This window comes from Ascaphus truei, chromosome 6 (genome assembly GCF_040206685.1).
Source record: "Ascaphus truei isolate aAscTru1 chromosome 6, aAscTru1.hap1, whole genome shotgun sequence".
NCBI classification, from domain to species: domain Eukaryota; kingdom Metazoa; phylum Chordata; class Amphibia; order Anura; family Ascaphidae; genus Ascaphus; species Ascaphus truei.
In genome coordinates this window covers 39,845,009-39,917,097 of record NC_134488.1, presented here as the reverse complement: position 1 = coordinate 39,917,097, position 72,089 = coordinate 39,845,009, and positions in this window count along the sequence as shown.

The window sequence follows — 72,089 nt, the reverse complement described above, 5'->3', positions numbered from 1 at the left end:
TAATAAAACAAATACAATAGTACACAAAGACAAATAGAAAATAAATATGAAAGCTAAAAACAAAGAAGCAACTGATTGCCCCTATGGGAAATGCAAACAGCAAGGGGAGTCATTAAGTGGTAAAAAACCCTGGTCTCTGCATCTGGATTGGGGGATGCCACGTCACCTCTGTCTCCTCTATGATGGCTGCAAATGGTTCTGGATACAGAGCAACGCATTTCACCCTATACAGGGCTTCCTCAGGCTCAAATGGTGTTCAGTGGCTGAGTGCTGGCCGTTTTATGCATCTCTGGCCAATCACTCTGATCTCCTAATGCAGGAAGGTCATCTCTAATTGACAAAGCGCCGCCATCTTGGTAGATGCGCGCGCATCCTGTAGGGGTTCCATAGGCGTCACTCGTGATCTGTTTCCAGTGTCGCCCTCACGGTTCCCAGCTTGTATTCTTACTGTCTGGTCGCGCATGCGCCTTGGGAAGATGTTAATCTCCGCAAATAAATAATTAAAAAGGCCATCCCGTGTTGTGTATGGGTATACAGGTAGTGGGAATTTGAGCCCACAATGTATTTTTGAGGTGATATAGATACCCTCCAGGATAATAAACATAAGATTAGTCCAAGTATTCAGTAAAGTGTCAGTGGATACTTTGTTGCATGACTCAAATGAATGTATAGTCCTAATTATTCAGTAGATTCATATACAGATGGGAAAAAAATGTTTTCTTAAAACGGTTGCTAATAGATCTAATAACTTAATTAGAATAAAAAGTGTGCAATGTTGATGCTAAAATAGCTAATAAAAAATACTAATAAAAATCACACCTAATATAAAAAAAGAAAAAATGAGAAAATGAAAATATATATATAAATAAGAATAATGATCAAATATTACAGATATGTCTCATATTTTAAAGTCCATGAATTGAAATTAGCACTTTAGGCCTCGATCAGTGTATCTATAAAAAAAGAACAGATATACATTTAGTAAGTAAATAAAAATAAAAATAAAATCTAAGAATTAGTAGTTTCATTGCCCCCATCGTATAGTAGGAATAGGTGGTAAAATGAGTGTTCTTGTGCAGAAAAATGGAGGTGTGGACAGGCTACATAAAAGCCCCCAGGTCTATGTCTATATTAAGACCTCTGGGGTTTAAGTCTTCAATTTATAAATCCAATACGTTCCCTATTCCAGAGCTCTGGAGTTTTTTAAGCAGGATAGCATGATCAACTGAATCAAAAGCCTTTGCAAAATCTAGGAATACTGCTCCAGTGAGTTGTCCCCGTTCCATTCCACACTGGATTTCATTGCAAACTTTTAGCAGGGTAGTTACGGTAGAGTGTTTGGGACGAAAGCCAGATTGGAATTGGCTAGGGAAATTTGTCTTGGTATAGTAACCGCTTAAATGGGAGTGGACACATTTTTCCATGACTTTGGATAGAATTAGGAGAAGTGAGATTGGCCTGTAGTTTGAGACAGTGTTTTTGTCCCCACTTTTGAAGATTGGGACAACTCTGGCAGTTTTCCAGGTCTTAGGGATATGGCCTGCAGACAGGATAAAGTTGACTATGGAAGCAATTGGTTTGAAAATGGCTGGGGCACCAAGTCATAGGAACCTAGATTGTATTGTCAGGTCCGCATTGGCTGCTTAGTTTTAGTTTGAGGAGCGCTTGTTTAATCTTCTCTTCAGATACTGGGCCAAATTTAAAATTGTGGGCAGTGTTGGGAGGGGGTGGGGTTATTCGGGTACCCCCAGGATGAGATTCAGGTTTGTGGTTTGGGCTGCGTTTCGCTAATAAGTTATCAACAATATATTCCAGCCTTCTAGCCATCAACAGACAAGTAATATCACTAAGGGGGATATTACTCTAACAAATCCCACTGACATTGCAAATGCATTCAATTAATACTTTGAGGGGTGTGCAACTAACTTATTAGAGAAACGCAACCCAAACCACAAACATGAACCTCATTCTGGGAGTACCCCTATAGCCCCACCCTCTCCCAACAATTTTCAATTTATCCCAGTATCTGAAGAGATTAAACAAGTGCTCCTCAAATTAAAACTAAGCCATCAATGTGGACCTCATGGGAGATGCATATTTTCTTATTAATAAGTATTACTAAGTTGCTTCCTTGAATGCCGACTCATTCACTAATGTATAAATCCTTTAAATATGTGTTCAATTACCTCTCAAGTTTTCTTCTGGTGATCAGATTGCATCAAAATACAGCTGGACCCCGTTATAACGCGGTGCTCAGGGTCCACATAATAAGACTGCGTTATAACCGGGATGGCGAAATGGCCGACGCGAGGACGTACCGGCATCTGAAGCTCTCTCTTCTCCCTGTTTCATCAAGCTAATCGCCACTTGTGCACACTCTCCCAAGCTTGGTGCTTGGGGAGATAGTTCAATTTGACTTTCGAGCACAGAGGAGTGTCACAAGACCCTTCAATGACAGCCCAACAGTGACTAGAGTCACAATAAACTTTTGCTTGTGTGCAGTACTGCCGGGGTGTTCAACCCTTGATCATTGTATATACCAGTCCTCTGCTCTAAGCACTATAGCACAGAGTGGATAGTGTCACGCTGTGCTCTCCACAAACTAGACAAGACCCTCGGTACTGAGGTGGGAGTAGAGATAACACCACCGATGGCACGGGGGTCCGGTCTGGAGTGTGGATAGTTGATCTCGCTGGGTCAAGAGTGGAGGGGGTAGAGTCATCATAATACTTGCCAAAGGTGAGGGTAGGAGAAGTCCCGAATGTAGGAGGTAATAGTCGCTGGATCGGTGCAGGAGAAGGAGAATGGGTGAGGTCCGAGAGCCGAGTTCAGGGTAGGAGAGTTGAGGAGGGTTGAGGATAGCCAAGGTCGGAGTTCCAGAGAATCGGTGCTCCAAATGCAAGCCAAGGTCGGTACACGGGAGATTAAGCAAAACAAAGCAGTATAAAAAGGAGACAGGAGAGGTAAGCACAGGGACAGGAAGCTTATGCTCAGCCGATGTGCCAGTGGCACTGCTGAGCCTAAATAGGTGAGGCAGTCCAATCCAAGGAGGAGGCGGAACCGGGGAGTGCCAGTGCGGAGCCTGCCATAGGCTAAGGTAAGGAAGCCAGGTGTAGGTGTTTTGGCAATCAGGCTCTGTTGCCACGGAATTGGGTGCATCACGCGCATGTGCGCCACGCACAGAAGGTGCGCGCCGCGATCCGGGGGCTGGGACTCCCGCTGTGGCATTTGCCTGCGTGCGCACGCATGAGGGCACTGTCCAGCGTGAGGAGGAGCCACGCGCATGCACAGAGGAGGCGGGAGCGTGCTTGAGGCCTTGCGAGTCCGGGAACTCAGCGGCGGGAGCTGGAGTAGCTAGGAGAGCCTTGCGCCTGCGTGTGGCGGCATGCAGCACCTGGTTCCTTACAGATAGATAATTAAAAGCGTCAGAATATCCTCTGTGGTGTAGCAGTTAGAGAATTGCATTAGCATATGAAGGATCAGGGGTTCCATTCTTGCATGGTATGGTATAATTTATAAATTAGTATTTTATATAATACCCTTCAGGAATTGATACATATACAACTCCATTGCTTTAAGCACTACACCACAGTGTGGATAGATAATTATCCTCCTTTAACAAGTCATATGATCTTTCATATACAAGTCCACTGCTATATAAGCACAACACCACAGTGTCGATGTAAGTTTGTTAAAAGAGTCAGGTTCATCACACCAAGCCTGTGGTGTAGCAGTAAAAGAATTGCACTAGCATTTGAAGTACCAGGAGTTAAATTCCTGCGTGTGTGTCTCCTTTAGCAATAAAGCATTGAATGTTATAAAAAAAAAAACTTGGAATCAGGAGCCACGTCACTCCAGACCCTGCTAAAAGCAGATCCACGTTGTAGCAGATCACGCTATAAAGGGGTTTAGCTGTATTAAGTATCATTCATACAGGACACAACACCCAATCAATACCCTTTTGATTTTTTTTAGGATAGGAGGGCAATCTCAGTTAAACATTTATTTTTATTTTTACACAAAAATAATACAATCACAATAATCAAAATAATAGGACGGATAAGAAAATAAAAAACATTAGGACTTGAATAGACCTGTAGACCTTTTTGCACCCTGTAAGGTTAATTTAATACATATTGATACATTTATTTATGTGTACAGTATACTGTATATATCCATATAAATGCAGACATAAATAAATACACATTTCTTTGATCAAAAATAAAAAAATAACTTGTTACGGATCATATATTTTTTCGTTTTTGAAATTGCTCGTGCAGTCCGAGGCAAGTTCTTTGCACAATACCCTTAATATAATCTTGCACCGCACATTTTATCATAATATGCCCACATTACCCATAAATTATAGATCATGTTTTGTGTTGTCCATTCAGTAATCCTAAACTCATTTTCCCATACATATAACTTCCAAAAAAATGAAGAACAAGTGCGCTACTAGCCTATGCGTCTACTGTTACTAGCACTATGTGTAAACAGTATATTCCTAAGGTGGGGGCACTTTCATCTGCTCAGAAGATATAACTCCCATGCTCCCATTCCCCCCCCTTCCACTCATCCCTCCTCCCCTCCCCCTTCCCCCTCCCCCTTCCCCCTCCTCCCCTCCTCCCCTCCCCCCTCCTCCCCACCTTCTCCCTCCCCTCCCCCCTCTCTCCCCTCCCCCTACTCCACTCCCCCACCCTCCACCCCTCCACACATCCCCCCCTCACCGCCCTCCTCCCCAACCCCCTCTCTCCCCCCTCCCCTGCACCAGGTTCAGGCCTCTCAGTCATTCTTAATAATCAGAAAAGGGGAAGGGAAACACAAAATGGATGTGCACCCTAAAAGAATTCACTTATATGCACACCAAACTAATGTAAAAATTAACTTTTAATAAGTACCTTAAAACATATATTACCAAAGTAATGTGTAATGTGGATTAAAAATATATTAAATCAGAAATATCTGGCATCCGTGTCTTTAATTATTGAGTCGTGCTGTCCCAGATGTCCACTTAGTATTAGTGGGATACAAAAGACAGAGGATGCTAGGAGTCAGGGTGTTACCCCCTCTGGAGCAACGATGAGACCCAGTAGTGAGAATATATAGTAGTTCACAGATAGAGCTTCCTTGCTAGATAGACCAGCGCTGCGCACTGCAATAAGGGCTTGGTGTGTTAAAGTGCAGGTGCCTGGGTAGTAAAGTTAGCACATACAGTGTAATGATAATACAGACACTGCAACATACATCCACCAGACACAGCAGTGCTGGGGTGAATAACACTGAGATAACTGTGAAAGCACCTCACATAGAGTGCAAGGAAAGCAGGCACACAAACTGTAGAAATAAATAAATGAACGACTATCTGCTATGGTCTGCAAAGTTAGAACCAGGAGACTACAGACACTACATTAAAACAGCTCCAAGTAGGAGACTGACAACATTGCGCGTCCAACGCGCGTTTCCCTCCAGCAAAGGAGCTTCTTCAGGGACAAATTTTACTGGGGGAGAGAGGTCTGAACCCTTTTATACCCCTTCAGTACCCTAATTACACAATCAATTGCTGTCAGCTGTTGCACATGCGCACTGATCTCACTCACAGACTGACTCAGCAAAGTACTCAAACACCAATAAATGAATTATCAGAGAACGTTCCATTGTTTGTACCTTTATTTAGGCATATTCCCAACATAAACCGGCTGTACGTAGGGTTTTTAAAGCCATAAACCGTGATCGCCATATCCAGTGTCTAATGCGCATGTGCAGGGACTTAGACAGTATTTTCATTCTAGTCCGTGCGCGTCGCGCATGCGCGGGGACTTAGGTGTATTTCCATGCTTTTTTCGTCTCCATTGCGCATGCGCGAGGACATAGAACGCGTTTCTATATTTGTGCCAGTACATTGCGCATTATATCGTGCCACCGCACATGCGCAAGAATTTAGAGTTACAGACGGTCTACCCTGTCATAGTGCGCATGCGTTGGGACTTAGAAATAATTCCGGACGATTGCATACAGCGCTAGTGCGAACTGCGCATGCGTAAGAACTTAGAATTTATTTCAACGATCTTTGTGTATTGCGCATGCGTGGGCACTTAGAATTTTTTTCGCGATACTTGGTAATTTCTATTGCGCATGCCCGGGGACTTAGGAATTATGTCAGAAACTGCCCAACCATGATGCTAACACATGGGAATTCAAGGTTCCTCAGGGGTGAATGATGTTCATGGATAAGATTATGATTAAGTACATACAAGGGGTACTGAGTGTAGATAAAAGGTAAGGGTGTACAGAACCTGTGTTTCACGTATTGTATTGGTTGACAATGCAAATAAAATTATTTGCAGTCCCCCATATGTATAAAACACAATGTGTCAACTTTCAATGCGGTGTTGGATAAATAAATTAAACAATTTGAAAAAGTATGACTGTATATGTGTCTGTAATTTATTATCTCTACTCGTTATATATAACACACATATACACACATTACACAAATACTAAACCCACTGCTAGGTTTAGAACTTAAGTATTATAGTCACTAGTCTAAATAATAATAATACTATAATCTATTTAATATTTTCAATACCAAGGCTGGAAATTGTCGTAGTGGACAATGAAAATGATATAGCTGGATATCGGAGAGACAAGTAAAATGTATATACATAGTAAGAATAGATGGCAGGATACATATGTGCGACCAGATAGTCCCTTGCTTAAATGAAGGGCGTGAAAGTAAAACCCTCATTAAGACCGTTAGGGCTCCTGGTTTTTAGCTTGTAAATCCATTCTGCTTCGATACGAAGCAGGGATTGGTCAGTGTTTCCACCTCTCATGGGACATTTCAACTGATAAATGCCCATGAATTTGATGGCATTAATATCGCCGTCATGACATTGTGTGACATGTCAAGCCACGGATGTCTCAGCAGAGTGTTGGATGGAATTAATGTGTTCGAGAATACGTCTGCGTAGCTGTATAGTCGTCTTGCCAACGTATCTCTTACCACAATTACATGTGATAAGATAGATAACGTTGGTGGTACGGCAATTAATAAAACTATCCACACAGAATTGTGATGTGTTGTCATGATTGGCGAATGTTTTGCCAACATTAATGTGTCTGCACGCTTTACATCCCTGGCAACGATACATGCCTTTCACGGGACTCAACCAAGTAGTGGTCCTAGCCCGCTGGAAGTGGCTGTTCACTAGACATGTCACACAATGTCATGACGGCGATATTAATGCCATCAAATTCATGGGCATTTATCAGTCCCTGACGGATTTTCCAACACCTACTATAAATCTTTTTTGCCACTCTCTCCCCCTACCTGCTAGATATGTTTAACTCTTTCCTGCAAGAGGAACCGATCCCCTCTACTATTACTGCAGCAAATCTAGCTATTATCCACAAAGAGGGTAGAGACCCCCTCCTCTGCGGTATTTATAGACCGATCTCCCTACTAAACGCCGATCTTAAAATCTACAGCAAGATCTTGGCAAATAGGCTCAACCCAATTCTCCCACGACTCATCCATGTAGATCAAGTAGGCTTTGTGTCAGGCAGACAGGCCTCTGACAACACCCGCAAAATTGTGGATATCATCGACCATGTTCATCTTACCGGAACCAAAGCAATGATTCTTATTCTCGACGCAGAAAAAGCGCTCGACAGAATCAAATGGTCCTTCTTAGATCAAACAATGCTGAAGTTCGGTTTCTGTGGTCCCTTCCTGGAGGGGAATAGAGCCCTCTACCAAAACCCAACAGCATATGTTAAACTGTCGGGTTGCTATTCGGACCTAATCAAGATCAGAAATGGGACCAGTCTCCCCACTGCTATTCGCCTTAACAATCGAACCGTTAGCAGCCAAAATAAGAGAAGAAAAAAGCATTAAGGGGATTAGAATTGCCAAAAAAGAATACAAAATCTCTCTGTTTGCCGATGATGTGATTCTGACCTTCGCGGAATCCCTTATCTCCCTCCCCAATCTTTAAAAATTATTGCATCAATTTGGCACGGTTTTTGACTATAAAGTTAACATGGATAAGTCAGAAGCCCTCAACGTATCCCTCCCAGACCCGGCGTGGAAACTCCTACAATCTAATTATAAATATAAGTGGAGTATCACTCACATTAAATACCTCAGAGGTAAACTCTCAATCACCTATGGTTCCCTATACCAATACAACTATCCCCCCTTGTTTGGCCAAATTAAAAATTACCTGGAAACATGGAAAAAGCACCAAATTTCCTGGTTCGGAAGAATAGTTTCAATTAAAATGAATGTCCTCCCGAGACTACTCTATTCCTTCCAAACCCTCCCTGTAACCGTCCAACTAGCAGCCCTGAAAAATATCCAGGCCCTTATGTTTCAATTTATCTGGAACGATAGGAGACAGAGGATCCCAAGATCAGTGATGCTCTCCCCAAAAATGAGGGGGAGGCCTGGGGGTACCTGACTTGGTCAGATACTATCTTGCAGCTCAGCTGACGCAGTCTGTAGTTTGGAATTATGACCCGGCCACCATCTGCTGGCTAGCAATTGAATCACATCATGCGGCTCCACCCCTCTCCAGGTTCAACTATGGTCCTCGGGAGGAAGGGAGGGAGGACCGCGGAGGTTTGATCTAGGGGCAATGAGATGCACATGGGACGTCTGGCTCAAAAGCAAAGGGATGTATGGCCTGTTAGCTACCTCGTCCAACTCACCCCTGTCTTTGGAAACCCACACTTCCCACCTGGGTGTTCTAAAAGACAATTTGACCAATTCCAAGGTCTTGGTATAAGGTTGGTTGCCGACCTGCTGAAGAAAGAGGAGATCCTCTCCTTCCAGGAACTTCGAGACAAATACCAATCCCAAGATCTCCATTTGTTCAAGTTCCTGTAAATTAGGCACTTCCTACTATTACTCTCCTCAAATTCCAAATTCCCCACATTAACATGATTTTAGTCTCTATGCAGCAAAGGTATCTATTAGAGGTCTGATTTCGGAGATCTCTAGGTGGATAGAGTCGCAACCGCCCCCCCGACCCACCACTATATGCAAAAATGGTCCGAGGACCTCAACATACCAATAGATATGGACGAGTGGGAGGATATCTGGGAGTTGGCCGCAAAGACTTCAATTTGTACAGTGACAAAAGAAAATATCTATAAAATTTTATTCCAGTAGTACCTGACCCCGGCTAGGCTGAGCCAGATCTTCCCCAGCACACTAGACCTGTGCTGCAGGGAATGTGGTCAAAAGGGTGACATGGCCCACATTTGGTGGTCATGTCCAGAGATCCAGAGGTACTGGACTATGATCCAGACACTCCTTCAAGAGACCACAGGGCTTCTTTTCCCCCTGAACCCCCTGACCTTTGTTCTGAGAAGACCTATCGTTGACCTTCCCCCCCCCCCCATGTGCAGACTGGTAACATCCATTCTAACTGCAGCCAGATGCTCAATTGCAGCAGCCTGGAAATAGACTAAGGCCCCATTGAGAAGCACGGTAATAAGAAGGATAGACGAAGTAATGTCTATAGAAAAATTCACAGCCATGCTCCGCAAAAAAATTCCACAGTTCTGGAACACTTGGTATCCCTGGAGCGGGCCGCAAGGTCTAGGCCTGCATTAGGCCTGAAATAAGCAGACCCAGACAGAGGAGAAGGTCGGAGACCCCCCTGAAATCCCTTCCCCTCCCCTCCCCCGCCCCATGTTTGTCTGCCTCTCCCTCTCCACTGGTCTCTTCTCCCCCCCCTTTTCTTTTTCTTTCCCCTCTTATTAACACATACGTTATTGGCCAACACCCTGTTAAAACCAAATAAGAAATGGTGTCATGTGCCTATGACACCACTGTATTCATGTTTGTATTTGTTGCTGCCAATAAAAAAGATTGATACAAAAAAAAATATTCCAGTGGGTGGGGTTGATGTTCCACAAAGTACAAGCACATGTTAACCTTTAGCACGCTGGTCCTGTGCACAGGGGAGCAGTTCTTGGTGAGCCTCATCAGGCTATCCAACTTCGGGGCAACGCAGACGCACACTGGACTGGTTGAGATTGAATTTGGAAGAAATCCAAAATCCAAAGCGAAAGAAATTGAGTTTTTGTGAAACTCGAACCAAATTAAAAACATGATTTTTTTTTAGAAAAATTAAATAAATAAAACCACAACCCAAACACAATTTTTTTTAAACTCAAACCACGTGTGTAAGTGCCCCTCATACGTCTCATACATTTGGTGTGAATCATACTTACAAAATGCTATCGTTTTTAGTGCAGACAGACTTGATGATACATATAGTAGACATGGGATGCACAAACTGGGGGGCGCGCCCCCCCTGGGGGTGGGAGATTTTGCTGGGGGGGCACTGGGCATTGTAGAGGTGATGCGTTCTTACCCACAACATTTAAATTAAATGCCGGGGGATTGCATGAGGCCTCTGCAACAGTTTACTTACCCAGATTCAGACACTCTGTGTCAAATGAAGCCGAGGGGTCATGTGACGTGACGTCACATGACCCAGCAGCATCATTTGTTTGTGCTTCCCTGCCATAGACAACAATAGTTGCCCAATTTTAGTGTCATGTGTCATATCAGATGAATAATTTCTAAAATCCTAATGACAAAACATTATCCAGACAACAACATTAGCAAACACGGATCAGCACCGTCCCATGTGACTGTTTGTGCAGAAGCTTATCACATGCTCTGGTAATTGATTAAATACTGCGATGCCAACCGAGCTTCTACTATTCTACCTTCTCAAGCTGCAACTTAAGGCTTCTACAAGTGCTGCATAGAAGTAACAGGATAGTTACACCAAGGAGACGCACAATGGATTCCAGTCTCCACAAGCATTACCATGATGAAGAGTTTGATCCCAGAGGGTTAATAGATACATATTGCTATAATGGAACTAATGATATGTTTGAGGAGGTTGTTGTATATCCTATTACACAATTGTTTAAAACGTTCTCTTCAGGTACGTTCATTTATAGTTGATATTGAAGTTACTGTAAAATATTATCAACATTTTTGGGGAACTGAAGCATGTGAATAAGCTCTTATATTTTCTTCAATACTTTGCTAAAGTGAAAACAATGTTGTCAAAAATGTGTATTTTCCTATTTTCTAACCGTTGGCTGCAGGGCGTGTGAGAGGGGAAACCCTGCTAGATGTTACCATGGGACCTCTCGCTTTCCATCTCTTAACCGCCTGTGATTACTTCAAAGAGATCAATGTGATAGAATTTACTGACGCAAATATCAGGGAATTTGAAATGTGGAGGAACAAGGAGCCCGGAGCTGCTGACTGGTCTCATGCTGCAAAAATAGTTTGTGATCTGGAAGGAAAGAGGTAAAGTATATTTCAGAAAAAAAAACATCCTCCAGTTGAGAAAAGTGAGACTCTATGTAAGCTGGAAAATCCAACTAAACAACCTCAATGCCCAATATTAGGCATGATTGTGTTTAATATGTATCCAAATTATAGAAAGAATCGGGGGACTGAGATCTTTATTGGGGGGGAGGGGGTGGTGAAAGTGTGTCAGTAGGGGGAGGGAGATAGTGTCAGTGAGAGAGGGTGTTATTAGGCAAGAGAGAGAGAGTGTCAGTGTGGAAGGGGGGACAGAGAATGGCAGTTGGGAAGGGGGAGAGTGTGTCAGTGGGTGGAGAGAGAGTGTGTCAGTGGGGAGGGTGCGAAAGAATGTCAGTGTTTGGTGGAGAGAGATCGTCAGTAGTTAGGGGAGATAGAGTGTCAGTGTTAAGGGGAGAGAGATCATCAATGGGAAGGGAGAGTGTCAGTGGGGGGGGAGTGTCACTAAGGGGGAGATAGATTGTCAGTAGGGGTAGAGAGAGTGTTTGTGGGGGGGGGGGAAGAATGTCAGTGGGGGAGTGAGTACATTTGGGGAGAGAGCACCAGTTTGGGGAATGTGTCAGTGGGGTGGAGAGTGTCAATGGGGGGTACAGAGACTTTCAGTGGGGGTACAGAGAGTAAGTGCAGAGGAGAGAGAGTGTCAGTGAAGGGGGAGAGAGCATCAGTGGGGAAGGGGGAATAGAGAGTCAGTGGGGAGGGAGTGTGAGAGAGTTCCCGTTGGAGGGTGAGAGAGAGTGTCAGTTGGGAAGGTGGAGAGAGAGTGCCAGTGGGGGTGGTAGAGACTGTGGCATTGGGGAGTGGAGAGTGTGTCAGTGGGATGGGAGGAGAGTTTCAGTGGGGGGACAGAGAGTGTCAGTGGAGGGAGAGAGGGTGTAGTGGAGGGAGAGAGAGTGTTAGTGGGAAGGGGGAGAAAGAGTGTCAATGTTGGTGGGAGAGAGATCGTCAGTGGGGGGAGGGAGTCAGTGGGTTGGAGAAACAAATAGGATCATTGGGGGGGATAGAGAGTGTCAATAATGTGGAGAGAGAGTGTCAGTAGGAGAGAGACAAAATATCATTGTGGCGGAGAGAGTGTGTCAGTAGGGGGAAAAGAGAGTGTCAGTGGGGATGTGGGGAGTGAGTGTCAGTGGGGAAGGGGAGAGAGAGAGTGTCAGTGGTCAAGGGGAGATTGTCAGTGGGGAGATGGTGAGAGAGAGTCAGTGGCCAGGTGGTAATAGAGTGTCAGTGGGGCATGGGGAGAAAGAATGTCAGTGGCGGTGAGAGATTGTGTCAGTGGGAGGAAAATGTGTCATTGGGGAGGGGGGAGAGAGTGTCAGTGGGGAGGGGGGAAGAAAATGTTAGGTGGAGGGGAGGAGAAAGGTGTCAGTGGGGAGTGAGATTGTCAGGGGGGGTGAGTGTCAGCAGGCCCACCAACAGGGGGGGACTATCGGTGTTGGTGTCTCGGGCCCCGTGAGTCAGGGGGTCCGGCTGCCCAGACCCCTTGCGCAGCCGTGCCCCTCGACAAATCCCATTGCCCGGTCACCACGGGGTGACAGGATTTTGCGCGCTGGCGATCCACCAAGCAGCGCGCGCTTCTCTCTCACACAAAAAAAAATCCCCCTCCTGATTGGCTGGCCCATGCTGGCACGCTTCCAGGATTTTTTGGGGGGCCCGCACCAAGCTCTATACAGCTTTCAAATCTAGTCCACCTTTTCCTGCATTGATCCTGCATGGTAAGGTAAGTACTGCTCCTTGCCTCCCACTTACCTCCCATGCCTCTCCTTGCTCCGTTGGCACCCCCTTCTCTGTTTGCGCCCCCCTGCTCCGTTTGCAACCCCCTTTCCCTGATTGCCTCCTTTACTCCATTGCCCCCCCCCTGTGTGTCCGTGTCAGAATCTGTGAGTGTCAGAGTGTGTGAGTGTCAGAGTGTGTGAGTGTCAGAGTGTGTGAGTGTCAGAGTGTGTGTGTCAGAGTGTGTGAGTGTCCCGCACCAAACTCTATACAGCTTGCAAAGCGAGTCTGCCTTTTCCTGCATTGATCATTCATGGTAAGGTAAATACTCCTTCATGCCTCCCTTGCCTCCACATTACCTCCTATGCCTCCATGCCCCCCTTGCTCCGTTTGTGCCCCCCTGCTCTGTTTGCACCCCCCTTTCCCTGATTGCCCCTTTACTCCATTGCCCCCCCGTGTGTCCGTGTCAGAGTCTGTGAGTGTCAGTGTGTGAGTGTCAGAGTCTGTGAGTGTCAGTCTGTAAGTGTCAGAATGTCAGTCTGTGAGTGTCAGAGTGTCAGTCTGTAAGTGTCAGAGTGTGTGAGTTTCAGTCTGTGAGTGTTTTAGTGTCAGGCTGTGTGAGTGTCAGAGTGTCAGTCTCTGAGTGTCGTAGTGCCAGTATGTGAGTGTCAGAGTGTGTGTGTCAGTGTGTGTGTGTCAGAGTGTGTGAGTGTCAGTGTGTGAGTGTCATTGTGTCAGTCTGTGAGTGTCAGAGTGTCAGTCTGTGAGTGTCAGAGTGTCAGAGTGTCAGTGTCTGTGAGTGTCAGTGTGTGAGTTTCAGTCTGTGATTGTGTGTGTCAGAGTGTCAGTCTGTGAGTGTCAGTGTCAGTATGTGAGTGTCAGAGTGTTTGAGTATCAGAGTGTGTGAGTGTCAGAGTGTGTGAGTGTCAGAGAGTGTGAGTGTCAGAATGTGTCAGTGTGAGTGTCAGAGTGTAAGTCTGTGAGTGTCAGAGTGTGTGAGTGTCAGAGTGTGTGAGTGTAAGAGTATGTGTGTCAGAGTGTGTGTGTGTCAGAGTGTCAGTCTGTGAGTGTCAGAGGCTGTGAGAGTCAGAGTGTCAGTATGTGAGTGTCAGAGCCTGTGAGTGTAAGAGTTTGTGAGTGTCAGAGTTTGCGAGTGTCAGGGTCTGTAAGTGTCAGAGTCTGTGAGTGTCAGAGTCTGTGAGTGTCAGAGTCTGTGAGTGAATCTCCCAGTCCTTCCCTTCAGTTTCTATAAAAGCTTGAAGCATCTGCTTCCGGGTACCATCGAACCTCTCACATAATCCGTTTGTCTGTGTGTGGTAAGGGGTCGTGCGCTGTTGCTTCACCCCGCACGCCTCCCAGAGACAATTTAGCAATACACTCATGAATTGCGACCCATGATCGGTTAGAATCTCACTAGGGAAAACTACTCTAGTGAATATGACTAATAATGCTTTTGCTACTGCCCTAGCATCGATGGTGGCAAGTGCTACAGCCTCAGGGTACCCGGAGGCAAAATCCACCATCGTGAGTATGTAACACTTGCCAGACCAACTGGGGATTATGAGGGGTCCCACTTTGTCCATAGCTACCCTCTGGAACGGTTTCCCAATTACCGGTAATGGGTTCAGGGGTGCCCTCACACAATCACCCGCCTTACCTACTCGCTGGAAGGCATCACAGGACAGGCAGAAATCTGCTACAACCCCTGATGCCCCCGGCCTGTACTAACGTTGCAACTATCGAGCTCTCGTCCGAGTGACCCCCTGATGCCCCGCTATTGGAATAGAGTAGGCTACCTGTAACATCTGATGCCTATATTCCCTCTGCACCACTATGTGTCGCGTACTGGTCCAGAACCTATCTAGACCTATAGTCGTCTGCTCTCTATATAAGAGCTCGCGGTGCCGTGAGAACCGTTCTGACCCACTGCCCGAGATAGGCTTGGACGCCCGGAGCCTCATGAGCTCCAAGCTGGGATCAGATCTCCCGGCATCCCTAAACTGTGTCCCTAATTCTGGCCACCCATGCTTAGTCTCAAAGTCAGGGGACAGGGAAACATGTAAAGGAGAAGGTAAGTCCGTACACTGTCGCGACTCAGTCTGGCTTACCTGCCTAGTCTACTCAAGGAAACCGGGAACTGTTGGTCTTAAATTCAGGGGGACAGCGAATCCTTCAGGTGCAACACCTGATGACTGACTCCTGGTAATCGCTGCAACAGGAGCCAGCTCTGCCGTAAAAACGCATGTTACATGCTCCAAGTCATTGCCAAGTAGGACCTTGGCATCTAACCCAGGCAATACCCCCAACTCCCTCATGCCATGTCCGGCACCCCAATCAAGAAAGACCTGGGCAACCTGGAGGGACTTAGGTCCTTTGTCTGGCATGATCACTTGCATCCCGGTGCCCGGGAGCATATCCTCTGGCTTGACCATATCAGGGTAACAGCAGCACCGGAGTCGAGCAAGCCGGCTGCTTGGAGATCTCCGATGGTCACTGTGCACAGATTCTTCTGCCGTACATCGCTGGACTTCATCCCGACTGGCGCAATCTGAAGGCCGTCTGTTTCCGCTGCTGGTTCCTGGGTGTCAAGTTCAGATATCTCCGTGGGGGTCCCTTTCTGGGCTGGTCTGATGGCTGTACTTGGCTCTCTGTGGGTGCCCGTGGCAACGGGTGATCGGCATTGTAGCTGGAGAGCGTTGCCCCTGATGGGATCCACCGGACCTCGGACCGTCCGGACAGTCTGGCTTGATGTGCCCAGTCTTGTTGCACTGGTAGCACCTCCTTTTGTGTCGGAACTCTGCAGTTGTGGGTGCACTTCCATCTGCTGTAGGTTTACTTGTCCACTGAGGAGTGCTTTTGGCTTTCTTTTGGCCGAAGTGGCTGTGTCCTGGGTTGCCCCTTTATTTCGCAACACCATCCGACTGGTGACAAACTCATAAGCCAGTTTTGCAGTATCTGTATAAGTCTTTGGCTTGTAGTCAAAGATCCATTCCTGCACGTCCGCGGGGCACTGCTGCAAAAAATGGTGTTTGTAGATTAAGTCCAGAAACAAGTGGTGCTTAGTAGAACCATACCCCGTCACCCACTGTCCCCCATGCAAATCCATGCGGGAGGAAAACAGCGTGTGGGACTCTCGGGCCGTTTCTCATCGAACCGGAGCATACCCCAGTTTGCTTCTGGGGTGAGGGCATACTGGGTGAGCAGGATGGCTTTCACATATCTGCAGTCATTGCCGTCCTCATGTGCGATGGATGGATGCCTGGAGAGTCTCCTTGGCTGCACCGGACAATAACAAATCAAGCCTCAAAATCAAGTCCTGCTCTGGTACCTTGTATCTGCGACATTGGGCTTCAATGTTCCTTTGAAACACATCAATCTTGTCCGTTCCATCCACAAACTGCCCGAAGCTGTGATGGTCCACTTGGGGGTTTGCTTGATACCTGTTAACAAGGTAGGAGTGCGGGGCTGATGTTTCTAGTGTTTCTAGTGCGGCTGTAAGCAGCTGGACCCTTTTGTCCAGGGTCGCCCCCTCTTCCCATGAGGAAGGAGTGTGGCAATTCCGGGGGTGGAAAATCCATTAGCCACTGGGGCTACAACGGCCGCACACTCCCCTGAACCGGTGTGCCAACAATGTCCCTGCTGGCACCCGATCCCTCCCTATGTCCTTCCTCCGCCACCGGGGCTTGATTAACCTCCTGCGCCCCTGGCTGAAGTGTGATCACTGCAACTCTAGCTGAAAACAAATCCTCCTCTGGTGAAGCCATGTGGGCTTTGTGAACTTCCAAGTCCTCCTCCAGTAAAGTCTTTCACCGACTGTCTATCGGTAGCCCATAGTTTTCACACCGGGCAACAATCTTGTTTTGTCCCATGACCGGTACCGATCCGATCGCTTGTCCTTCTTCGCCCGCAGGCATTAAGCTAAGGGAAAAGAGAACCTGTGTTTCCCGTACCTTGTGAAACATGTGTAAGTTACAGCTTGTTTTGGGATCTCACAATCTTCGAGTTTCCTGCTATGTTAAAAGACCCCACAAGAGACCAGGTTTATCAACACCTTTTTGATTCCGGGATCATTGATTGAGCAAAGCAAGGAGGTAAAATAAATTGTCATTTATTTTAGGAAAAGACATACAGTACACACAAAGTAACACAATTTACACTGTTAACACACTGGGAACGGGGCTAACAAATAAACGTGTCCTTTAAACGAAATTCATAAAAATTACCTCTGTTGAAGCCCTTTCCAATGACCAGGAGGTACTCACAAAAGTCCTGGAACCGATTTCGACAAGCAATGCCAGCCGCGACTGCTACGTTCTCACACGCGGGACATAGAAAATGTTCTCACTGAAAATCTTTGAAGCCGGCTCCCATCTATTCAGCACAGAGCATCTTTGAATTTGCCGCTGTTGGTTAGGCGCTTGGAATCTGCGCTCCTGATTGGCTGCAAGGCTCCTTATGGGTTTCAGTGTCCTATTCACAAACCTCTACAGCCTATCAGAGCATTGGGAATTCTCCTGCCAGCCAATCACCGATTTACTGGTATTGTGAAGCCGGGCGGGCACCTTTTTATTCTGCAAAGGGGCATGCGCCAGCCTGGCACCTCTGCCTCTTTGCATACTAAGTCCATCCACTGGCCAGGCTCCACAGAGTCTGGGATCTGTTAAATGGTGGCCGGATAGCCATGTGTTAGCCCGGGATGTGGGCACTCAAGCAGAACTGCAGGACCACTCCTGTTCTAACACTTTGGCATCCCTGAGGCTTTCAAGTCTGGTCTCTGCATAGACCCATAGGTACCAAGCTTGGTAGCCATCTGGTCCCTTGGAATCCATGACTTGGAAATCCCACAGTTCATTCACAGGTTATCAGCATATATACCTATAAAACATAACTTTTTAATAAAATATACTGTGTCCTGTATCTTGTGTGATAAAATGTGTAAGTCCCTATTCTGGTGTCAGGGATGAAGTGAGGGGATATACTGCCTACACTCACTAGCCTTATTCTTGGCAAACTCTAAAAATACTTTTAAACTTTTAACACACAAGCAATCACTCTCAGCTTTATCATATAGCTGGAGCACCCCCTGAACCCCTTTACTAGCTTCAGGGTACCTGTTCACCCCTCCTCACACTAGGGACACCCTGTTATACTACGGACCCCAGTATGGTTGCAGGTATACATTAACACCTTCATGGCCATTTACCTTGTCTGGATGATACTGCAGCAGGGCTCCTGGCGGTGAGTCGCAAGAACGTTTTCAGGGTCAGAGTCTGCCAGGAGAAATGTGCTTGGCTGCATCCAAGAATCTCACTCGATTCCCGGATCCCACTTTTGGGGTATCCCATAACTCCAGAACCCCGATACAAAGACACATTCTGTAAAGACTTTCTCCAGCAAACCCACCCTGAAACTTACAGCCTATAAATCTCCTGGTCCCAGCACCCCAAGAAAGGCAAAACACAGAAAAATCTTTAATGTCGCATAATTTGCACGGTCACAGTAATGCATTTCTGACATCAAGGTCCAAGAGCTGACACTCTAGGACCTCAACACATGGATCAGGGGTAACAAGTGGGCTTAACCTTTATTAGTGAGCCTGGTTAACCCCTTCACCATCACAGTTTCAATTCGAGGGAGAGTGCCACTAGGGGGAGAGAGAGACTCATTGGGGTGGAGAGAGAGTGTTAGTATGGGGGATAGAGAATGTAAGTGGGGAAGGGGGAGAGAGTATCGTGGGCAAGGGGGTAGAGAGAGTCTCAGTGGGATAGGGGCAGAGAGAGTAAGTGGAAGGGGGGGTGAGAGAGTGTCAGTGGTGGGGAGATTTTCAGTGGGGAGGGGGTAAGAGAGTGTCAGTATGGAGGGGGGAGAGTGAGTAAGTTTGAGAAGAGAGCATCAGTTTGGGGAAAGAAAGTGTCAGTGTGGAGAGAGAGTCTCAGTGGGGTGGGGGAGAGAGACTGTCCGTTGGGGGGAGTGAGAGTGTCAGTGGGGCAGAAAGTGTGTAAGTGGGGAAGAGAGTGTCAGTGGGGAGTGGGAGAAAGTGTCATTGGGGGAGAGAGGTTGTTAGTGGGGAGGGAAAGAAAGAGTGTCAGTGTTGGGGGGACAGAGATCATCAGTGGGGGGAGAGAGTGTCAAAGGTGGGGAGAAACAGTGTTATTGGGTAGAGAGTGTCAGTAAGGGTGAGAAAAAGTATTATTGGGGTGGAGAAAGAGTGCCAGTAGGGGGAGAGAGAGTGTCAGTGGGGAAGTTGGGAGAGAGAGTGTTAGTGGCAAGGGGGAGAGAGTCAGTAGTAAGGGGGGGTGAGAGAGTGTCAGTGGGGAAGAGTAGATTTTCAGTGGGGGGGGGGGGTTAAGAGAGTGCCAGTCGTGAGTTGGGAAAGAGATTGTCAGTGGGGGTGAGAGAGAGTGTCAGTTGGGGGGGTGAGTGTGTAATTGGGGAGGGGGTGAGAGTGTCAGGGTAAAGGGGGGAGAGAGAGTGTAAGTGGGGAGTAGTGGAGAGCAGGATAAAGGTGTCAGTAGGGAGGGGGAGAAAGATTGTCAGTGGTGAGAGGGGTGAGAGTGTCAGTGTTGGGGGGAGAGAGTTTCCCAGTGGGCAGGGGTGAGACAGTGTCAGTGGGGAGGGGGGAGAAAGAGTGCCAGTGGGTAGGTGGAGAGACAGTGTCAGTGGGGGGAGGGGTAAGAGTGTGAGTGGGGGGGAAAGAGAGTCAGTGGGGGGGGGGGCAAAATGTGTCAGTTGGGGGGATTGAGAGTGTTAGTGGGGCGGTAGATAGTGTATCAGTGGGGGGGGAAGAGTGTGTCAGTGGAGGGGAGAGATAGTGTCACAGGGGAAAGGGGAGAGAGTGTGGACAGGTGTGTGAGAGAGTGTCAGTGTGGGGGGGTGGATAAAGAATCAGTGGGGGGAGAGAGTGTCAGTGGGTGGGAGATAGTGTCAATGAGGATGGGTAAGAGAGAATGTCAGTGGGGAGGAAGAGAGAGTATCAGTGGGGGGAGAGAGTGCCAGTGTGGGGGAGAGAGAGTGTTAGTGGGGAGGAGGGATGAGAATGTCAGTGAGAAGAGGGAGGAAAGAGAGTGTCAGTGGGGAAAGGTGAGGAGAGTGTCAGTGAGAAGGGGGAGGAGAGAGTGTCAGTGAGGAGAGGTGGAGAGTGTCAGTGGGTAGGAAGTGAGAGAGTGTCAGTTGATAGGGGGTGAGAGAGTGTCAGGGGTGAGGAGATGAGAGAGTGCTAGTGGGGATAGAGGGGAGAGAGAAGGTAAGTGGTTGGAAGAGAGTGTCAGTGCGGTGGCAAAGATTGTGTCATAGGGGGTGAGAGAGTGTCAGTGGGAGGGGTGAGGAATTTTCCATTGGGGGGGTGGAGAGAGAGTGTAAGTGGGAAGAGAGGGTGTAAGTGTGGGGAGAGAGAGTGAGAGTGTCAGTGTGGGGGGAGAGTGTCAGTCTGTAAAGAGCGGGTCAGTTTGGGGACAAAAAGTGGCAGTAGGGGTGGGAAGAGAGTGTCAGTGTGGAGACAGAGTGTGTTAGTGTGAAGAGAGAGTGTCAATGTGGAGAGATAGTGTCAGTTTGGTGGGTGGGGGAGAGTTTCAGTGGGGGGGGAAAGAGTGTTAGTAGTGGGAGAAATGGTTGGTGGGGGGGAGAGAGACCGTGTCAGTAGGATGGGGAGAGATGAGTGCAAAACTGAAAGTTAACCTAGGGTACCAAATACGCTTGCACCGGCCCTGTGTGTGGTGTGTGAGTTGGTGTGCCTGAATGTTTTTGTGTATGTGGGTGGGGTGTATGTGTGTAGGGTGTGCATGGGGTGTGAGATTTAAATATACTTTGTATATCCCAGTATCTAAGGCGTTGTCCATTTTGAGCACAGGTCTCTCCCTATGTTATTTAGAAGGTGGTTTATGGGATATATATAGTGCAAATATATACTGTATAGTGCACGGGACTCTATGAAAATCGTTATCTCACATTTATATTTTGTTAATCATGTATTCAGTGCTTTATAGAGATGTAATATGTAGGAGAAGAAAACAATACAAATAAGGAAATGTGAATAATAAATGAAAAACTGAGATAATACAATAGCTAATAAGGATAATTGAATTTCATTTTTTATATACTTCTTAATTAGTCATTATGTAAAGGCTGACATCTTTCAATGTTTCAACTCTTAATAAGAATACCTTATCATTCTACTTTCTGTCATAGGGAAATAACTCAGATTTCTGTGTGGAAGGTGTATAAGACGTCAGGAATTGGTTTAACCTGAGATTTTTTAAGTCTGTTCTATACTGCACTGACACAGATAGAGACATTCACTGTACCTACAGAGCATAAAAAACAAAAAAGGGCGCAGGAGGGAATACAAAGGAAAAAAGCAAGATTAGTGATAATGCTAAATAATTTAATAATGACACAAAAACATATGACATATAAATAGAGAAAGCGGAAGGATCACAAGATCAATAATTCCTCTTCTCACAAGCACCCATCAACACGGGGGAAAATACCCCATACAGACATAACAAAAAAGACCTCCCCACTATCTGTCACTCCAAAAGAAAGAGAAAGGCAGATATGGACAAGACAAAAGCTGCTCAGTAGCACAGATAATATGGCACACAGCCTTAGCCGCATAGGATGGAAAAAGAAAGCTTATTTTAGGAGGTATATGATTGAGTTCTTGTGGAGTTGGGAACAGCAACTTCCTGGTATCGTCACCACGATCCTGAGTCGCTGCCTGATGACCTTAATGAGCAGTCTTCTGCTCATTTTGACTTTTTAATTGTCTTACTCATTAGAGATGGGTGAATCCGCCAAATACAATTTCCTGGATTTTCACGCATTTTCCCCAAAAAAATTGTTTCGTGTTCTAAAATCAACAAACGGTTTTGGTTGGTTTTAATCTGGGTGGATTCATCAAAAACTGCCATTGGATACAGAGGCGACACGTTTTATCCTACAACAGCTAGAGCCGCAAGCCGGGAGGTTTCCCGGCTTTGTAAACAAATCCCCTTGGCATGCCGCGCGTCACCGATGCGCGGTAACGCTTCATCGGGTGCCTGCGCCCCATGCGCGCATGCCCAGGGCTCCCCGAGGGAGCCCTGGTGTCCCGCGATGTGGGGGATGGCGGTGGGGGGTTCCGGGGGACCCGGCAGACCCGAAGAGGGGAGGGGGAAGCCCCGATCGGAGGACCGATCCTCCGAGGCTTCGGCGCACGCACGGGACACCCCGGTGCGCGCCCGGTTTCTGTCGCGGCCGAGACCAGGTAAAAGTTAGAATAAACTCGGCCGCGACAGTACAACACGTAATAATAATAAAAAATAAGCAAAACGCTAAATGCCCCTTTTCAGATTGATGCACAGAAATCTGCGGACCAAAGGAACCGGCCGATCCGCAGTGGATCCAAAACCTCCAAAACAATCTGCCCATCTCTATTAGTCATACAGTTTGAGTGACACGTGTACATCAATTTTCTGCATGCACCACTGTTTGCTCCAAAACTGCCATGTGATCCTTTTTAATTTTGTAATTTCAGCGAGGAGTGGCCAGGAAAGGAAGACAAAGCAAGAAGAGCAGTGAAACGCGTTGTCAAATGTGATCTCACCAAAGATAACCCTTTAGAGCCTGTAGTCCTGCCACAGATGGACTGTTTGCTCTGCATTGCTGTCTTACAGGTTGTTAGCAAGGACCACCAGGCTTACCGAAGCAATCTGAAAAAACTAGCGTCAATGCTAAAAACTGGTGGCCACATGTTACTAATGGGGTCATATAATAGTTCAGGCTACATGGTTGGTGAGCACAAGTTCTTCACTCTGTCATATGATGAGGAGTTCATAAGAGAAGCTGTTTGTGATGCAGGGTTCATCATTGAGAATTTGGAAGCATTACCTACTAAAAAGACCAGAAATTTGACAGATTATGATCATATTATGTTTATGATAGCACGCAAGGAGAGGGAGGTTTAGTGAAAAAAGGTATTCTGGCACTTTATCTACTGAAATTAAAAATACAGCAAATATCTTAAGACTACTTGTAAAATAAAATAAATTATTAATTAACAGGAATGTTTATAGATGCATACATATATTTGTGTACATGCAGTGTATGTACATGTATGATATGACCTTTATTATGTATATTTACATTTTCTTTACTAATATTTTAGAATTGGATTGAGGTTATACTAATATGTTTGAATTAGAATAAGGTTATAATATAACAATGTAACCAACATTTGCGATGAATTTAGAATCGACTTAACCCCGGACCCTTATTCGGCACTCGACTATTTCTAATCCGAGTCCTTAAAACACTGTGATAGTCATGCTCTACTACGCAGAATAAGAGTACAGAGGCCCAACTTTTGTGGGTAACACCCAACAGCGTAACAATGCATGCAAAAACATAATATTACTCTGACAATCTTTAACAGAATACATAAAACCCAGCTAATTTCTGGAAGGTTATCAACAATATATTCCAGCCTTCTAGCCATCAACACACAAGTAATATCACTAAAGGGGATATTACTCTTACAAATCCCACTGACATTGCAAATGCATTCAATTAATACTTTGTGGGGTGTGCAACTAACTTATTAGAGAAACACAACCCAAACCACAATCATGAACCTCATTCTTGGAGTACCCTATAGCCCCACCCTCTCCCAACAGTTTTCAATTTGTCCCAGTATCTGAAGAGATTAAACAAGTGCTCCTCAAATTAAAACTAAGCAGTCAATGTGGACCTCATGGGAGATGCATATTTTCTTATTAATAAGTATTAATAAATTGCTTCCTTGAATGCAGACTCAATCACTAATCTATAAATCCTTTAAATATGTGTTCAATTACCTCTCAAGTTTTCTTCTGGTGATCAGATTGCATCAAAATACAGCTGGATCCCGTTATAACGCAGTGCTCAGGGTCCACATTAGAGACTGCATTATAACTGGGAACGCGAAATAGCCGACGAGAGGATGTAACGGCATCTGAAGTTCTCTCTTCTCCCTGCTTCATCAGGCTGCGTCGCCGCTTGTGCACACTCTCACAAGCTTGGTGCTTGGGAAGACAGTTCAATTTGACTTTCGAGCACAGAGGAGTGTCACAAGACCCTTCAATGACAGCCCAACTGTGAATAGAGTCACAATAAACTTTTGCTTGTGTGCAGTACTGCGGGGGTGTTCAACCCTCGATCATTTCATATATCAGTCCTCTGCTCTAAGCACTACACCACAGAGTGGATAGTGTCACGCTGTGCTCACTACAAACTAGACAAGACCCTCTGTACTAAGGTGGGAGTAGAGATAACACCACCTACAGGCACGAAGGTCCAGTCTGGAGTGCGGATAGTTGTTCTCGCCGGGTCAGGAGTGGAGAGGGTAGAGTCATAATAGTACTTGCCAAAGGTGAGGGTAGGAGAAGTACGGAACATAGAAGGTAATAGTCGCTGGATCGTTGCAGGAGAAGGTAGAATGGTCGAGGTCCGAGAGACAAGTTCAGGGTAGGAGAGTTGCAGAGGGTCAAGGATAGACAAGGTCGGAGTTCCAGAGAAGCGGTGGTCCAAAAGCAAGCCATGGTCGGTACACGGGAGATCAAGCAAGACAAGGCAGGATAAAAAGGAGACAGGAGAGGTAAGGCTAGGAACATGAAGCTTATGCTCAGCCGATGTGCCAGTGGCACTGCTGAGCCTAAATAGGTGAGGTAGTCTAATCAAAGGAGGAGGCGGAACCGGGAAGTGCCAGTGCGGTGCCTGCCATATGCTAAGGTAAGGAAGCCCGGTGGATGTGTTTGAGGCAATCAGGCTATGTTGCCACGGAGCTCGGGTACGTCACACGCGTGTGCGCCACGCACAGAAGGTGCACTCTGCAAACCGGGTGGCGGGGAATCCCGCTGTGGCATTTGCCTGCGTGCACCTGCATGAGGGCGCTGTCCGGTGTGAGGAGGAGGCGGGAGCGTGCGTGAGGCCGCACAAGTCTGGGAACTCAGCGGCAGGCGTCGGAGCAGGTAGTAGAGCCGTGCGCCTGCATGTGGCAGCATGCGGCACCTGGCTCCTTACAGATAGATAATTAAAAATGTCAGAATATCTTCTGTGGTGTAGCAGTAAAAGAATTGCACTAGCATATGAATTATCAGGGGTTCAATTCCTGCATTGGGAGAGGGTGTGTGTCTCCTTTAGCAATAAAGCATTGAATGTTATAAAAAAAAAACCTTGGAATCAGGTGCCACGTCACTCAGACCGTGCTAAAAGCAGATCCACGTTGTAGCAGATCACACTATAAAGGGGTTTAGCTGTATTAAGTATCATTCATACAGGAAACAACACCCAATCAATACCCTTTTGTTTTTTAGGACAGGAGGGCAATCTCAGTTAAACATTTATTTATTTATTTTACACAAAATAATACAATCACAATAATCAAAATAATAGGACGGATAAGAAAATAAAAAACATTGGTACTCGAATAGACCTTTAGACCTTTTTGCACCTACTGTAAGGTAAATGTAATACATATTGATTAACATTTAGATTAATATGGCAATAAAAGCAACAATCAGCTTCATTGGGGAAAAAAAAAATGCAGACTTCAAATTACAAATATTTAAAGACCAGAATTTGGAAAAACATCCCAGGAGAAAACAATGTCCTGGAATTCCCTGAGATGTAAAAATCCAAGAGGAATATAAAATGTTATGCTTCTCTGTGGTCTGCAACAAGACCTGCAAAATATAAGAACTGGTGAAGCATCAGACTTACCAATATAATATACTGTAGTTACAGTTATCATTACTGTATGCTTACATGCTTAACTATATCCAATGTCTTAGTCTCCTTATAGGCTGCCTAATCTGATATGTTACGGAACATACCACACTCATCTTTCTCCTCAGGAAGAGGCACTGCATGCTTCCTCAATTCCTTCTCTAATTCCTTAACTCTTTCTTCAAGTATTTCTTTATCCCTTTTCATTTGGAAAAATGGAATCCATTCACCATTTCTCATAGAACTTCTTCTACCTCTGAACTCAAACTGATAGTGAGACTTCTTTTCTTCAACTGCAATGATTATCCCTGTTGGAAGAATTTCTGCCATTATTCCATATTCTACACCCTGTCTTACGTAACTCAAATACTGGTTTAATCATTTCTACTTTGTCCACTCCAACTGCAAAAGTTGTATCCATCTCTCATACTCCTCATTCAATACTGCCATTAAACACATGTATTCAACCATGTGCATTGGAACCGACAGAATCAGATCCCTGATACTTTTTCTGCCTTCCATAATGCGTCTAATTTGTTCCCTCATAGGCTAGGTCCTCGCTGCTTGCCGCAAACCTGGCAGGCGCAAGGGTAGCGCCAACACTGGGCCGTAGCCTTAGCAGCATCTGTAGCATCTTTATCTGATGCAGCAAAGAAGTTAATCATTCTTCTTGCACAACTGGTAATGCTTTCATTTGGCATCAAACCAATAGTCCTTTGTGCCTGCACAGAACTCCTTATCTTAAAATGTTTCTCCCTGCACCTCTGTAAAAAGGTTGGGAAATCATGAGTGAAACCTTAAACATTACTTCTCTGTTCACCTAAACCTTTTAGGGCAACGTTCTTTAAATCCTTTTCAGTAATATTACTTGTTTTTCCCCATTGTAAAATGCGATCAATCCATACCATAAATGTGTTAAAATCTGAGATAGGTGCAGGTCCCACATCTGATAACACCATCTTTATGTCAGTTACACTAATTGATGGAATTTGGGGCTGTATTCTAACTTCCACCAGCTCTGTCATTTTAACATCTTGGGTACAAGTAGCAGCAAGCTATTCCTGTTTAATCTTGTCATAGTCCTTGTGCAAATCATCCTTGTCTGTCAATGCTTCAGTATATTCTTTTTTTGGCATGCCTTGCCCATATGACTATACCATCTACAGTATGTATTGTTTTACATCTTTGGCCATAGCTTCTGTTATAGAGGGTTTTAAAAGGGGGTACTCGCAATGGAAACACAGGGGTTACAAACCAATTAACATGCTTGTGAAGTGAACAACTGTGTGGCTAAAACTCAGAATGGGGTGTAGGACTTTTGTTATTTGTCTGACTCTGGGGCTCTCAGCTGCCTGTTCTGACTGCTGAATCTTTTTATCACTTTCATCTAGTCTATCTTGTAAACAATAGGCAGTATGTATGGCATTTGCATTAGCAACCTAGTTTCATCAAGTTTATTTTCTGTTTTAGCTAAATCATCTGTTAATTATTTTATTGTCCCTGTCAATACCTCAACCTTTTGGGACATAACTTTTCCAGTCTGAAATAACAGCTGAAACTGTTTCCAGTCCTAGATCAGTAGCAGAAGGAACACAGGGCACAACGGATTTTTGAATTCTAAACTCATTTATTTGAGCCAACACAACGTTTCGACCTCAGAGGTCTTTATCAAGTGACATAGTGGCATAACACACAATCCCCAAAACAGCCTTTAAATAACACCCCAATCCCCATAATGCAATATGTCCAATTAGCACAGATGGAAACATGTGCAACATATATCCATTCCTCCAATGGCCTTAGTGCTGATATAATTAAACAACCTCATTCACCTGCCTCATGACTTCCTCCGTCGATTCTTCCTCCATTTTCATTAAGCTGCGTCCATGCCCGATTACATCATCCGTCTGTGTCCTGTGTAGTCGCAATGCAGTGTGTTTCTATATCTGTGCATGCGAGATTGGAGATAGCTCCACATTCCTTTGAGAAAGTGACGTCCCAACATAACGAAACGTGTTAGGGTGGGAGGAGCTTGGAGTTGCTGTCGGCAGGAGACTCCCAGAGACTTCAGAGGTGCACCGTGTGTTACTCTGGTGGGCCGTGTACCGGAACGCAGCCAAACAAGTGAGAGACGCAGGCGCACCTGACCGGCTGATGTAAAGCAGTGAGAGGGCGGACCTCAACCGGTGCAGTCAAGGGAGTAATACTACAAGCTGCGGACGGCATCCGCGTGATGTTGTAAACTGCATGTATCTATGTGAGTACATGTAAGTGTCATTTTAGGCTTGTTGTAGCCCTTTTTTTTAAATTAAATCTTGTGTCATCTTTGCCATTGTCCATTCTCTTTCTCTGGGGGTCCGTGTGACATTGGAGACCCTTGAATCACGGAACTTCAAGGGATAGAGGAAGCATTCGGGGGATTTGTTATACAAGTGGACACGCAAGGGGTTAAAGCACAGATTGTCTCAACTGTATCCAGAAAGAGGCATTCCTGTAAGTAGGCACAGTCTGCATTGGGAACTATATTATATAAGGGGAAGCTATTAAAGACCAGGAGTACTGCGCAATGGTGTGCCTCTTTATCATTTCCAGGTAGATTGGGATGTTGCAGCATTGAAGATAATCTTCAGACATCAACTTCAAGATTTGGACTCTGGGAGATTTACAAGAGACTGTTTTTTGGTTCTTATGGACACTGTGTAATTTTAAGCGCCAGGTATCCTTTTTTCTTTACCATACAGTATCATTGTTTTCAGGTTGGAGGTAACTTGCATTGTGGGAAGCCTGTGGCAGCTTTTTTGTTAACACATTTGTTTTTTTAACAATTTGTTTATGCACGGTATTATATTATTTGTTACACGTGTAATCACACATCACAGGTTACGCGCTATTTAGTTAGGGTTAATGCCAATCTATTATCACTATTCCTAGTATCTCATACCCACCAGCAGCTAACCACAGCCCTTATGGCTTTATTCACAAACAGAGCACTATTTGACATGGAATTCAATGGATTCATTGAAGATTCCAGTGAAACCATGGATTCAGACACTGAGAGTTTGGAAAAACAATTCACTAAATTAGAAAAACTACTCAATCAAGAAGTAAGGCAAAAATGGGAGTGTTTCACTTTAAAAAAAAGTATATAGAGCACCCTAGGGGTTTAAGGGTTTTAAAACCACCCACTAGTGACCAAGACAATAAAAACTTTTTAGACGAATAGAATAACATCTTGGACACTTGTTCAGTAGGGCTCATCACACTACTACTTAAACGTAGGAGTGTCACTCTTGAAATCTTAGATGAAGACATAAATAAAACCAGAGATCAATTAGAAACTTTCATGGAGTTAAGCGATTATAAAACTCTAGAGGAAAGAACTATTTTATGAATGGAGAAAATAAGTAAAGAGGTCAAACTCAATAAACAGAAGAAATTTAACAGGGATAAAAAAAATTACGATGAAGGGAAACAGAGAAACTGGAAAAGAGACAAAAGTGTCTCAAATATTGAGACCATTGAAACCATTCCAGATACAGATCCAACAAATATTGAGGCAAAGAAAGTATCTAACCATAGCGATAAAATACAAGAGAAAACTAAACAGCGAGTCCAACCAGAGAAATCACAAGGAAGTTCTAAAAATAAATCCCAGAATAATGACAGGTTAAGGATAGATTCTCAAAGATATAAGGAAGAGGAAGAGAATCAAGTTTTTAGGAATTATCGCGATAGATCCCCATTGTATAGACCTAATGATAGATCTAATGTTAGAACTAATCAAGGACACCCTCATTTTTTAGAACGCCGCAGGGACAACGAACCGTTATGAGAGCAATGGAGAGAAGTAAAACATACACAGGCAAGACAGGACAACAGGAAGCTAGAAAGAAAAAGGTCAAGGGCAGACAATTCAGAGGGAAAAGAGGATGATTACGTAAGAGAAATAATAATAATAATAATAATAATAGCATGTTCTTGAATAGCGCTGCTAATTGTACGCAGCGCTTTACAGAGACATTTTGCAGGCACAGGTCCTGCCCTGTAGAGCTTACAATCTATATTTGTGGTGCCTGAGGCACAGGGAGATAAAGTGACTTGCCCAAGGTCACAAGGAGCCGACACCAGGAATTGAACCAGGCTCCCCTGCAGCAATCTCAGTATCAGTATCAGTCAGTGTCTTTACTCACTGAGCCACAAGAAAGAAAGAAAGAAAGAAAGAAAGAAAGAAAGAAAGAAAGAAAGAAAGAAAGAAAGAAAGAAAGAAAGAAAGAAAGAAAGAAAGAAAGAAAGAAAGAAAGAAAGAAAGAAAAAAAGAAAGAAAGAAAGAAAGAAAGAAAGAAAGAAAGAAAGAAAGAAAGAAAGTAAAAGATCAAATCCAGGACGCAATTGGTGAATACCAAAACCAGTGTTTTCAATTTGAGTAAATATAATCTTACTCAGGTTGAAACTAGAGTCCTGGAAAAAGGTCTAAACTTCGCCCCTGTACGGGGACCTAACATGTTTGAATTATATGTGGATGTCCAGAAATTTATTCGGAGACTCACGTTGAAAAAATATTATTTGAGAGATCCGGTTAGCAGGGCATCCACTATGTTGGGTCAAACGTCTATTGTTAAAGATAAAACACCTCTTACTCCCTTTAAAAACAAATCCACCTTTTACCCAAGGGCCATAAAAGGTAATTTCATAAACACCTTCACTGATATGGTTATCGGGGATTTAGAAACCTTGGGGGAAACCTTTAAGATTAAAAATCATAATCTAACAAAGGAAGAGAAAGAAACAGTCAGAACCCTAGCTGAAAATACTAATATTATGATTAAAGCAGCAGACAAAGGGGGGGGGGGATGGTAGTCATGGATTCCAGTTATTATCAGGAAGAATCTAGTAGGATCCTTGGGTCAGGTTACTTATAAAAAACTGAGTAAAAATCCTACAGAACAGTTCAAGCAGGAACTCTCAGTTTTAGTAGGAGGATGAAGTGATAACAAAGAAAGAACTGGAGTTCCTCATGGTTGAGGAGCCCAAGATACCGTTTTTTTACTTCATCCCCAAATTTCATAAGGATCCCATCAGACCCCCGGGTAGACCGATCATTTCAGGGATTGGTTCCCTAACGTCAAATCTTTCTCAATTCTTAGATCATATCTTACAGAAATATGTTGTACAAGTTCCTTCGTACCTGTGGGACACCACACACGTGTTGAATTTAATTCATAATCTCACCTGGGACAGTAGCCTCATTTGGGTAACATGTGATGTGGTGTCCCTGTACACTATTATTGAACATGAAACAGGTTTGAGAGCGGTGCAAATGGCATTGGAACAGGACACCAAAGTCAATATAGAATTGATGGAGTTTGTTCTGAATGGAATTCAATATATTCTTCAGCACAATTATTTTTGTCATGATGGAGAGTTCTTTCTCCAGACGTGCGGCACTGCAATTGGCACCAGGTTTGCACCAAGCTATGCGAATCTATTCATGGCCATGTGGGAACAGGACCACATTTGGAGTGGGAACCCGTTTGGTTCAAACCTGGTGCTCTGGAGAAGATTTATCGATGATGTGCTGTGCGTCTGGAGAGGTACACAAGATGAACTAATCCAGTTCCAAGAACATTTAAATGCTAATTCTTACACCATTAGATTTACTTTGAATAGTAATCCAGTGTCTATTAATTTTCTAGACTTCACCCTGTATGTAGAGAACAATATAGTGCACACTAAAATGTATTTTAAAGAAGTGGATGCCAACACCTGTCTCTTGGCATCTAGCCACCATCACCCTAGATGGGTAAGTAACATCCCGCAAGGACAAGCTTGGAGAATAAAAAGAAATTGTTCTAAAAAACATGTATATGATCAACAGGTAGGAGAATTAAGGAACACATTTTTGGCACAAAAGTATAATGAGAGAAAGGTGGATTTGGCAATTGAGAGAGTAAATCGGGGGATAGAACAACACTAGTTGGTATAGACCAAAAAAAGATCAAGAAAGAGAGGGAGGGAGAATTCATACCTTTTATTACAAAGTACAATAGTATGGCTCCTGATATAGTTAAAACCTTCAGAAAACATTGGGGAATTCTCCAACAAGACCCCATTCTGAAATCATTCTTACCTTCTCAGCCACAAATTATATATAAAAAGGCCCATAATTTGAAGGCATCATTGGCACCTAGTTGTCCTAATGGTAGATCCAAGCGTCAAAACATTACTTGGCTATCCAATTTAAAAGGATATTTTATATGTGGTAAATGTATCACTTGCAATTACAGTGAAAAATGTGTTCGGTTTCAATCTACTGTCACAAACAGAACTTATGAGATTGGCTCATTTATTAACTGTAAGAGCAAGTTCTGTGTATATCTCCTACAATGTCCTTACGGACTTCAATATGTGGGAAGGACGGGAAGACCGCTTAAACGTAGATTAGCGGAACATATCTACAATATAAAAAGAGGTTTGGAGACAAATCACATTAGATTATTCCATAATCAAAATCACGAAGGATTGATTTGTAAAGGGATAGATTGCCCCAAGCCCTATTGGAGTGGAGGTAACAGGTTAAACAATTTGTCCAAAAAAGAAAGTTTTTGGATTTATATCTTAAAAGCCCTGGTACTTATGGTATTGAATATAGTTTGTTTGACCTGGCTTCATTTTTGAAAGAATAACATCAGTTGCACATTCATTTAATATCTTTCATTGCTTAATGTTGATTTAATATACATATATGCATCTATTGTGATAAATCACCATTATATTTGTAGGTTACCACACAATTGATATGCCTCTGAATCCCAGGGTGTTTGTACCCTCAAACACATTGATTTGTAATCAACAGGATTGTATGTAGATGGTTTAACAATGCAGTTATCACTTAAGGGGTTAATTACTCCTTGGGGGGTATAAGTTGAGAGATTGGAAGTAGCTCCACAATCCTTTGAGAAAGTGACGTCGCTACGTCACAAAACGCGTTCGGGTTGGAGGAGCTTGGAGTCACTGTCGGCAGGAGAATCCCAGAGACTTCAGAGGTGCGCAGTGTGTTACGCTGGTGGGCCATGTACCGAAACGCAGCCAAACAAGTGAGAGATGCAGGCGCACCTGATCGGCTGATGTAAAGCAGTGAGAGAGTGGACCTCAACCGGTGCAGTCAAGGGAGTAATACTACAAGCTGCGGACGGCATTCGCGTGATGTTTTAAACAGCATGTATCAACAGTATGTGAGTACATGTAAGTGTCATTTTAGGCTTGTTGTAGCCCTTTTTTTTAAATTAAATCTTGTGCCATCATTGCCATTGTCCATTCTCTTTCTCTGGGGGTCCGTGTGACATTGGAGACCCTTGAATCACGGAACTTCAAGGGATAGAGGAAGCATTCGGGGGATTTGTTATACAAGTGGACACGCAAGGGGTTAAAGCACAGATTGTCTCAACTGTATCCAGAAAGAGGCATTCCTGTAATTAGGCACAGTCTGCATTGGGAACTATATTATATAAGGGGAAGCTATTAAATACCAGGAGTACTGCGCAATGGTGTGCCTCTTAATCATTTTCAGGTAGATTGGGATGTAGCAGCATTGAAGATAATCTTCAGACATCAACTTCAAGATTTGGACTCTAGGAGATTTTCAAGAGTGTTTTTTGGTTCTTATGGACACAGTGTAATTTTAAGCGCCGGTATTCTTTATTCTTTACCATTTTATTTTGTCAAGAAGGATTATTGATAAGTGATTTCCTAATCCCAGAGGTATACTGACCTTACAATTTTTTTTAAATAATAGTAATCCAGTTCAGCACACAGTGGCAGCAACCTATAAATTGTTATAAAGAAAAAACATGTATCTTTCTTCAAGAAATGCATCCCAAGGATAAAAAATCATTTAATCAATTGGGATAAACTGTGTCTAAAGTGTGAATCCAGAAGTATTCACTCTGTAATAATAAGACGTCCTTGTCTATACCTGTCTTAGATATGTTTTAATATGTTCAATCCCCATTAATTTCAATGAAGATATTGTATGACTGAAATCAGTGCAATGTTTAAAAAGAGCAGTATCCTCTGCACATTTACAGATTTTACTCTTATGTTCAATAAATCATGTCTTGAGCATACGATTGCTCTTCCCAATATAACACAGTCCACAAGGGCACTTAATCATGTACACTATATTGGTGGTTGTGCATGTGATACGCTCCTTAATTTTAAACAGTTTTCCACTCCTTGGATGATGAAACGTATCCCCAGGACATTGGAGGAATGGATTTATGTTGCACATGGTTTCCAACATTACATTATGGGGATTGTGGCGTTATTTAAAGGCTGTTTTTGGGATTGTTTGTTATGCCACTATGTCACTTGATAAAGACCTCTGTGGTCGAAACGTTGTGTTGGCTCAAATAAATGAGTTTAGAATTCAAAAATCCATTGTGCCCTGTGTTCCTTCTGTTATTATTAGGTTAACCATTGACTGCTATAGTGTTTAACCATTCCCATACTATATGGGCATGATGTACCACTGTGCCAATCCCTTCTTCCCTTTATAAAATACCAAGGTGTCCCAGCACTCACTGTTTATAAAGAAAAGCTCTACTACAAGAGTATGTCTGAAATATGCAATACGTTTTAATGTGAACACAAGGAAAAAATGACTTGGAGTTGCACATCACATTGGAAACAGAGTCTCAGGGAAGGGGAGTGCGAAAGGGGGACAAGGTGACAACACACTACAAAAACAAGGGGGAAAAAACACACTAAAAGGAGGAGGGTATGTAAGGGGGGCAATGACCGTTTCGAGGTACTAACCTCTATCTCAAGCCCATTACCTCTGATCCAAAGGGACCCAGAGGTACTTCCCTATACCCTCACTCCCCTATATACAATGCGCCCTGCCCTACCATAAGGAACAACTGAATATCTGATCAGGTAAGGCTATTGGTAACACAGATACAGCAATAAAGCAAATGAAGACCAGCATTCAAGCAATCAAGATCCAGTAAAGACCCCCTGTAAACACTTAAATGTCCTTCAATAAGGATCAACAGTATATGAGATCAGGCAAGGTTATAAGCAACACAGATGTAGTAATCCAGCAATAATGGATAAACAGCAAAAGGAGTCCAAGACAAATGCTGGTCAGTAGCAGAGACACAGAGGAGCAGTGACTCAGCAAAGGACGGTTTGCTTTCTTGACTTGCACATACATTGCTTTATCTTGGACTCCTTTTGCTGGCAGCGGGCGAGGATAGGTGGTCTGGGAGGATGCTTTCATCCTGTCGTGGCCTTGTCGGTGTTGTCATCTCTTGTTGTGGCCTTATCGGGGTTGTCATCTCTTGTCGTGGCTTTATCAGGTTGTCATCTCATCCTCTTCAAGAGGACACAGGTACACGTATTCTGCAGATGGATGGGGTGAGTGTGGGGGGGCAAATCAAAGAATAGCTCCCAGCGATGTTCCTCTCCATCTTCTCCATACGCCTATCCATATTCAACTTGGTCTCCAAAAGAAAATCAATATTTTTCACCGTAGAGTTTTTAGGGATTTAGACACAACTTGAACCATTCAGCATGCGGGCGAACGAGCTGGATCTGGTTCGAGGAGTGCTGTTGACATCTGCGTGGATGGGTGCAGGAGCAAGGGAGTTGGTTGTTCTGCTGGACTGAGTGAATAAAGACTAATGGACAAAAAAATCATGTAATTTAGGATAGTTGTACCGTATTTGATTTTTATTATAAATTAAACAAGTTGCAGATCCCATATTTATGTACCAATATTCCAATTAATTGCATATAGATCCAGTTTATGGGCCTGCTGTTGCTTCAAAGCATAACAGACATGCAATGCAAGTATAAAAATCAGTGTTTTAACCTTATAAGAATCATATTAATTGACTCATGATAATCCTTAATAATGTACTGTACAGAGGAAAGCTAACAACCCCAAAGTTGCGCAGTGTTTTACACCTCTCGTGTGGGAAGTTTAGAGGGTTAAAAAAGTGAACTTCACAAACTTTGAAGTTATTTTGCATGTTCTATTTGAAATGTCAGAATTCATTTCAGAGCCAAAAGGCGTATTCACACGTTCGGGGGTGTTTTTTTTCCCAATAAACTTGCCAAACTTTGGGTGCATGAATGGAAAATCCTGTGAACTTTTGTGAGACAGAAATTTGAAAAAATGTTGAAAAAAATATTGTCATGCTTTATGGATAATGAATTAAATTAAGAAAACAAACTCATTAAAATAAAATAAGTTAACATATGTTAAAGTAAAACAATAAAAATAAAATATATCTTAATTGTGGTGTTGAGGTCGGAGGGACCTCTAGAACTGTCCACACCATCTCCCATTTGATACATGAAGAGTATAGGAGGGGTTAATATAAAGTGAGCCCACACAGTTAGCTAATGTTGAATAATTTAAATCATTTTAACCCTTTCCTATAACTGAGGTTTTGAATAATTCCTCTAAACTCCAAAGCCGCAGTATATAGCAACTAGGAAGGCCATCTCTCTTCTAATGTATCTGGTTTATCTTTTAAGAGAATGTTGATTTCTCCATGGAACAGGTTCTCCCAACCTCTGATATCCAGTGCTCCACTTTCAGGTCAAATATTGCCACATTGAGAAGGTTAATTACCAGTAATTTTTTATTTTGTATTTATTGATGATATCTCTATTGAGGGAAAAATGCCAATAATTTAATTCTCATTGGCTTTAATACATTTTTACATATGTAGACTTTATCCATAATATTATTAGGTGTTTGCACTAAATAGTTATAGGAATGGCATCCTTAATACATTTATTGATTCTATGCAAAAAAATTAAAATCTATTTTTTTATTTTGAGTTACAGCAAAATATAGCATCAGCTGTTACCTAGAAATGCAGTGGCTGTTGGTGCCAGTCCTGTTTGGTCTGACACTAGTATATTATTCCAGTTATTAGGGGCCTTAGACTTGTCAACTTAATATCATTCTAATAAATATGTTTTTTTAGGAAGTGTGGGATGTGAGTAATTTAAATATACTTTGCATAGACATAAGCATATTTCCCAGGGTACCTCAGGTGTGCTCCTTTTTCAGCACAGGCAAATATATACAACTGGAGACACTACTAAATTGATCTTCTCCTCTGCACATAATACGCAGATGTGTTTTGGTAAAACCAGTCATGGAAATCTTCGGATCGGATTGAAAAAGGTTTGTCCATCTCTATTGGCAACTCATTGTGTCTTTGTGTAACTTTGTAAATTAAAATAAATACGTACAATTTTGCAAAGTAAACTACGCGCCATTTGTACATCTCTACTCTCCAGCTATAACAATGTACAAATCCCTCAATGTTTCAATGTTACTAGCATCATATGTTATAGGGCAGCGGTGCACAAACTCTTTGCGCCTTGGCCCCCCACCCCCAACTGTTCCCTCCTCAGTTGTGCCCCCGTTGTGTCATTTGATGCCTCTTTGCCATGGCAACGCGTCACACAACCGGCTGAAAAAAGGTAGGTGGAGTGTTGCAGAGGCCTCACGTGATCCCCCGGCATTAAATTAAATGCCTGGGGAAAGAGCGCAGGGCCTCTGCAACTGCCCGCGCCCCCCCCCAGAAGAATCTCTAGCCCTCCCTAGGGGGTGCGCCCTCCAGTTTGCGCACCGCTCTTATAGGGAATCAATGTGTTACAGCGCGCTATGTGCTGCTGAACTGAAATGTAAATGACTGTGCAAAGTCTTTATTTTGTCTCAACTCACACTGAAATATACCAGCGAGAGGTAGTCAATTTACTGATCTTAGTTGCGTCACTTACTGGTATATCTAGGTTGGGCTTTAACCAGATAAGCTTAGGGTGCATGTTACCGCAGGTCTGTGATAAGACATGAAGGTCTTGCGTTACTTTTATTGACGTCTTTTTGCATCGGTTTTCTCTATCACCTTAAAGATGGTGTAAATCGTGTTTTGGTGCACAAAAGTTGTGCAGCAATTTGTATGTTCCAAATTATACAAATGTATTAATTAATTAGTGATAGGGAAAACCTGGTGTGTGAAATCTGAATGTTCCAGAACATCATATTCCAAAACCCAAATACAAAACAAAGACTCTTAAGAGTTTTAGAACAAGAACCAAAAACCAGAACCTCTGGCCAGTGCATATAATGTTTCTCACCATATATTTTTCAATTGTTTTAAATTACATTATTTTAGTTTTATTATTTTATACAGATTTAAGGAACTGTTCAGGGATTATTACGCTATTTTAGCATTTGCTGCTTGTTTTGATTTTTTTCCCCATTATTTTTTATTTATAAATTTTTTTTACCAGGAAGTAATTCATTGAGAGTTCCCTCTCGTTTTCAAGTATGTCTTGGGCACAGAGTTATAAAAAATACATGGTTACATTAAAAGAACAGGGTTATAAAGTGAATTCACAGACATTTCATGGACAGAGATTTGGAAAATTGGGTACATGGGAAAAAGGGCTTGTGAGTTTTAAGTTGAAATAGAGCACTTTTAACATCACTTTAACATCACCAAATATCACCGAACAGCAGCAAATGGCTCACACACTTTGGCTGCCCTTCAGCTGCGCCAAAGGCTGTCCTCCTTTGGGGCAATGTAGATGTACACTGGGTTGGTTGAGATTGAATCTGTTGCAGCTTTGAACAAAAAAGTTCTTTGTGTCCTTTTGGCTCATTAACATTCAAGTTGGTGGGGTTGACGTTCCACAAAGTACAAGCACATGTTAACCTTTAACACGCTAGTCCTGTGCATAGGGGAGCAGTTCTTGGGGAGCTCAAATCAAAAACATGAAACCTTTGTTAGAAAAATGAAATAAATAAAACCACAACCCAAACACAATTTTTTTTAAAACTCAAACCACGTGTGTAAGTGCCACACATACGTGTCATAAATTTGGTGTGAATCACACTTACAAAATGCTATCGTTTTAATGCAGACAGACTTGATGATACATACAGTAGACATGGGGTGCACAAACAAGGGGGAGCGCACCCCCCCTGGGGGGTGAGAGATTTTGCTGGGGGGGTGCGGGCCATTGTAGAGGTCACGCATTCCACGGCATTTAAATTAAATGCCAGGGGATTGCATGAGGCCTCTGCAGTTTACTTATCCAGTTTAAGACGCCCTGTGTCAAATGAAGCCGAGGGGTCAAGTGACGTGATGTCACACGCCTCAAATGATGCCACAGGTCATGTGAAGTGATGTCACATGACCCAGCAGCGTCATTTGCCGCGGCTCTAAGGTACAGAGGGGGTGCGGGCATTGCAGGAGGGAGGTAGGGGGTGCAGCAGAAAACGTTTGTGCTTCCCAGCCATAGACCACAATAATTGCCCAATTTTTGTGTCATGTGTCATCTCAGATGAATCATTTCTAAAATCCTAATGACAAAACATCATCTAGACAACAACATTAGCAAACACGGATCAGCACCGTCCCATGTGACTGTTTGTGCAGAAGCTTATCACATGCTCTGGTAATTGATTAAATACTGCGATGCCAACCGAGCTTCTACTATTCTACCTTCTCAAGCTGCAACTTAAGGCATCTTCACGTGCTACATAGAAGTAACAGGATCGTTACACCAAAGAGACACACAATGGATTCCAGTCTCCACAAGCATTACCATGATGAAGAGTTTGATCCCAGAGGGTTTATAGATACATATTGCTATAATGGAACTAATGACATGTTTGAGGAGGTTGTTGTATATCTTACTACACAATTGTTTAAAACTTTCTCTTCAGGTACGTTAATTTATAGTTGATATTGAAGTTACTGTAAAATATTATCAACATTTTTGGGGAACTGAAGCATGTGGATAAGCTCTTATATTTTCTTCAATACTTTACTAAAGTGAAAACAATTTTGTCAAAAATGTGTATTTTCCTATTGTCTAACCGTTGAATGCAGGACGTGTGAGAGGGGAAACCCTGCTCGATGTTACCGCTGGACCACTCGTTTTCCAGCTCTTAACCGCATGTGATTACTTCAAAGAGATCAATGTGATAGAATTTACCGACGCAAATATCAGGGAATTTGAAATGTGGAGGAACAAGGAGCCCGGAGCTGCTGACTGGTCTCACGCCGCAAAAATAGTTTGTGATCTGGAAGGAAAGAGGTAAAGTATATTTCAGAAAAATTATCATCCTGCAGCTGAGAAAAGAGAGACCTTAAGTAAGCTGTAAAATCCAACTAAACAACCTCAATGCTCAATATTAGGCATGAATGTGTTTATTATGTATCCAAATTATAGAAAGAATGGGGGGACTGAGATCTTTATTGGGGGGAGGCGGTGGTGAAACAGTGTCAGTGGGGGAGGGAAAGAGTGTCAGTGAGAGGGAGAAAGAGTTTTATTAGGGGAGAGAGAGAGAGTGTCAGTGGGGAAGGGGGAGAGAGAATTGTTATTGGAACAGGGGAGAGTGTGTCAGTGGGGGGAGAAAGAGTGTGTCAGTGCGGAGGGTGCGAAAGAATGTCAGTGTTTGGTGGAAAGAGATCGTCAGTAGGAAGGGGAGATAGAGTGTCAATGTTAAGGGTAGAGAGATCATCAATGGGGAGAGAGAGAGTGTCAGTGGGTGGGGGGGAGTGTGTCACAAAGGGGGAGAGAGAGTGTCGGTAGGGGGAGAGAGAGTGTTAGTGGGGGGGTGAAAGACTGTCAGAGGGGGGAGTGAGTACATTTGGGGAGAGAGCACCAGTTTGGGGAAAGAAAGTGTCAGTGGGGTTGGGTGGAGAGTGTCAATGGGGGGGGTACAGAGAGTGTCATTGGGGGGTACAGTAACTTTCAGTGGAGGTACAGAGAGTGTCAGTGCAGAGGAGAGAGAGTGTCAGTGAAGGGGGAGAGAGCATCAGTGGGGAAGGGGGAATAGAGAGTCAGTGGGGAGGCGGGGTGAGAGAGTTCCAGTGGGAGGGGGAGAGAGAGTGTCAGTTGGGAATGTGGAGAGTGCCAGTGGGGGTGGGAGAGAGTGCGGCATTGGGGATTGGAGAGTGTGTCAGTGGGGAGGGTAAGGAAAGTGTCAGTGAGGGGAGAGAGAGAGTCAGTGGGGGGGAGAGAGTGTGTTAGTGGGGAGGGGGTGAAAGAGTGTCAGTTTTGGTAGAAGAGAGATCATCAGTGGGGGGGAGGGAGTCAGTGGGTTGGAGAAACAAACAGTGTCATTGGGGGGGATAGAGAGTGTCAATAATGGGGAGAAAGAGTGTCAGTAGGACCAAGAGAAAGTATCATTGTGGCAGAGAAAGTGTGTCAGTAGGGGGAAGAGAGAGTGTCAGTGGGGAAGGGAGAGAGAGAGAGTGTCAGTGGGGAAGGGGAGATTGTCAGTGGGGAGAGGGTGAGAGAGAGTCAGTGGCCAGGTGGTAAGAGAGTGTCAGTGGGGCATGCGGAGAGAGAATGTAAGTGGCGGTGAGAGAGTGTGTCAGTGGGGGGGAAACGTGTCATTGGGGAGGGGGGAGAGAGTGTCAGTGGGGAGAGAGATTGTCAGGGGGGATGAGTGTCAGCAGACCCACCAACAGGGGGGGACTGTCGGTGTTGGCATCCCGGGCCCCGTGAGTAAGGGGGCCTGGCTGCCCGGACACCTTGCGCGTTGCCGTGCCCCTCGACAAATCCCATCGCCGATCACCATGGGGTGGCAGGATTTTGAGCGCTGGCGATCCACCAAGCAGCGCGCGCTTCTCTCTCATACAAAAAAAAATCCCCCCTCCTGATTGGCTGGCCCATGCTGGCACGCTGCCAGGATTTTTTGGGGAGCCCGCACCAAGCTCTATACAGCTTGCAAAGCGAGTCTGCCTTTTCCTACATTGATCCTGCATGGTAAGGTAAGTACTGCTCCATGCCTCCCTTGCCTCCCCCTTACCTCCCATGCCTCCCCTTGCTCCATTTGTGCCCCCTTCTCTGTTTGCGCCCCCCTGCACCGTTTGCACCCCTCTTTCCCTGATTGCCCCCTTTACTCCATTGCCCCCCCGTGTGTCCGTGTCAGGGTCTGTGAGTGTCAGAGTGTGTGAGTGTCAGAGTGTGTGAGTGTCAGAGTGTCAGTCTGTGAGTGTCAGAGTGTCAGCCATTGAACCTCTCACATAATCCGTTTTTCTGGGGGTGGTAAGGGGTCGTGCGCTGTTGATGCACCCAGCATGCCTCCCAGAGACAATTTAGCAATACACTCATGAATTGCAACCCTTGATTGTTTTGAATCTCACTAGGGGAACCTACTCTAGTGAATATGACTAATAATGCTTTTGCTACTGCCCTAGCATCGATGGTGGCAAGTGCAACAGCCTCAGGGTACCCGGTGGCAAAATCCACCACCGTGAGTATGTAACACTTGCCAGACTAACTGGAGATAATGAGCGGTCCCACTATGTCCATAGCTACCCTCTGGAACGGTTTCCCAATTACCGGTAATGGGTTCAGGGGTGCCCTCACAAAATCACCCACCTTACCTACTCGCTGGAAAGGCATCACAGGAGAGGCAGAAATCTGCCACAACCCTGATGCCCCCAGCCTGTAGTAACGCTGCAACAGTCCGGCTCTTGTCCGAGTGACCCCCTGATGCCCCGCTAGTGGAATAGAGTAGAGTGGAATCGGACCTCGGACTGATGTGTCCAGTCTTGTTGCACTGGTAACACCTCCTTTCGTGTCGGTACTCTGCAGTTTTGGGAGCACTTCCATCTGCTGTAGGTTTACTTGTCCACTGAGGAGTGCTTTTGGCTTTCTTTTGGCCGAAGTGGCTGTGTCCTGGGTAGCCCCTTGTTTTCTCAACACCATCCGACTGGTGGCAAACTCATAAGCCAGTTTTGATGTGTCTGTATAAGTCTTTGGCTTGTAGTCAAAGATCCATTCCCGCACGTCCGCGGGGCACTGCTGCAAAAACTGTTCATTATAGATTAAGTCCAGAAACAAGTGGTGCTTAGTAGAACTATACCCCGCCACCCACTGTCCCCAATGCAAATCCATGCGGGAGGAAAACAGCGTGTGGTACTCTTGGGCCGTTTCTCATCGGACCAGAACATGCCCCAGTACGCTTCTGGGGTTAGGGCATACTGGGTGAGCAGGAGGGCTTTCACATATCTGCAGTCATTACTGTCCTCATGCGCGATGGCCTGGGGAGTCATTGTGGGGGGGTGGAGAAATTATCAGTGGAGGGAGAGAGTGTCAGTGGGTGGGAGATAGTGTCAATGTGGATGGGTAAGAGAGAATGTCAGTGGGGAGGAAGAGAGAGTATCAGTGGGGGAGAGAGTGTCAGTGGGGAGGGGGGAGTGTCAGTGGGGAGGAGGGGAGAGATTGTCAGTGAGAGGAGGGAGGAGAGAGAGTGTCAGTGGGGAGAGGTGGAGAGAGTGTCAGTGAGAAGGGGGAGGAGAGAGTGTCAGTGGGGAGAGGTGGAGAGTGTCAGTTAGGAGGTGGAGAGAGATTGTCAGTGTTGATGTGGTGAGAGAGTGTCAGTGGGTAGGAAGCGAGAGAGTGTCAGTTGATAGGGTGTGGGAGATTGTCAGTGGTGAGTACACGAGAGAGTGCTAGTGAGGATAAAGGGGAGAGAGAAGGTAAGTGGTTGGAAGAGAGTGTCAGTGCGGTGGAAAATATTGTGCCTTAGGGGGCTGAGAGGGTGTCAGTGGGAGGGGTGAGGGATTTTCCATTGGAGGGGAGAGAGAGTGTCAGTGTGAAGAGAGGGTGTCAGTGTGGGTAGAGAGAGTGAGAGTGTCACTGTGGAGGGAGAGTGTCAGTCTGTAGAGAGCGGGTCAGTTTGGGGACAAAAATTGGCAGTGGGGGTGGGAAGAGAGTGTCAGTGTGGAGACAGAGTGTGTCAGTGTGAAGAGAGAGTGTCAGTATGGAGAGATAGTGTCAGTTTGGGGACAGAAAGTGTCAGTGGGGTGGGTGGAGGAGAGTGTTATTAGTGGGAGAGATGGTCAGTGGGGGGAGCAAGGGAGTGTCAGTGGGGAGGAGAGATGGTCAGTGGGGGGAGAGTGTCAGTGGGTGGGAGAGAGACCGTGTCATTGGGGGGGGAGAGAGATGAGTGCAGGACTGAAAGTTCACCTATGGTACCGAATACGCTTGCACCGGCCCTGTGTGTGGTGTGTGAGTGGGTGTGCCTGTATTATGTGTGTATGTGTGTGGGGTGTATGTGTGTAGAGTGTGCGTGGGGTGTGAGATTTAAATATACTTTATATATCCCAGTATCTAAGGCGTTGTCCATTTTGAGCACAGGTCTCTCCCTATGTTATTTAGAAGATGGTTTATGGTATATATATATAGTGCAAATATATACTTTATAGTGCAAATATATACTTTATAGTGCACAGGACTCTATGAAAATCGTTATCTCACATTTATATTTTGTCAATCATGTATTCAGTGCTTTATAGAGATGTAATACATAGGAGAAGAAAATAATACAAATAAGGAAATGTGAATAATACATGAAAAACTGAGATAATACAGTAATTGATAATAATTAAATTTCATTTCTTAAATACTCCTTAATTAGTGATTATGTAAAGGCTGACATCTTTCAATGTTTCAACTCTTAATAAGAATACCTTATCATTCTACTTTGTGTCATAGGGAAATAACTCAGATTTCTGTGTGGAAGGTGTAAACGACGTCAGGAATTGGTTAAACCTGAGATTTTTTAAGTCCCTACTGTACTGCACTGACACAGATAGAGACATTCACTGTACCTACAGAGCATAAAACACAAAAAAGGGCGCAGGAGGGAATACAAAGGAAAAAAGCTAAATTAGTGATAATGCTAAATAATTTAATAATGACACAAAAACATATGACATAAAAATAGAGAAAGCGGAAGGATGACAAGATCCATAATTGCTCTTCTCAAAGGCACCCATCAACACGGGGGAAAATACCCCATACAGACACACCAAAAAAGAACTCCCCACTATCTGTCGCTCCAAAAGAAATAGAACGGAAGATATGGACAAGACAAAAGCTGCTCAGTAGCACAGACACTATGGCACACAGCCTTAGCCGCATATGATGGAAAAATGCAAGTTTATCTTAGGAGGTATATGATTGAGTTCTTGTGGAGTTGGGAACAGCAACTTCCTGGTATCATTGTCACGATCCTGTGTCTCTGCGTGATGACCTTAATGAGCAGTCTTCTGCTCATTTTGACTTTTTAATTGTCTTACTCATTAGAGATGGGTGAATCCGCCCAAATCCATTTCCTGGATTTCCACGCATTTTCCCCCAAAAATTTGTTTTGCGTTGTAAAATCCACAAACGGTTTTGGCTGGTTTTAATCTGCGCGGATTCATCAAAAACTGCCATTGTATACAACCCCTGGATGGATTGGTAGAATCCATGTGTTGCAGAATACACAGAATTTATTGGTAATAATAATAAAAAATAAGCCCCTTTTGAGATTGATGTACTGAAATCCGCGGACCAAAGGAAGCGGCCGATCCGCAGTGGATCCAAATCCTCCAAAACAATCTGCCCATCTCTATTAGTCATACAGTATGAGTGACGTGTACATCAATTTTCTGCATGCACCACTGTTTGCTCCAATACTGCCATGTGATCCTTTTTCATTTTGTAATTTCAGCGAGGAGTGGCCAGGAAAGGAAGACAAAGCAAGAAGAGCAGTGAAACGCGTTGTCAAATGTGATCTCACCAAAGATAACCCTTTAGAGCCTGTAGTCCTACCACGGATGGACTGTTTGCTCAGCATTGCTGGCTTACAGGTTGTTAGCAAGGACCACGAGGCTTACCGAAGCAATCTGAAAAAACTAGCGTCAATGCTAAAAACTGGGGGCCACATGTTACTAATGGGGTCATATAATAATTCGGGCTATATGGTTGGTGAGCACAAGTTCTTCTGTCTGTCATATGATGAGGAGTTTATAAGAGAGGCTGTTTGTGATGCAGGGTTCATCATTGAGAATTTGGAAGCATTACCTACTAAAAAGACCAGCAATTTGACAGATTATGATCATATTACGTTTTTGATAGCACGCAAGGAGAGGGATGTTCAGTGAATAAAGGTATACTGGCACTTTATCTACTGAATTTAAAAAATACAGCAAATATCTTAATGACATCTGTACTTGTAAAATAAAATTAATTATTAATTAACAGGAATGTATATGTATGCATACATATATTTGTGTACATGCAGTGTATGTACATGTATGATATGACCTTTTTTATGTATAATTTACATTTTCTTTACTAATATTTTAGAATTGGATTAAGGTTATACTATAACAATGTAACCAACATTTGCGATGAATTTAGAATCGACTTAATCCCGGATTCTGATTCTGCACTTGACTATTTCTAATCCGAGTTCTTTAAACACTGTGATGCTCCACTACGCAGAATAAGAGTACAGAGGCCCAACTTTTGTGGGTAACACGCAACAGCGTAACAATGCATGCAAAAACATAATATTACTCTGACAATCTTCAACAGAATACTTAAAACCCACCAATTTCTGGAAGGTTATTTATTTATTGAAAAAATATTTTACCAGGAAGTAATACATTAAGAGTTACCTCTCGTTTTCAAGTATGTCCTGGGCACAGAGTTAAGACAAATAATACATGGTTACAAATACAGTTACATAAATGAACAGATACAAAAACAGAACAGGTAGCGCTGACTAAATAGATAGAACAAAAAACACAATATGAAACCTTAAATGGTAATGTTATCCACACATAAGGGGCTGCCTAAAATACTAAAACTGACCCCCTGGTCAGAATGGTAGGAGAGAAAAAGGATGCATATTTCAAAGGCGCCAGAAGATAAAAGGATATATATCACACCAGTTGGAAGGCCAGGATAAGGCTCCGGACGGATAGGTTGTGCTTGAAAGAAATAAAAATAAAAACACAATACATAGCGTAATACTGTATGGTAAAAAGACAAACAACATATAATACACACACCATATAAGACTAATGACTATCAGCTGAGATCAAGTGGTGAAGGAGTAATTAAAAAACATTTAATAAAACATATACTAAAACAATGGACATACTGTATGAAAAATAAAAAATATATATTATTGGAAGGACAATAGAATTATAGGACCAGCACACGGCAGCAACAGGTGGTCTGCCCACTCACCGGACAGAAGATAAAAACAGACGGTGGATAATTTCGAGAGTATCCCCTCTCTGCTGCTCACGCAGCCACTGCACCGGGTCAGACCTGTAGGTGGAGAGTTGCAAACACCAGCCGGCGTGTGTGCGTGTAGCCTCTCTAGACACTCAGTGGAAGCCGTGCAGATAGTATCAAATTCGCCACAGCAGATTCGCTTGCAGTAATACCATGAACGTCAGCTTGTAACAGCTGATTTGGCACCGGATCCGCTCGGGAAAGTGGAAACAGACCTGATGCCACAGTAGAAGTCCAAAAAAGCCACCCTACGCGTTTCGAAAGTGTGCTGCTTTCTTCCTCAGGGGTTCAACAATGGTGTCCAATAATGTCCATTAAATAAGAGTCTAAATTAGTCCAATTTCACCTGGTATTTTTCTACACATGTAATACATGTGCATGTGCCTAATATCATAAAATGAGCACTGACTTTCCCGAGTGCCTAATGCGCATGTGTAGTCTTGGTCCCAAATACCATTGTTACAGTCTTGTCAGTGTTTTAAAACAGTTTGTTTTGGGAAATCCAGTTTTCGAGTCTCAAAAAGTCAGACTGAAGTATGTGTTGAAGGTCAGAGAAGCTATGGCTGTGTGCATATAGGATTTTGTCATCTGCATACAGTACATGTGTATTGAGGCTTCCTTACAAGCTGTGGGAAGATCATTAATGAACACTGAGAAAAGTAGGGGCCCCAGCACAGAGCCTTGCGGGACACCACAGGTGATATCCGGGAGGTTGGAGTTAGAGCCTGAGATAGACACATGTTGGGATCTACCTGATAGGTAGGACTGAAACAAGTTTAAAGCATGCTTCCCTATTCCAGAGCTCTGGAGTTTTTTTAAGCTGGATAGCATGATCAACTGTATCAAAAGCCTTTGTAAAATCTTGGAATACTGCACCAGTGTGTTGTCCCCGTTCCATTCCACACTGGATTTCATTGAAAACTTTTAGCAGGGTAGTTACGGTAGAGTGTCTGGGATGAAAGCCAGATTGGAATTGGCTTGGGAAATTTGTCTTGGTATAGTAATCGCTTAATTGAGAGTGGACACATTTTTCCATGACTTTGGATAGAATTGGGAGAAGTGAGATAAGCCTGTAGTTTGAGACAGTGTTTGTGTCCCCAGAGCAGAGAGGTCCTTTATTCTATCAACTCCTCTTCTGCTACTGCATATGGTACACACTGTATGCCTTTAAAGGTGAGGGATGAAGGATCCCTGTTATGGTGTGTCATATAGTATCATGACAAACTGTGTTTAGTGTAGCCAATTCATATATTTCTAACGTGTACCTGTATCCTTATTTTCAGAAGTCTTTTTGTTCGAGCCACATATTGGAAGCCACACGGGCATTCCAATAAATATACTATGTGGGTAGAATTACATGAAATTAAATCGTTAATCTCAAAAGATTATTTTGTCGATGTGGACATTAGTTTGTTCCTAATTGGATTGAGAAATTTACAAATGGAACACTTTCCACATACAAAATATAACTTCCCAAACAGTAGGCAATTAATCCCTGTTACCCTTTTGTTTTAAATATGTGTATCCCAAAATAAATCAGTTCCTTAAAATAAATTGTATCAACACAGATGTGTAATGTGTAAATACATTTATTATTATGACAATCAACCTAATTTAAGTGGCATTCCCAGTAATCTATAACATGTATTACACCTTTTTTTAAAAACTAGAGACCAGTATAAATATAATTAATTAACATTTAGATTCATATGGCAATAAAAGCAACAATCAGCTTCATTGGGAAAAAAATAATAAAAATGCAGACATCAAATTACAAATATTCAAAGACCAGAATTTGGAAAAACATCCCAGGAGAAAACAATGTCCTGGAATTCCCTGAGATGTAAAAATGCAAGAGGAATATAAAATGTTATGCTTCTCTGTGGTCTGCAACCAGACCTGCAAAATATAAGAACAGGTGCAGCATCAGACTTACCAATATAATATACTATAGTTACAGTTATCATTACTGTATGCTTACATGCTTAACTATATCCAATGTCTTAGTGTCCTTATAGGCTGCCTAATCTGATATGTTACGGAACATACCACACTATCTTTCTCCTCGGGAAGAGGCATTGCATGCTTCCTCAATTCCTTCTGTAATTCCTTAACTCTTTCTTCAAGTATTTCTTTATCCCTTTTCATTTGGAAAAATGGAATCCATTCACCATTTCTCCCAGAACCTCTTCTACCTCTGAACTCAAACTGATAGTGAGACTTCTTTCTTCAACTGCAATGATTATCCCTGTTAGTAGAATTTCTGATATTATTCCATATTCTACACCCTGTCTTATGTAACTCAAATACTGGTTTAATCATTTGTACTTTGTCCACTCCGACTGCAAAAGTTGTATCCATCTCTCATACTTCTCATTCAATGCTGCCATTAAACCCATGTATTCAACCATGTGCATTGGAACCAACAGAATCAGATCCCTGATACTCTTTCTGCCTTCCATAATGCATCTCATTTGTTCCCTCATAGGCTAGGTCCCCGTTGCCTGCCACAAACCTGGCAGGCGCAAGGGTAGCGCCAACACCGGGCCGCAGCCTTAGCAGCGTCTGTAGCATCTTTATCTGATGCAGCAAATAAGTTAATCATTCTTCTTGCACAACTGGTAATGCTTTCATTTGGCATCAAACCAATAGTCCTTTGTGCCTGCACAGAACTCCTTATCTTAAAATGTTTCTCCCTGCACCTCTGTAAAAAGGTTGGGAAATCATGAGTGAAACCTTAAATATTACTTCTCTGTTCACCTAAACCTTTTAGGGCAACGTTCTTTAAATCCTTTTCAGTAATATTACTTGTTTTTCCCCATTGTAAAATGCGATCAATCCATACCATAAATTTGTTAAAATCTGAGATAGGTGCAGGTCCCACATCTGATAACACCATCGTTATGTCAGTTACACTAATTGATGGAATTAGGGGCTGTATTCTAACTTCCACTAGCTCTGTCCTTTTAACATCTTGGGTACAAGTAGCAGCAAGCGGTTCCTGTTTAATCTTGTCATAGTCCTTGTGCAAATCATCCTTGTCTGTCAATGCCTCAGTATATTCTTTTTTTGGCATGCCTTACCAATCTGACTATACCATCTACAATATGTATTGTTTTACATCTTGGGCCATAGCTTCTGTTTTAGAGGGTTTTAAAAGGGGGTACTCGCATTGGACAACCAGGAGTTAGAAAGCAATTAACATGCTTGTGAAGTGAACAACTGTGTGGATAAAACTCAGAATGGGGTGTAGGACTTTTGTTCTTTGTCTGACTCTGGGGCTCTCAACTGCCTGTTCTGACTGCAGAATCTTTGTATCACTTTCATCTAGTTTATCTTGTAAACAAGAGGTTGTACACTGGCGACACACTTTATTCGAGCTCGGCTAGTCCCACGAATTCGGGTATACCCGGGTGTATTGAGGTTTGTGACTGTTTTCTGCCTGAGTGCATTGGGTTATTTTCCAAGCAGGGATTGAAGCATTTTATTCCCGCTGGCTGCAATACTGCACAGTATATATATATATACTGCATTACAATTCATGAATTTATGCCATCTGGTAGACACGCGAAGCATTGCAGCCTATTAAATCATAATCATTATCATTTAACAGATCAGCCGCCCGTCAGCCAGGCATGAACCCAGGCTGGGAAGGCAAACGCAACGGGGCTTGTCAGAGGTGAGGAGCGGCGCATTCCAGGTATCTGCCAGGTACATACTGGGTATTTGCTCGAATAAAGTGTGTCGGTGCAGTATGTATGGCAGTTTGCATTAGCAACCTAGTTTCATCAAGTTTATTTTCTGTTTTAGCTAAATCATCTGTTAATTATTTTATTGACCTCAACCTTTTGGGACAAAACTTTTCCAGTCTGAAATAACAGCTGAAACTGTTTCCAGGCCTAGATCAGTAGCAGAAGGAACACAGGGCACAATCGGTTTTTGAATTCTAAACTCATTTATTTGAGCCAACACAACGTTTTGACCTCAGAGGTCTTTATCAAGTGACATAGAGGCATAACATACAATCCCAAAAACAGCCTTTAAATAACGCCCCAATCCCCATAATGCAATATGTCCAATTAGCACAGATCGTAAATAAATGTGTTATTTAGAATAATAAATGCTGTTTTACCCGTGTGTTTGATGTGGAAGGGGGTATTGTGTGGGGGAGGGGGAGAGATTGGGGTATGAGAGATAGATGGGTAGTATCGTAAAGGTTGATAGTGAGGGGTTCTGGGGGAGATATGAGGATGAGGATGATGATGATGAGGTGCTGGAGGAGAGATGATGATGATGACGATGACGACGACGATGATGATGATGATGATGATGGTGATGATGATGATGATGATGATGATGATGATGATGATGATGATGATGATGATGATGATGATGATGATGATGATGATGATGATGATGATGATGATGATGATGATGATGATGATGATGAGGATTTTACCTGTGCGGCCCAAATTTTTTTTCCTTGGAGCAGTTCGACCCTTCTCACTTTGTGAGTTGTGCAGGCCTGCTTTACATAATCACTAATTAAGGAGTATTTAAGAAATACATTCAATTATCTTTTTAATAAATGAATTACCACAGTTTTTAATTTATTATTCACATTTCCTTATTTGTATTATTTTTTTCTCCGATGTATCACATCTCTTTAAAGCACGGAATACATGATTGACAAAATATAAATGTAAGATAACAATTGTAATAGAGTCCCGAGCATTATATATATATGTAGCCCTGCTTCCTATCACTAGCATGCTGCTACTATGTGCTGTATTACCTGCCAGCTCACAGGGCCTAAGTCTCTGCCACGGAGAGCCTGGGGTGCGCGCAATATTTATAACGGGTGCAGCGCCTCCACCTGCGACAGCTCCCGCCAAAGGGGGAGTGGGTCTTCGCAGGACGTATATGCAAGAATTACACTTACACAGCCAAGTTCTAAAACCAATCTCTTTTACTTGCAGACCAAACTCACAGTACATTACATGCCATAACATTCCTATATATATATATGTAGACGTTGTATAGCACGCCACGGCGGAAGTCAATCTTACCTAGCGCCACGGCGGACGCCCCATAACATGCGCCACAGTGGACGCCCACAATAATCCCCACACCCGCCACCGGGTTTGCCCACCCCGTGTCCGATCCTTATGGATTAGTCCTCCCGCTCACAACAGGCCCTATGTGTGTGTATGGGTGACTGAGCAGCCACTTTGTCTCGGGTGAATGAATGGTACCGGTGGTGCACTTGATGAAATACTTGCCGAGCACTCCGGTGCTCGGGACTGCCACGATCTTCAAAAAGGGTCTCTGTATGTCGACACCGATCTATCTCTCTCTCTCTCGGGCCCGGGCCTCTCCCACCGGACTCCGGCAACACCAGTGGGGGTTTGAGCTCAGACCTCCCTCTCGACAGTATAGTCTCGGTCAAGACTTACAGTTACTAGGGGAACAGGAACCTCACTAAGGCGATCCCTAGCTCAGCTTGTCTCTAAGGTGACTAAGGGCTAACTGGGCCTGGGGCACCTGGCCTGCGCCGGGGCGGTTCGACCTCCCCTCACTGACTCTCCATATCCTCTCCTCTCCAATCAGCTCTAACTCCACGTGTGCGCAACCACTGCCTATATCTCTGGCACCTCCTCCGCCCATTGGCTAGACTCTCTCACCTGACCCTCCCCGCCGGGCTGCTGGGTCAAGGGACTGCTTTCTCCCGCCAAATGCACTGTCCTCCTTCGCGGGCTTTTGCCACTATTATTTGCAAGCGCAACCTCCCGCTCTTTGGGGTGAATCAGGGGTCATGGCTACATCTATATCCCCTAAACCACCTTCTATATAACATAGGGAGAGACACGTGCTTAAAAAAGGACAACACTTTACTGGGATATACAACGTATATTTAAATGACTCATGCCCCACACACACACCCTATACACATACACCCCACACACACACATAATTGCACACCCATACACACACCACACCGGGCCGGTGCATGGGTATTCGGTACCCTAGGTGAACTTTCAGCCTTGCACTCTTGTCTCTCTCTCTCCCCCCACTGACACTCTCTCCCCCCCCACTAACACTCTCTCCCCCTTACTGACACTCTCCCCCACCCAACCCACTGACACTTTCTCTCTACACTGACACTCTCTCTTCACACTTACAGTCTCTCTTCACACTGACACCCCTCCCCCCACTGACCCTTTTTGTCCCCAAACTGACCCGCTCTCTCCACACTGACACTCTCTCTCTCCCCCATGGAAAATTCCTCACCCCTCCCACTGACACTTACCCCCCATCAACAGACACTCTCACTCCCTTACCACTGACACCCTCTATCCCACCTCCCCACTGACACTCTCTCCCCCTCTCCTGACTGACACTCTCACTCCTCCACCTCCTCACTGAGACTCTCTTCCCTCCTGACACTCTCCCCAATCCCCACTGACTCTCTCCCCCCAAATGATACTCTCTCTTCCCCCTCCATGACATTCTCTCTCACCCCTCCACACTGACATTCTCTCCCCCCACTGCCACTCTTCTCCCCCACTGACATTTTCTCCACCCACACTGACACTCACACACCCCTCCACACTCTCTCTCCCCATTCCCCTTTGTCACTCTCCCCCCTGACACTCTCTTGCCCCCATCCAATGTCAAACTCACTCACCTTCCATTGAAACTATCTCTCCCTCCACCCCACTAAGACTCACTCTCCCCCCTTTTGACACTCTGTCACTCCCCCCCCAATTGGCAATCTCTCTCCCCCCAATACTGACACTCCCCTCCCCTCCACACTGACACTCCCCCCTCCCTAATGACACTCTCTCTCCTCCTACCCACTGACACCTCTCTCCTCCCTCCTCACTTCCACTCTTTTACCCCCCGCCCCCTGATGCTCTCTCACCCTCTCCCCACTCACACTATCTCATCCCCCCCTCTAACAATCTCACCCACTGACACTCTTTGCCCCCTTCCCCACTGACACTCTCTCTCCCCTTTCTGACACTCTCTCTCTGCTCCACTAACACTCTCTGTCCCCGCCTTCTGACACTCTATCTCCATCTTATCGACAGTATCTATTGCCCCCAATGACACTGTCTCTCCCCCCACTGACACTCTCAACACCCCCCAACACTGATGATCTCTCTCCCCCCAACACTGACACTCTTTTTCCAAATCCACACTGACAATCTCTCCCCCCCCCACAGTCACACTCTCTCATGCCCACACTGACACAATCTCTCCCCCCTCACTGGCAATCTCTATCCTCCCACAATTGACACTCTCTGCCCCCCCCCCACACTGACACTCTCCTTTCCACCAACTGGCACTCTTTCTCCCCTCCCCCATTGGCAATCTCACACCCCCCAACACTGACACACTCCCCCCTCCTCACTGATGCCTTCTCCCCCCTCCCGACTAACACTCTCTCTCCCCCTTCCCCACTGACAATCTCTCCCACATACTGACACTCTCTCCTTCCCAATGATACTCGCTCTTTCCCTTTTTATCCCCCTCACTGACACTCTCCCCCCCCCACTGACACTCTTTCACAACCCCCTCCCCCCAATAGATATCTCTGTCCCCCCTTCTTTCTATAATTTGGATACATATTAAACACATTCATGCCTAATATTAAACATTGAGGTTGTTTAGTTGGATTTTCCAGCTTAATTAAGGTCTCACTTTTCTCAGCTGGAAGATGATTATTTTTCTGAAATATACTTTACCTCTTTCCTTCCAGCTCACAAACTATTTTTGCAGCGTGAGACCAGTCAGCAGCTCCGGGCTCCTTGCTCCTCCACATTTCAAATTCCCTGATATTTGCGTATGTAAATTCTATCACATTGATCTCTTTGAAGAAATCACAGGCGGTTAAGAGATGGTAAGCTTGTGGTCCCATGGTAACTTCAAGCAGGGTTTCCCCTCTCACACGACCTGCATCCAATGGTTAGAAAATAGGAAAATACATTTTTTTAACATTGTTTTCACATTAGCAAAGTATTGAATACAGCACAAGAGCTTATTCACATACTTCAGTTCTCCAAAAATGTTGATAATATTTTACAGTAACTTCAATATCAACTATAAATGAACGTACCTGAAGAAAACGTTTTAAACAATTGTGTAAATTCTATACCGTTTATAGAATATGATGTGGTTTCTAAAGGGATTTTTATCTCCAAACACGTGGAACGACTCTGACCAACCCAAAAAAAGATTAGCATAGGATGGTGCAAAGCTGGTACCCATAGCCGTTCCACGTGTCTGGAGATAGAAAGTTCTGTCAAACAAAAAATAATTGTGCGTGAGTAAGTAATAAATGGATTCTAACAAAAAAGTGCGTTGTGCCAGTGAAAGATCAGATTCATCCAAAAAAACTAAAAAAAAATTCAAGGTCAACAAAGCTCTGTAGAGTTATCATCCCTTGATGATAGTACTGTTGGGTCTTGAGTTGATCAAGAGGATATTCCACTGGTTGAGGAATCCATAACCTCATTTAGAGACCTTTGCAATCTACAGGATCTAAACGAGTTGCTTGATGAGCAGGATGTATAATTTGGGTCCAGCTACATCATATCCAACATCATATTCTACAAACGGTATATAGATTACCTTATTTTTATTTGGCAAGGGGGAACACAGTCACTTTTATTATTTAATAAATAAGTAAAAATAATAATAATTTAAATTTACACTTTTCACATAATTTTGATTACCATCACATTCATTATTTAGATTTGCTTTTATTTATTGATCAAAGCAAAACTATACAAAGTGACATCTTTAGAAAAAGTAACTCTCACAATACATTTTTGAGGGCGTACAGCTGCCACCCCAGGTCATTAATAAAAGGAATCCCTAAGGGACAATTTATTTGGATGAACCGCAATTGCGCTACACTAGATGACTTTGAAAAACAATCACGAGATTTGTTTGAAAGGTTTATAGCCAGAGGCTATAATAGGTATGATTTAGAAAGGGCATATGAGGAAGTGGCCCTTATGGACAGGTCCACCATATTCAGAAATAAAATACCAGACACCAAGAGAAACACTTCTTTACAAACCTCAATGTTTAGTACCCAATTCAGTGCTCAATCCGAGCAGATTAAGAATATTGTCAAAAAACATTGAATGTGTTATCGGTGGATCCTGCCCTTAAGGACATTTTCAATGAGGGACCCAAATTCGTTTTTAGATGAACTAAAACAATTTCCAACTCTGTATCCCCCAGCCACTTCCAGTCACCGACTTTGTCATGAAGAATTCTCCCCCTGTTGGTACCTATAGATGCTCAAATTGCAAAATATGCAAATACATGAATACAGGTTCAGGTTTTTCATCCACAGCGACAGGTCGGCAGTTTAAGGCTAGGACATTAATTGTAACACACGACTTGTCGTCTATCTCCTGACCAGTCTCTGTTGAAAACAATATATTGGTCGCACTATTCAAGACCTTATGGTTAGAATAATGGAGCATGTGCGACTAATTAAGAGAGGTGATTTACTTCACATCGTATCTCATCATTTTTCATGCTGTAGCCAAGGTGGCTTGGGAGCATTTTCCATTTCGGGAATTGAGCAAGTCTCATGTTTCATTAGGATTGGGGACAAATTGAATGCATTGGATCGACGAGAATTATTTTGGGTATTCACTATGAAGAATAGTGTACCATTTGGTCTCAACACAGACTGTGGACAAGTGACATACCAGACAGTTTCTTTGATTTCTTATGTGGATATATATTATGGTCCCTGACTTTGTACTAAGTATTCATGTTTTTGGAGCTTTTTATGTTATCATGATAAAATGCTTTGATTGTACTTCCCAAATTGAGAACTAATATCTCTGAGATCTGCGAATATTGCTGTTCTTTATGCATGCCTCTCATGCATATTATTGTTTTTGTTTTCTGCTTTTGTTTATCATGACTGGCTGTACCGATTGCATGGTCACTTCTGATCCTATCTCTAGATTTCTGTGGCCTCTTCTTTAACTTAAGGGTCCAGATCTAGGCAAAGAGACATTCACTTATTATGAATGTGAACTCATTACAATCAATACGCTTTGCTTAAAGTTCCCGCAAAACATATATACATAAACACAAAAGTATAAAATTATATATGTATTTTTTTAAATTGATGTACCAACTAGGGTTTATGATTAGATCTGGATATAATACAGGTTTAGATGGTGCTCATTAAATAATGTTCCCTCACAACTGTGTAACCCACATTTGTTCATATCGGGTTTTCTTCATCTACAGTATATATATACATAATTATCAATTTCTCTTCTAGATTATCTTACCCATAGCTACATAACGAATTAGCTCAAGGTGTAAACGTACATATGTACAGTTAGAATTTCATACCTACCTTTCTGATTTAGAAACATACTGTATGTCATAACATGACATGAAAGGTTTGGGTTTCTTTTTATTAAATTGGTTACTCTGTTATCATATATCTAACAACATATCCTTATATTCATTATTTTTATGCAAGACCACAGCTGGAGTCTCATCCTTGGCCACATGTGTTCCGATGCGTTAAATTACCCCCCTGCCCGGTACTCCATGCATTCAGTGGTCTGTGTACTTTTGGATTAGTTCTGCGCAAGCGCGTCCTTCCCTCAGATATGTAGATCACTCTGCCTGCACGGAGTATGGGGGCGGGATCTGTGCAAAAGCTCTCGGCGCATGTGCATCATGACATGTGTTGTGTGCGCGCGCGAGTTGAATGAGTTGGTGACGCGACTCTCCTGCTTCAAGGGCATTCTCCATTGACATGGTGGACTTGCCCACAGTTAGGTACTGCGCAAGAATGAACCGCTTTGGTTGTCAAGCCTGCTTTGCCTCCGGATTGGTTGTCTGGGGCGGGACTTGCAGTTGCCATGCTCATCGACGCGCACATCCTCTGTACACACCATAAGAGTATTTGCAATCATTTAGGGTGGACTCATTCTGTGCCTTTCTTATTGGTTAGTTATTTTATTTTGTCTCTATAAATATGTTAATAAAGTTTTGATATGTATGCCTTGGTATTTCTTGATACCGGATATTTTTATATGTTACCTATAATACTGTATCCCAAGGCAGGGATAAGACCCAGAGGAAATTCCTTTGCATACATGGAAGCATATGGTCAGAGAGGCGACCCAATGTCTAGGACCTAAGTACTGTTCAAAGGGTTTTGCCACCCTCACTGTTTACCTGAGGGCAGAGATGACTCAAACCAGAGCAGTCTGTGAGTGTCATATTTTACACTTTCCAACAAAGGGTATCCTGCAAGAAATTCCATTTGGTAGACTGGCTGGCATTCCCGATGTAAATGTGGGGCTACAGAAATGAGACCCCAGGGTCCTAGTGCGCATGAGCTAACTAGCAGGGGGGCATGGATTAAAATGTGTTCCCACGATTGGATACAGCTAATTGTTATCCAATAGCCTGTACTTAAGGTTAAGGATAGGGTTACAAAAAATATATAAACTGTGGTCAACCCTATATCCTCTGTCTTCTGATACCATCTTGATTGTTACCTGATTGCTGGAGAATTGCTATCTGATACTTCTCATTCCCCACCCCCAAGTAAGTGTTACTTCTTGCCTGTTACTGTACTATATTGCTGCGTTCACCTATTTAAGGAATAAATATACTTTATTATATCTACAGTAAGCCTCGTTCAGTTCAACCCAGTTATTTGGTGTATTATTATAGCCTTTCACAAAGCTCCCATCACAGGCTTATAATAGAACTCACATTTTAATCTGGTCTATAACTGTTTCATACGCCCATAATATATATTTTCTTTAACTGTGCACGCAATGTCTTGTATATAATGTATACCCTGTTCATTTATGTAACTGTATTTGTAACCATGTATTATTTGTTTTACTCTGTGCCCAGGACATACTTGAAAACGAGAGGTAACTCTCAATGTATTACTTCCTGGTAAAATATTTTATAAATAAATAAATAAATAATAAAGCGCTCTGAGAAGCGTGAAACGTTGGTGGGGCTACACTTTGCCCTTTTTTGTCTTTTATGACCAATAAAAAATATTTTCATGGGATACACACTTTCCTCTTCATTCCATTTTGGACAATTTTTGTAGTGCTCGGCCACTTTCTCTCTTTTATATTCTACCTACTTGACGGAGGCACACCTCTGGACCCCTGGCACCTTGGAATACATGGACGTTGCAGCACCAAAAGAAAGTTTTCCACTTGCTACATGTTTCCATACTATGGATTTCAGGACATTTGGTACAATCTAGTGTGAATTATATGCTTATGGTTTCTGGTGTCAATGTGTATACAGTCTTACCCTGAGTGGTGAGTTTACCATCCAGGGCTACACACCAAGTACCTGTCTCCAATCAAGCTTTGTAGAAAGAAGCTTGTGGGGAGCGCAGGTGTCACCATATGTGTGAAAAGTGTAGTATGTTCAATATAGTGTACAGCTCAATGATTCACAATTGGGGACTCACAATTTTTCAATAGAATACCAGCAGTGAATATGAACATGTTGCATGGAAGGCTTGCTCAATATGAAGTATCAGGTTTCAGCAGGATAGGTCCTCAATGAAAGAGATGACACACTTAGTGCAACATTGCATGTTCAGTGTATATATATTTTAAAGCAATAGGTATTGCACTTACATTCTGCACTATGTGCATAGACACATAAAAATAATGATGCGCAGCTCTCGTGTTCACCGCCAACCCCGCTCCCGAGATCGCGTTGCGTCACTTCCAGTTAGCCCGTCACATCACTCCCGGTTGAGATCAATCGCAGAATTAGAACCAACGGGTCAGGGGGGTGCTGGATACACTCGTAGACTGCTGCAGTTCAACTCTACGCGTTTCGCTTGCTTCCAAGCTTCGTCAAGAGTTTTTTTTCAATCAAGCTTTACCTGGGGGTCATTCCATAAGTGTCCAATCTTTATAATTACAAGTACTCTTCTGTTACTGGTCTTCAGCATTACACATTCATATTAATTCATGGTATACTGTTATTTTGCAAATATCTCTTGTCCTAAGCAATAAAATCCTCTTGAATGTTTCACCATTTCACAAACTACTTCAAAAATCATAAGAACTCTTTTCCTCCTTAGCTCCAGACTGTTACTGGGGACTGGTTCTGTAAAAATGAACCAAACAATGTACAGTATAGCATTTAGAGATTTTATGAAACATTACTTGAAAAAATCATTATGGAGAATAATCATAGGTTCTAAAAAAATAGACCACACAATATGTAACCTTTTGGAACTGTTATGAAACATTTATTGACAATTTCAGTATTCATTTTAGGACAGATTATAGCAGGAAAAAAATGAAAAATAATAAAATAAATGAATAAATAAACCAAGTCAACAGTTATTCTAAATTAATTAACGGGCTAATATTGTATTAATTAAAGGTTTAGGAGCCAGACCCTTAAATTACAATTTCACCCATAAAGAAATGTATTTCATCTAGCACCACATACAGATTACACCAAGCACATATTCATTTTACCCCTCTAAGGATTAGAAAGGAGCATTAATATGTCCTGCCCCCCAACATTACATGCATGGATTAACTAAAGAGCCATCAGATTCAGCCAATATTAATAAGCAAAATATTGAATAACTCTGAAATATAATGAGAAACTCTAGTCACACAGTAACTGCAATGTTGGGACAGTAAATACTCCCAGGGCTAATAGCATGTGATTCCTCTACAGTCATCACAGCATCTTCTAACCTGATGAGGAATTACCTAACATGGATGAGCAATCTCATGATATTCACATGATAAAAGCTAACTATTGTGATCAAATGTGTCCAGGATTGTTAGCAGGACTGTTCAATGATCTTTGATCATAATATTATCTCACTGTAGAATAAACCACCAGGATGTAGATATGAAAAATAGAGAGTTACACCCGCTCAACCAGGGCGGTTAACTGGGGTGCACTAGGGTAACTGATATACACAGAACTAATAATACTCCAATTAGTGGGGAGCGCACCGAGGGTTGTGTGACTCCCCGATCCTTAGATGCACACAATTGTGTATTTCTGTAATACGACTGCAAAATTATTAACAACTTCTTCACCGCTGCCCTCAGGTCAGCTGTCCTCATGTTGGGGAATTATAGGAAACTGACATTCTGTACAAGAAAACAATAATGATAGACAGCACTCACGAAAGCTAATAATGTATGCTGGGTGCAGGGTGCACAGGAATACAAGAAGGACCCAATATCCTCCTAAACATATACAAATAGTACTAATACTGTAGTTCCAGCACACCTGACTATAAGAATACATTTCAGAAATGGGAAATGTCAAATCAAATAAATATTTAATTAATGCACAAGTTATATACATGGAGCAAAGTGACACTAACAATAATATTAAGCACACTAAAAAAATATATAGCAAAAGGACAAAAAAAAACGTGAAGGGGGATGGGGAAAGAAAAGGGGGGGTCAAACAATGGGGATAAACAGGGGGGCAATGTTTCAGGGAGAACCCCCTTCCTCAGGCCAATTCCCTCCTGCACATAGAGCACAAGGAGCAGAGGACAGAGGGTTTGATTGCCTTTTTCATTGACTGTTTTGGATCTCTGGTGCATATATGAGAACTCTGTCTTGTCTACAGTGTATGACTATTAGCAGCTTCCTGTGGTGTCTGGTCAGGGGGAATGGGCCAGATGAAGAGGCAGTCCCACGAAACGTCGCCCCCCGAGCTTGCTTTCTTCTCTCTAATTTGTGTATTTTCTTATGTTTCATGTTTTTTTCCCATTCCCCTTCTTTCCCCTCCACCCCTCACTTTGAGACTTTTCCAATGTGACACCTTTTTTGCTTACATGTTTGCTTGCATATTTGCTATAAATCCGGTTTGTTTTAGTGTCATTAAACTTTTTCACCTTTATGACATTTGTATTCATTAGTACATTTAGCCATTAGACAGAGAGTGCTAGTACTTGCATAGGTGTGTTAGTACTAGAAAGGGAAATAAGGGCCCCTCAAGTTCCGTGCACCCTGCATACCAGTACATTTATCTTAGTCAGAGTGCTACCTATCGCCCCCTTTCCCCCTAATTTTTATTGGTGTTTTATATAGTTTTTTTCAGGGGGGGGGGTGCTTGCTTTTTAATAGTGGCTTTTTTTTGTTAGTTACATTTTGGCTGATGTGGTTACTTTGAGCTTTCATTTATTTCATAATGGTTTTGTTTCGTTGTTTTAATTGTGAATTGTGACATTTATTTTGGATTGGATTAATTGATTGTTGTTAATTTAATTCTGTTCAGTTCTTGATTTGTTGTTATTTTCTTATTGTTTGGATGGCATTGAATCTTGTTTGTAATTGTTTCTTTTAGGTTGAGCATTGACTGGCATAGTGTTAAATGATACACAGATTATTTGCATCATGTACCCACTGTGCCATTCAATGATGTGATTGGCATTTGTTATATATTTAATTGGCAATGTGTTGTGTTTGATTTCGAAATGTGCTGTATTTGATTTTGATATGTGTGTTATTTTGCTATATGCTATATTTTATTTTGATATGTGCTGTGTTTGATGTAACTATGTTATTTTGCCCATTACTGTGCTGCATGTATTTGGTGGTGGTGGTGGGGGAGGGGATGTATTGATTTAAATGTAGGACATGTTTATTTTTTTACATTCAGGATTGGTACTGCAGGGCTGCAGGGACCCATGGAGATAACCTGAGGGCCCACTGTACACCCACGGGTACCACCCAAAAGACCCCATACGCCCATGGGTACCCCCGTGAGTCTGCAGGTGGTACCCATACACTCATGGGTACCACCTGCAGACTCACGGGGGATACCTGCAGAGAAGAACCTGGGGCCCCACCGCTGTGGGGGCGCATTTTTCCCGTGGGTTTTTAAAACATGATTGACTTAGCTCTGTTAAGTCAATCACGCATACTGGCAAAAAATTGACGCGTTTGCTGTTTTTTGCCTGATTGAGCGGATTTTTTTCACAGGCCAGTAAAATGCCTTTTAAGACCGATAAAGCGCTGTTATCACTGCTTAGAGAATCGTGCTTCACCCTGTATTGGCCTTAAAAGACACTCTTAAAATGACTTATCACAGCTTAGTTTACAGCCCCTTAATACATCGATGATGCACACTCTGGTCGGCCCATTAAAAAGGTATCACATCATGCAGATAATTTCCAGACTATTCTGGATTTTCTGGATTTCCACTAATACCTATTGAATAGAAATGATTTTCTGAAGTAATGGACAAATATTGGTCATTTATTAATTAATAATATTTTATTTTCTCCTGAGCATGATAGTGAAAATGTGCTGTATTTGCAAATACAGTAACTGTGAGTAACATACATTTCTACTGTTGACAATACTACAATTTCACATTAATATTTGCACTGATAAGGGAAATATTTGTGAATGCAAATGAAAACAGCAGAAGTTTGTACCATATCCACTCCACACTGAAGGAATGAATTAACTCTACGTATATGCTGCTGGACTGAGAGATTAAAGACTATTGGTCCAAAATATCATTTTATTTAGGATAGTTGTACCGTATTTGATTTTTATAATAAATTAAACAAGTTGCAGATCCCATATTTATGTACCAACATTCCAATTATTTGCATATAGATTCAGTTTATGGGCCTGCGGTTGCTTCAAAGAGATTGTGAAAACAAACTCATTAAAATAAAATAAGTTAACATATATTAAAGTAAAACAATAAAAATAAAATACATCTTAATCGTGGTGTTGATAGTCCTGAGGGACCTCTAGGACTATCAAGGAACTGTCCACACCATCTCCCATTTGATACATGAAGAGTATAGGAGGGGTTAATATAAAGTGAGCCCCCACAGATAGCTGATGTTGAATAATTTAAATAATTTTAACCCCTTCCTATAACTGAGATTTTGTATTATTCCTCTAAACTCCAAAGCCGCAGGTGTTTAAAAACTAGGAAGGCCATCTCTCTTCTAATGTATCTGGTTTATCTTTTAAGAGAATGTTGCTTTCTCCATGGAGCAGGTTCTCACAACCTCTGATATCCAGGGCTCCACTTTCAGGTCAAATATTGCCACATTGAGAAGGTTAATTACCAGTGATTTTTTATTTTGTATTCATTGATGACATCTCTTTTGAGGGAAAAATGCCAATATTTAATTCTCATTGTCTTTAATACATTTTTACATATGTAGATTTTATCCATAATATTTTTTTTTTGCTTTTGCACTATTTAGTTATAGGAATGACACTCTTAATACATTTATTGATTCTATGCAAAAAAATAAAAATCTAATTTTTTATTCTGAGTTACAGCAAAATATAGCATCAGCTGTTACCTACAAAAGCAGTGGCTGTGGGTGCCAGTCCTGTTTGGTCTGACACTAATATATTATTCCAGTTATTAGGGGCCTTAGACTTGTCAACTGAATATCATTCTAATAAATATGTTTTTTAGGAAGTGTGGGATGTGAGTAATTTAAATATACTTTGCATAGACATTAGCATATTTCCCAGGGTACCTCAGGTGTGCTCCTTTTTCAGCACAGGCAAATATATACAACTGGAGACACAATAAATTGATCTTCTCCTCTGCACCCAATGCGCAGATGTGTTTTGGTAAAACCAGGCATGGAAATCTGTGGATCGGATTGAGAAAGGTTTGTCCATCTGATTGTGTCTTTGTGTAACTGTGAAAATTAAAATAAATACGTACAATTTTGCAAAGTAAGCTTCGCACCAATTGCACATCTCTACTCTCCAGCTTTAACAATGTACAAATTTCTCAATGTTTCATTGTTACTAGCATCATATGTTATAGGGCAGCGGTGCACAAACTCCCTGTGCCTGGGATCCCCCCTACCTGCTCCCTCCTCAGTTGTGCCCCCGCGGCGTCATATAATGCCTCGTTGCCATGGCAACGCATCACACAACCGGATTAAAAAAGGTAGGTGGAGTGTTGCAGAGGCCTCACGTGATCCCCCGGCATTAAATTAAGTGTCTGGGGAAAGAGCGCAGGGCCTCTGAACTGCCCTCACCCCCCAGAAGAATCTCTAGCCCCCTTGGGGGTGCGCCCCCCAGTTTGCGCACCGCTCTTATAGGGAATCAATGTGTTACAGCGCGCTGTGTGCTGCTGAACTGAAATGTAAATGACTGTGCAAAGTCTTTATTTTGTCTCAACTCACACTGAAATATACCAGCGAGAGGTAGTCTATGTATTGATCTTAGTTGCGTCACTTACTGGTATATCTGGGTTGGGCTTTTTTTTTAACCAGATAAGCTTAGGGTGCATGTTACCGCAGGTCTATGTGATAAGACATGAACGTCTTGCGTTACTTTTATTGACGTCATTTTGCATCGGTTTTCTCTATCACCTTAAAGATGGTTAAATCGTGCTTTGGTGCACAAAAGTTGTGCAGAAATTTGAAAGTCCCAAATTATACAAATGTATTAATTAGTGATAGGGAAAACCCGGTGTGTGAAATCTGAATGTTCCAGAACCTCATTCCAAAACCCAAATATAAAACAAAAACTCTTAAGATTTTTAGAACAAGAAGCAAAAACCAGAACCTCTGGCCAGTGCCTATAATGTTTCACACTATATATTTTTCAATAGTTTTAAGTTACATTATTTTAGTTTTATGATTTTATACAGATTTAAGGAACTGTTCAGGGATTATTACGCTATTTTAGCATTTGCTGCTTGTTTTGATTTTTAAAGCAGCAGGGAATGATCTTAGCCTATTTGTAAATAGTCGTTGCAACACTCAATAAATAAGATTATACCCTAGCTGCTATACTTGGCTGAGCCCTACCAAGGGGATGTACTGATGTCAAGGGTGCAAGGCGTGTAAATATGTTATTACAGCCAAGGCGTTTGATAGCTCTGACAATATGCAACGGTTTAATGTTGATAGTTTTATCAACTGCAGAACAACAAACGTCATTTATCTTCTCATCTGTAAATGTGGGAAAAAGTATGTAGGGAAGACTACTAGGGAACTGCGTCATAGAATACTCAAACATGTCAACTCGGTCAAGCATTCTGCTGAAACAGCAGTGGCCAGACATGTCACGCAGTTCCATAATGGTGATATGGATAGCCTTGAATTTATGGGTATTTATCATCTGAAGTGTCCGGCTAGGGGTGGCAATATCGATCAAATGCTATTGAGAATCGAAGCCGAATGGATCTATAAATTGAAGACCAGAAGTCCTTTTGGACTTAATGAAGGATTCACGTACACCCCATTTATTTGATCTAATCCTACATACCACTCTCCCCCTTTGTTTCCACCTCTTTTTATTGTTGTTTGGGTTATCGTTTTTCCGCCGATTCAGAGTCTTGATATACGTCCTTGTCACCGTTGGTCATTAAAGACATCATGCACGGTGCATTTCTAAAAGCCATACCACATGTTGGTGTTATCCAGACCATGATATTGTTGAATATTATATCATATTATACATTTCATTATTGTGATTTATTTCATTTTGCATTAGTGACTATATTGCCTGATTTATAAACCCATCTCACCCCTTTTGACATTGGGTTTATTACTTGGTATAATCTACCACACACACTAAATTTATATTGACACTAATCTACTTATGTCACTTTGTGTGTTTAACATAGTGTAATTGTTTATTTTACTTCACTATGTTTATGTACATGATTACACCTTTTTGCTATAAAACAAGGGGTAACACTGCATGTACAGTATCACCCCCACTGCCACTTTACCTACAAAGCTGTTGGCAGCAGTAATGTGCTCTGTGTGTCTAGGTACCACTAAGTGGCTCCTATTGGACATTCATTTTGTTTCACAACATGCATGAGGTTGAGGCTATTAGGCAATATCTTATCTGCCTCATTCTACATGATTAGTGATGTGTGGGGCAGTCTCCGTTTATCTCTATCACCTGAGACATGCGCAGTACGATCAAGGAATTTAGTGCCTGCAGAGGCTATCAGTCGTGTCATGTGCATTGACAAGTGTAACAACATCACCAGCATTTGAGAGATAAGAGAGGCACAGAGTATATCACCTCGCACATGCGCATTAACAACCCATGAAGTAGAATTACGAGCATGCACAGGGTATGAGAGGTATGGAAGCTATCACCTTGCGCATGCGCAGTAACAACTTACGATCGGGTTGGCGCACTGTGGCACAAATACCACAGCTTAAAGGATGCATATGGTTTACCTGATATGAGGAACAAATAAATCGTAATTCACAGGTACTTTGTGAGTCGTTTAATGGGGGGTTCTATACATTCAGTTCGCATGCACTCTTCTGCGCATGCGCTTTCAGCGGCGTGTTGTTATTGTCACCATGACAACCGGACGGCATAAATAGCGTTCGCTTCCCCCCTGTATGCCAATTTGTCCCTGACGAAGCTCCATAGTAGGAGGGAAATGCGCGTTGGACGCGTGATTATGTCATCAGTCCCCGTTATGGTGCTGTTTTTAACATAGTGTCTTTCCCAGTTATTCATTAGTGCAGACATATATAAAAACAGTGTAGCAGCTAGGGTATAATCTCATTTATTGAGTGTTGCAACGACTATTTACAAATAGGCTAAGATCATTCCCTGCTGCTGTGTGAGTTAATGCAGTTTTTGCACTAGTGATTGCAAGTAGTGAGCTCTTTTGGGCTCATCGTGACTGGTTGCACCATCTTGAGCCTCCAGTACTCCAGTAACATTAATAACTGGAGTAACTATATATTCCTTGGAGAGCCAAACAGGGGTGTATGTATTTACCTTATTTAATCTATTTTTCGTGTTCATTATACCAACTTTTTCGGTAATATATGTTTTAAGTATTGTATATTAAAAGTTACATTTTACTCTCAGGAGTGTGCATATAAGTGAATTTTCTTCAGGGATACAAACACATTGTATCTATTATTTTCTCTGGTTCCGGGGTGTCAAGTTCAGATCTCTCCGTGGGAGTCCCTTTCTGGGCTGGTCTGATGGCTGTACTTGGCTCCTCTGTGGGTGCCCGTCACAACGGGTGACTGCCTTGCAGCTGGAGAGCATTGCCCCTGATGGGATCCACCACCTCGGACTGATGTGCCCAGTCTTGTTGCACTGGTAGCAGCTCGTTTCATGTCGGAACTCTGCAGTTTTGGGTGCACTTCCATCTGGTGTAGGTTTACTTATCCACTGAGGAGTGCTTTTGGCTTTCTTTTGGCCGAAGTGGCTGTGTCCTGGGTAGCCCCTTTTTATTGCAACACCATCCGACTGGTGATAAACTCATAAGCCAGTTTTGCAGTGTCTGTTTAAGTCTTTGGCTTGTAGTCTAATATCCATTCCCGCACGTCCAAGATCCATTCCCGCACGTCCGCGGGGCACTGCTGCAAAAACTGTTCTTTGTAGATTAAGTCCAGAAACAAGTGGTGCTTAGTAGAACCATACCCCACCACCCACTGTCCCTGTGCAAATCCATGCGGGAGGAAAACAGCGTGTGGGACTCTCGGGCGTTTCTCATCGGACCGGAACATGCCCCAGTACGCTTCTGGGGTGAGGGCATACTGGGTGAGCAGGAAGGATTTCACATGTCTGCAGTCATTGCCGTCCTCATGCGCGATGGCCTGGAGAGTCATTGTGGGGGGGTGGAGAAAGTATCAGTGGAGGGAGAGAGTGTCAGTGGGTGGGAGATAGTGTCAATGTGGATGGGTAAGAGAGAATGTCAGTGGGGAGGAAGAGAGAGTATCAGTGGGGGGAGAGAGTGTCAGTGTGGGGGAGAGAGTGTCAGTGGGGAGGGGGGAGTGTCAGTGGGGAGGAGGGGAGAGATTGTCAGTGAGAGGAGGGATGAGAGAGAGTGTCAGTGGGGAGAGGTGGAGAGAGTGTCAGTGAGAAGGGGGAGGAGAGAGTGTCAGTGGGGTGAGGTGGAGAGTGTCAGTTGGGAGGGGGAGAGGGATTGTCTGTGTTGATGTGGTGAGAGTGTGTCAGTGGGTAGGAAGTGAGAGAGTGTCAGTTGATAGGGGGTGAGAGAGTGTCAGTGGGGAGGGGGGAGTGTCAGTGGGGAGGAGGGGAGAGATTGTCAGTGAGAGGAGGGATGAGAGAGAGTGTCAGTGGGGAGAGGTGGAGAGTGTCAGTTGGGAGGGGGAGAGGGATTGTCAGTGTTTATGTGGTGAGAGAGTGTCAGTGGGTAGGAAGTGAGAGAGTGTCAGTTGATAGGGGGTGAGAGAGTGTCAGTGGTGAGGAGACGAGAGAGTGCTAGTGAGGATAGAAGGGATAGAGAAGGTAAGTGGTTGGAAGAGAGTGTCAGTGCGGTGGACAAGATTGTTTCATATGGGCCTGAGAGAGTGTCAGTGGGAGGGGTGAGGTATTTTCCATTGGGTGGGGAGAGAGAGTGTCAGTGTGAAGAGAGGGTGTCAGTGTGGGGAGAGAGAGTGAGAGTGTCAGAGTGGGGGGAGAGTGTCAGTCTGTAGAGAGCGGGTCATTTTGGGGACAAAAAGTGGCAGTGGGAAGAAAGTGTCAGTGTGGAGACAGAGTGTGTCAGTGTGAAGCGAGTGTGTCAGTGTGGAGAGATAGTGTCAGTGGGTGGGGGAGAGTGTCAGTGGGGGGGGAAAGAGTGTCAGTAGTGGGAGAGATGGTCGGTGGGGGGAGCAAGGGAGTGTCAGTGGGGGAGGAGAGATGGTCAGTGGGGGGAGCCAGGGAGTATCAGTGGGGGGAGAGTGTCAGTGGGGGGGGGAGAGACCGTGTCAGTAGGTGGGGGGGAGAGATGAGTACAAGACTGAAAGTTCACCTAGGGTACCGAATACGCTTGCACTGGCCCTGTGTGTGGTGTGTGAGTGGGTGTGCCTGTATGTGTGTGTGTATGTGTGTGGGGTGTACAGTGGCGGCCGCCTTTATTCTCCTGCGGCCGCCACCGCAATGCGCGGGCAATGTGCGGGCAGGTGCGGCTGGTTTCTGTCGCGTGCCGTGCGTCACTGTGGCAAGGTTTCCCCGGCATCCCCGAGTTCTCCCGGCATCCCCAAGTGTTCCCCCAGCATCCACGAGTTCCCCCGGCATCCCTGAAGGTGAAAGGTAAGCGGGGTAAGGAGAAGCTGCGCGAAGCAGAGGCGGGCAGAGGGGAGGGTAAGATGCGAAGATGCAGCTGGCGCGCGGCCAAAAAAAGCCCTGGAAAATTACAGGTATTTGTTAGATTAAAGATGTCCGCAGCAGTATGTGTGTAGGGTGTGCATGGGGTGTGAGATTTAAATATACTTTGTATATCCCAGTATCTAAGGCTTGTCCATTTTGAGCACAGGTCTCTACCTATGTTATTTAGAAGGTGGTTTATGGGATATATATAGTGCAAATATACACTGTATAGTGCACGGGACTCTATGAAAATCGTTATCTCACATTTATATTTTTTCAATCATGTATTCAGTGCTTTATAGAGATGTAATATATAGGAGAAGAAAATAATACAAAAAAGGAAATTTGAATAAAACATGAAAAACTGAGATAATACAGTAGCTAATATGGATAATTGAATTTCATTTCTTAAATACTCCTTAATTAGTGATTATGTAAAGGCTGACATCTTTCAATGTTTCAACTCCTTATAAGAATACCTTATCATTCTACTTTGTGTCATAGGGAAATAACTCAGATTCTGTGTGGAAGGTGTAAACGGTGTCAGGAATTGGTAAAACCTGAGATTTTTTAAGTACGTTCTGTACTGCACTGACACAGATAGAGACATTCACTGTACTTACAAAGCATAAAACACAAAAAAGGGCGCAGGAGGGAATACAAAGGAAAAAAAGCAAAATTAGTGATAATGCAAAATGATTTAATAATGACACAAAAACATATGACATAAAAATAGAGAAAGAGGAAGGATCACAAGATCAATAATTCCTCTTCAAAAAAGCACCCATCAATACGGGGGAAAATACCCCATACAGACACATCAAAAAAGACCTCCCCACTATCTGTCACTCCAAAAGAAAGAGAAAGGAAGATATGGACAAGACAAAAGTTGCTCAGTAGCACAGATAATATGGCACATAGCGTTAGTCGCAAAGGATGGAAAAAAGCAAGTTTTTCTTAGGAGGTATATGATTGAGTTCTTGTGGAGTTGGGAACAGCAACTTCCTGGAATTGTCGTCACGATCCTGCGTCGCTGTGTGGTGACCTTAATGAGCAGTCTTCTGCTCATTTTGACTTTTTAATTGTCTTACTCATTAGAGATGGGTGAATCCGCCCAAAATCCATTTCCTGGATTTCCACGCATTTTCCCCAAAAAATCCACAAACGGTTTTGGTTGGTTTTAATCTGCGTGGATTCATCAAAAACTGCCATTGTATACAACCCCTGGATGGATTGGTAGAATCCATGTGTTGCAGAATACACAGAGTTTATTGGTAATAATAAAAAAAAATAAGCCCCTTTTGAGATTGATGCACTGAAATAAGCGGACCAAAGGAAGCGGCCGATCCGCAGTGGATCCAAATAATCCAAAACAATCTGCCCATCTCTATTAGTCATACAGTATGAGTGACACGTGTACATCAATTTTCTGCATGTACCACTGTGTGCTCCAAAACTGCCATGTGATCCTTTTTCATTTTGTAATTTCAGCAAGGAGTGGCAAGGAAAGGAAGACAAAGCAAGAAGAGCAGTGAAACGCGTTGTCAAATGTGATCTCACTAAAGATAAACTTTTAGAGCCTGTAGTCCTGCCACAGATGGACTGTTTGCTCAGCATTGCTGTCTTACAGGTTATTAGCAAGGACCACCAGGTGTACCGAAGCAATCTGAAAAAACTAGCGTCAATGCTAAAAACTGGGGGCCACATGTTACTAATGGGGTCATATAATAATTTAGGCTATATGGTTGGTGAGCACAAGTTTTTAAGTCTGTCATATGATGAGGAGTTCATAAGAGAGGCTGTTTGTGATGCAGGGTTCATCATTGAGAATTTGGAAGCATTACCTACTAAAAAGACCAGCAATTTGACAGATTATGCTCATATTATGTTTATGATAGCACACAAGGAGAGGGAGGTTTAGTGAAAAAAGGTATACTGGCACTTTATCTACTGAATTTTAAAAATAAAGCAAATATCTTAATGAC